General features: G+C 48.0%; 1 protein-coding gene and 2 long non-coding RNA genes across 3 annotated transcripts; all 3 read left to right on the top strand.

Annotated features, from left to right (window-relative positions):
- Positions 1-26,142: 26,142 nt before the first annotated feature.
- On the top strand, positions 26,143-29,127 carry LOC119186669 (uncharacterized). The gene is made up of 3 exons (XR_005111734.2): positions 26,143-26,347; positions 27,955-28,132; positions 28,884-29,127. It is a non-coding gene; the product is annotated as an uncharacterized LOC119186669 (long non-coding RNA).
- An 18,777-nt stretch (positions 29,128-47,904) lies between these two features.
- LOC119163232 (uncharacterized) lies at positions 47,905-55,172 on the top strand. Its single transcript, XM_075873844.1, has 3 exons — positions 47,905-47,967; positions 53,939-54,116; positions 54,764-55,172. Exons 1-2 carry the CDS (start codon positions 47,920-47,922, stop codon positions 54,080-54,082), a joined length of 192 nt encoding a protein of 63 aa, XP_075729959.1. The 5' UTR covers positions 47,905-47,919; the 3' UTR covers positions 54,083-54,116; positions 54,764-55,172.
- An 11,735-nt stretch (positions 55,173-66,907) lies between these two features.
- On the top strand, positions 66,908-69,149 carry LOC119163233 (uncharacterized). The gene is made up of 3 exons (XR_005108678.2): positions 66,908-67,043; positions 67,844-68,012; positions 68,925-69,149. It is a non-coding gene; the product is annotated as an uncharacterized LOC119163233 (long non-coding RNA).
- The last annotated feature ends 2,940 nt before the right edge of the window (positions 69,150-72,089 follow it).

The following is a 72,089-nucleotide window of genomic DNA, read 5'->3' as shown; positions in this document are numbered from 1 at the left end:
CCTCGATGATTTTGCGCTCGGCCAAGGAGACTCGGTAGGGACGACGGCGTACAACAGTCTGACCTTCAGTGTCGATGCGATGATGCGCAACTGTGGTCTGTCCTAGTGCCGAAGCATTGGCGTCGAAGGAGGCCTGGTGTTTCCTGAGCAAATTCAGCAACGCCTCACGCTGAGAAGCAGAAAGGTCAGGATTTATCCCGGGAGCAAAGGAGGAGGACGTAACAGACTGGGCCTGTTGTGGCTGAGCTGTCAAGGCGTCAAGAGAGACCAAAGAAACCGGTTGGGTATCCACATAACATGACACTGCAGAACCTTGGGGTAGGAGGACGGGCTCTGGGGTAGGGTTCAGGCCAATGATTATCGCTGCACTGTCTTTGAACCGCACCAGGCTGGAGGGGACTACAACGCCGCGAGCTAGACAGCTGCTGGAAGGGGTGATGAGGACGTCACCATTGGCAATATTCGGAGAAGTGATGGTGATGAGTTGCTCTTGACCCGGGAGTAGTATGGATTCGGAAGCTGTGAAGAAACGCAATGGTCTTTCGTCGACGCGTTCGCTGCAGTGATCGGTCTCAGTCATTTCGACTACACGTTGACGGCAAGAAATTAATGCAGATGCTGATGAGGGAAAATCCCAGCCTAAAATTAGTTCATGAGCACATGAAATTAAGACAGCGAAGGTGATGTGATGAAGAATACCATCAATGAAGACACGCGCTGTACATTGGGCCGATGGTCTAATTATTGCTCCATTGGCCCCAATCCAAGATGATCCAAGGTAGGGTGTCTTCACTTTCCGCAATCGAGAACACAAGTCGGCACGCATAACTGAAATAGTTGCTCCCGTGTCCACCAAGGCCAACACCCGCACACCTTCCACAGTTACCAATAACATGTTTGACGGTCGTTCAGGAGGACTTGGGTCATTTCGCCGCGATGCAGTTTTCCCTCCAAAAACTGCACTGTTTAGTTTTCCGATCGCTGGGCAGCCAGTTGAGAGACAGGCCGAAGTGGTGAAACAGAGCGTCGGAGTGGCGAAGGGGAGCGTGGTCGGGATGCACGTGTATTGTTGGTCGTGTTTGAAATGCGCACAGGAGACGGTGATCGGTGGTTGGAAGGACTGTCGGCATAACGGTAGTAACCTCGAGCATATGTGTCGTCTCGTTCAAAAGCGGCATAACCACGACGTTCATCTTGCTGCCGACGTCGACAGACCCGGGAAATGTGTCCTCGAATTCCACAGTAGTAGCAAATAGGACGTGGGGCCCGCCAGGAAGAATGGTAGGTAGGGTTCGGTGGACGGGCGACTAGAGGTGCGAGATGTTCGTGATCAGGTACAGGTGGTGGTGCTTGAGACGGCGAGGGTTGCATTGCAGCGATCTGTGCATACGAGGGGGGTTGGGCGCATGGTGGAGCACGGTGAATGCTTTGGAACGCTGACATTTCTTCCCTAATAATTCCACGCAGATCGCTAGAGGCGGGTTGAGCGGGAACGTTGTTAGAAGGAGGTAAAGTGTAGGCTTGCAATTCCTCACGAATAATGTCTCGAATGATGGTTCGGAGCTCCATACTGTTTGCCAGGGGGTTCTCAGAGAAGTCGGGTCGTAGGCGGATTGACTGCAGGGTATCAAGCCGCTGGCATACCGAGACGACGTCGGAAACCGTCGAAGGGTTGTGTGCGACGAGGGCGTTGAAAGCGGTAGGTCCGATACCCTTCAGAAGGTGCCGGACACGATCACCTTCTGGCATGGTGTCGTCGATGCGGCGGCAAAGTGCAAGCACATCCTCAATGTAGGAAGTGTAGGACTCACCGCAATGTTGAACGCGTTCTGCCAGTTTCTTGCGAGCAACTTCTGAACGGACGGTTGGTGTACCGAAAATGCGTCGGAGCTGGTCTTTGAAGGAAGACCAATCGCGGAAGTCGCTCTCATGGTTCAGGAACCACGTCTTGGCAACCTGAGAGACGTAGAACTGGACGCGTGCTAATTTCGATGCCTCGTTCCAGTTGTTGTAGACACCTACGCGGTCATAGTTGTCGAGCCAGTCTTCGAGTATATATATATATATATATATATATATATATATATATATATATATATATATATATATATATATATATATATATATATATATATATATATATATATATATATATATATATATATATAGTGGGAGTAATAATTCAATGGGCCAGTTAGTCTTCGTGAAGGTATGGGATATGGCACAACGGGAGCGTTGTCAACAAGGATAAATATATTTATTTCCCAACAGTTTCTATATATATATATATATATATATATATATATATATATATAGTCGCTAGTTATAATCCTTGCTAGGGTGCTTTGGAATACTTCTAATTTATTTTTCTTTGTACCTTTGATATACATATGCATACATATACATATACGGGACACGACGGCGACGGTATTGGAAAAAAAATCAGCCGAGAGAGTCCATTCAATTGCTCTCACAATAAAACCCAGTTGTCTTTAGAAAACTGAAGATACTGCATTATAGAATAAGGGGGTCATCTCCTAGGATTCATAAATAAAAGTGAGACGATGTCACGCTTCTCAGAGCGTACTAGGCTTTTGGAACCCAGTTTTCCGGGTGTGAATGTGGGACTACAAGTACTTGTAATGCAACATGAAGGGTTCTCAGCCGTCATCACCGTCAAAAGCTTGCACGCCCATCACCCTTTACCTCTACAATGGCGTTACAGTTCTGCCTCAGTAATGTTTCGGCTTAAGATTAGCATTATTCTTTGAAGATTAAGTCAGACAGAAGCCCATACTGTGCGCACACCTATGATAATCCTTGTACGAAGCTGGCTAACTGTTATTCTAGTTTTAGTAAAAATGAATAGTTCAGGGCGAATAGCTAAAACCCAGAACAATATTCATCGGAAAGTAAATTTTGTGAGGAAAAATCTGGCCTAGATCACACTCTTTGGACATGCCTACAGGTGCCTTGACAGGTGTGCAAGATCCAGAACGGGATGCATTGGGAGACTTTGCTGCACAGCCCTACTCCAAGGACCTACTCAAGGCTGCCCAGCAGGCCGAGGATGCCGCCAGATTCTGATGGTTTCAGCTGCCACCCAAGTGGAGGAGACCATCCCCCCCCCCCCCCTCAATCTGTGGCACGCCGAAAATAAGTTCTCTCTCTCTCTCTCTCTCGACGCCAATTGGCAGTGAAATTGAAGAGGAGAGGTTGCAGGAAGGAAACATTCAGCCCCAAGGTTCTGCGCTGATTGTGGTAGGCTTAGAAACTGGATGAACGCCTCTTTAGGGATGGTGCATGCTGACATTGACGATGCTCCTATAGTTTATGAATAAGTTGCGGAAAAGACATGATGCCTCGAGTTTGCAACTTACAAGCCAAAAGTTTCCTAATTATCGCTTCCCCCGTAGAAATTTCCTTCCACTTTAAATGCCAACGGTTAGTATAGCTCATAAAGGCCGCAGCGTTGTTCGGCAGTAGAGCTAGTTTTACTACGCATTCTGTGGCATCATTGTAGAGCAATGATTCGGCGTCTTGCAATGTGATACCGCGTGGAAAATATATTTTTCTTTTTGCTCTAGCTATACGCCCACAACAATCGAAAGCTAGCCACGTCACGTAGTGCGTGGCAATCGTGGTGGTTGGTGATGAATGGTGTGCGTTGATGCCATCAAATGCCCAAAAAAGAATTAAGACATGACTGGTACGCCATCCGGGGACAAGAGAATTAAGGGTCGCATTTGGCCTCATTTCTGAGATATGCGGCATGCAAGTAAGGAGAAAGAAACACGCGGTGTGTGTGGTGTACCTAATTTGCCTACGTGGGCTGCGTTCTTTACTTGCACCATATAGAATGACTGAAGTCAATGGGCACGACGTTTACCGCATGTGTGAAATATTTGCGTTTCGGCACGAAGTTTAAATTTCTGAAATTCTTAAAGACTGTTTTGAAACCCAAATTTGGCGTATTACAAAAAAAAAAAAAATATTCGGACGCCTACACCACCATTTCGTGCCCTCGTTGCGTTGTGGTAGCTAATTTAGATCACATGCATGCCGTGGGGATGCCCATCGTTACTGGGCACCGATCAAGCCAACCAAGCTGCCTTGTATTCCGCCATCAGAATGCTCCGAAAATGGGGATCAGCTCTGGGCTACCCAGAAAGCGCGAGATGCGGCAGCCAGGCTTAACCTGCGCGTCCCAACGGGGGAGGAGCCCAGTGCACACTAGTCGCCTCAGAAGCAACAATTAAAAAAAGGAAGGAGTAATAGAGTAGAAAAGGCAGGAACTGCGTGTATTAATACTTAAAGGTTCGTCGTTACTGCACCAAGGCATTACGTATGACTGGGTAGTGATGTCAGAGAACCCTGGCGAATTTCACCAGGACGTCAAGGTTTACTACATAAATTCAGCTACACAAACGTGCGTGCCGCTGTGTGGAAAAGTCAACTATCTGAATCACTTCAAAAGTTCACGTCACAGAAATGAGTCTACGCTATTGGATGGAGCATGTATGCAAAGTTTCAGTGGGAGGGACAGTGATGGTTTTGGGTGCAGCTAAAATTTTTCGTTTCATTATAAACGACTCTAATACGTGGTGTTATAAACACACACACACACACACACACACACACACACACACACACACACACACACACACACACACACACACACACACACACACACACACACACACACACACACACACACACACACACGCACGCACGCACGCACACACACACACACACACACACACACACACACACACACACACACACACACACACACACACTTGCTTCTTGTAGGAAGTCTTACAGTAAGTGATGGAACGGTCAGTGAATCCAGTGATCAGGGCAGGACGGTTGGCAAGGCTTGAGGCTTAATTGCATGGAGGTGGCGAAGCTGACTTATGTTGAATTTCAAGACCGAGTCGGAGCAGCCGGCGGAGTCCAGGAGTGAGCACCCCATTTCGACGTGGAGCAACACCGCCACATCCGCAATTATTGGAACACAACACATGCCGCTATATAATGAGGCGGAAGCGAAAGTTCTATCTTTCAAGTGATCAGATTGCCCAGAGTACTTTGCGTACGGTTATTACATTCGGATGTCGAATTCTCTTTCGTAAGCTGTAGTGAATCGGTCACGTGAAAGCTTTTCTGACCCGGAGCTGTCGCTATTGAGCAGCGGAAGCAATGCTGCACAATTTGCCGCGTCGATTTTCCTTACGACCAAAACAAGCGACTATCAGCAGCGCCCCTAAACAGGCAAACGTGTTAAAAGAAGTACATTACGTTGAGTTCCGGTCCACTTCGCCGATATCGTCTGAGTAGCTTTTATTGTACGACGGAGTGATTCCCGCTCTGAATCCACCCTGATTCTCGAACTCCTGCCCTCACTCTTCCACGTGAACACATTTGCTCCAAATGGGGCAGAAAAACTTACTCCGACTCCTCCATTAGAATTCAGCACTAAATGCAGGGATTGCCCCGCCGCGGTGGTCTTGTGGCCAAGGGACTTGGTTGCAGACCCACAGATCGCGGGATCGAATCCTGGTTGCGGTGGAGGCGAAAATGCTCTAGGCCCACATGCTCAGATTTCGGTCCTCGTTAAAGAACCCCACGTGGTCGATATTTCCGGAGCCCTCCACTTCGGCGTCTCTCATAATCATATGGTGGTTTTGGGGCGCTTAAACCACACATATAAATCAATCGTATATCAATGCAGGGATGTACAAGTACACAACGGGTGTGTCACAATGATACTGCGAATTGGGGCATCACAAAATGGGCAGCAAGGCCCGAACTACTGTTGTTGACATGCACGACATTTGCTACATGAAACGAAGGACATCACGATATCAGGGGTGGATCGTTGAATACTTGTTGAATACCTGAATACTTGGTGAATGTCTGAATACTTCATCATTCATATGGGTTTAACGCACCACGACAAGGACACAGAAGAGACACCACACACAGCGCGAACTTGCAACTAATGTTTTATTTGCGATCACACATGTTATTTCTACAATACCAGTAGATGGACAAAACATTATGTAAAAATCACAGCTTATGCGCGTGTCATCACTGAATACGACAATCAGCACTCGCCAACGTCAGCGCGAAGATTCTAGATACTTTTTTTCTTCAGCTGACAAGCTAAGAAAGCCACATTCACACAGTTTTTTGCCAATTTCATAGGCTTCAATGATTGCACACGTAGTTCTGTCACGAGCCCTTCTGAAAAACTCGGGGGTTTTTAAACACAGGCGTACAACCACACCTCTCACAGTGAATGCCCAAATGTCCAGATACAGCTTTTTATACGTTGTCCTATGTACATGCGTTCACAGTCAAAGGAATGCAATAGACAACACTTCGACTGCAATTCACAAAATTTTCCAGGTGCTTGAGGGCAACATCACTGTGCGACCGCTGGTGAAACCTGAATTGTGTGGTGTGTGTGTTATGTGCACTGTGTATCTCCTCCTCCTCCTCCTCCTCCTCCTCCTCCTCCTCCTCCTCCTCCTCCTCCTCCTCATCCTCCTCCTCCTCCTCCTCCTCCCCTTCTTCTTCTTCTTCTTCTTCTTCTTCTTCTTCTTCTTCTTCTTCTTCTTCTTCTTCTTCTTCTTCTTCTTCTTCTTCTTCTTCTTCTTCTTCTTCTTCTTCTTCTTCTTCTCCGCCGCCTCCTCCTCCTCCTCATTCTCTCTCTCTTCTTCGTCATTATCCTCTGCCAGTGTAAGGTAGCAAACTCGACTTAGTCTAGATAACCTCCCCACCTTTCTGATATTCTTTCTCTCTCTCTCTTTTCTGTGCTTTATCACACAATCCCATTTCCCGCGACTGTGTGCATTAACCTTTTTGCACATTCCTTGTAACCGTTCGGGAGCCTGGCAACGTGACTTAGCCATCTGAACTCTTAAGTTTTATCTCGTAAACTCTGTTTTGCAGTGTCGCCTGTTTACGCCGACACTTACAGAGACACTGCCTCTCCCACAACGGTGCACACATTTCCCCGCCTTTGCGTTTTTCTTTTTCATCTTGTGCCTCTAGTCACGTCCGAAGAGGTTCAAGGTCACCTCTATAAGTAGAGAGATGCATGCACACATCTCGGTGCGTACGCTGCCAAGAGAAGCGGAATGTAGCCTGCGTGACACGACTGCCTTTTTCTTGCCGTCTTTTCTGCCTGTATTTTATTTACTGCCGCGCTACTTCTCTTCCGGTGCCTTTGAGACATGCGTATTTCCCCGCTTGAATGTGCGACGCCTGGTTGAACATGCCAACCTCGACCTCCATGCCGACTGACACCGAGGATACCGCGTTTTGGCGCCTAAACCTCGTTTCATGCATCGTGTGCAATGCTGCGATAGCGTTCCCGTGAAGTAAGAAATAACACGGCATGTTCACGAAGTTAATGACAATGAGTGGGCGAAGCAGTGAGATCGTACGGTTTTACCGTAAATCACCCATGACATTGGCCATTTGCACATGTAAATGAGTGACAATCCGATGTACATTTACAAACGCGGTTTATTCTATACCTTGTAAGCTGCTTGAGCACATAATGTAGTCTGGCATAGTAACCCATCTTGAAAACAACTCCTTTTTTTTTTAAATCAGCATGGCTTTCGCTCAGGTTTTTCCTGTGAATCACAACTTTTTAAGTTGACGACGGACCTCCACTTAAACCTCGACCCTTCATTTCAAACCAATGTTATCTTCCTCGATTTTTCTAAGGCGTCCGATCGCGTTCCTCATCAGAATTATGCTTAAACTTTCCTCTTTTAATCTAGACCCGCTCATACTGCCATGGATACAAGCCTTCCTCACTAATCGATCCCAATACACAGTCATTGGAGGTCACCCTTCCTCGACTACAAATGTAATATCTGGCATACCTCAAGGTTCCGTTCTTGGCCCTCTCCTCTTTCTAATTTTTATTAATGATTTTCCCTCAAGCGTTACATCTCTGATACGTCTCTTTGCCGACGATTGTGTCGTTTACCGCCGTATACGTGACGGCTCTGATCAACTTGCCCTCCAAAATGGTTTAAATGTAACTGAAAATTGCTGTTCTTTATGAATGATGCAACTTAACATTTCTAAGTGTAAATCTATGCAAGTTTCCCGTAAGCCTTCAAACTTAAATTTTACTTATTCCCTGCAGTCTAACCATCTCGCTCTAGCAGAATCGTAGCGATACCTGAAAGTTCTCATCAACAGCAAACTAACACGGACTGACCATATCACACAGCTTATTGCCGATGCATCCAAAACATTAGGTTTCATCAGAAGATCCCAGTCTTGCTCACCGGCCTCAGTGCGTAAACTCGCCTACGAAACCTACGTCTGTAGTAAACTCGAGTGTGCCTCTGCAATTTGGAATCCATACCAATCTTATTAAATAGACGCCCTTGAAGCCATTCAAAATCGAGCAGCTCGTTTTATAACCTCCCAATACAATTTCCGCACAAGTGTTACTACTATAAAATCATCACTGTCTTTCGCCTCTTTGGATGTTAGACGAAAAATAGCACGCCTTTGTTTATTTCACAAGCTGTGCTTCAATTATTCCTACGTACATGGTTCCCTGCTTCTCCCACCAATTTGAACTTCGTGACGTCTCTTCGATTTGTTGAGTGTCCAAAATTTAAAAGGTTCAACCAACGCTTCTAACAAATCTTTTCACCCATTAACAATTGAGGATTGGAATCGGCTTCCAAATGAAATAGCCAATAAACATAATACTATGAAGTTTAAAACCTTACTCGAAACTCATTTTACAACCGCACCGTCGTAATTTCTGTGTGTAGCCAGTTGTCTTTCTCTCATCTTTTTAATCATGCTATTAGTTGTATAACGAGTTGTTTTAGTATCATTGCCCTGTAATTCCAATTCTTTAATTGTATCCTACTTTATGTTTTGGTCTTTAATTGCCTTTGTGTATCCTTGTTTCAACCCCTCTCCCCTTATGTAATACCCCGTCAGGGGCCCTTAATAAAAAAGAAAGAAATGATGATGATGATGATGATGATGTATTGGTCATAAATGGTATGTCGTGTTGAGTTGGGAATCTCGTTTTGCCTTCATTATTACTGCTTTGTAATATTGGGTATAGCCTGAAGTTGGCGAAGACGAGGTCTGAGCCCGTTCCCCTTGTGGTTGTTCCCAGTCGTACAAAATGCATCGCAGAGCACATCGAGACGTCATATACTGCACGAGCCAGTCGTTCTCCGTAATCATCATCACCATCATTATTGTCGTCATCAAGGCTCCGGCGCACGCAAACGCAGCTAACGGACATTAATTAATTAATTAATTAATTCATTCATTCATTCATTCATTCACAAAACTTTATTTGTGTCCTGAAGCCCGGTATTTTCAGACCTAGGTGAGTCGCGTCCACGTCGGTAACGTTAGGTCGAGCCTTGTGGCGTAATCGTGGACCTTCTGGACTGCCCGTAGTTGGTCTTGATAAGACGCGCTTCGATCCATCGCCTGCCAGTAAAGCCTCGACTTTAATAAGCTTCGCCCCTTTAACTACTTTACAATTTTTTGTGTGATCTTATGTGATGCTGTTCTTTAAACATGGACAGAGTCCTAGTTTTCAGTTAGTGACAAATTAAGTTTACGAATTGCATTTGGCCTTTAAAAAGAGTTTTGCCTTTCGGTGTTTTTGTTTTCCTGTATGAATAATACCATCTTTAATGGCAAAATATTGCAAGAGCTGGCCCATACATACAGTAGTGAATACGAAAGAGAACACTGTTATCACATTCAAGATGCCATGTTGGCTAAACGCGGTTTCGGAGCGTATTGATAACACAATGAACTTGTGTGCAAATGCTCACGCATATGTTCTTAAGTGGTGTTTCTTTCATATTGCTCACGACTGTTTCTAGTGAACAAAAGGATACAGTGATATGTCAGAATACAGGATGAAATATTGAAAAAAAAAATTGAAGCGTAGAGAATCCCACGACGTCAACACAAAAGAAAGGAACACTGCATTTAAAACACAAGCATGGCACCATCGCCTAAGCACCAGTTCATCTTCTTCGTCTTTCTCATCTTCAAACGCCACACCGGTAGCTGTGGCTTCGCTCCTCTACAGTATTCACCACGTAACACTTTTCGTCGGGAAAAGAGGTGGGGGTCCGAAAGGAGGCGAAGGATGTCCAGAATACCACCCCGCATTGCTGCGGCGCACGCCTTCAAGGTTTTGTGAACACATACGAATGTTGAAAGGATAGTCAGTGTCGCATAAATGATCCAACTGGCAGAACATCGCCTTGCACTGCCGAGGCAGGAAGGGACGCAGGACACTTGTGACTCGACCATGACTGACATGTTCTCTGGAAGCTGGACACTTTGGTAGTCGGCACTTTCATTTCGCTGACTGATTCGTCGAAGCCAAGAACCACCACGGCGATGATGATGATCATGGAATGCAGCTCGCGAGTGGGACCTTTGCTTACGGTGCTTCGCATTGTTTTCACTTCTGCCTTGACGATTGCAGGGCGTTCAATTGGGAAGAGCAGTGGTGAGGTCAAGACTTCTTTCGTTGGTGTTCGCTGGTATGGTTGTCATCGCTGTCGCAAATGTCACGGGTTTCTCATCTGACGGGGACACGTTTTGAGGCTTCCCACCGTTTAGGAGATTCTTGCCGAGGTATTTACCACTGATGCCCCCGCTTCGCTGCTTGACATTGACATACCTTGGAGCTTGTACTCATTTCTCGTCAAGGTCCCTTCGGTAGATGCTTGGTGGATTTCTTGCTTATTGTGCACTTCCCGTTCCTTTTTCTTTTTGTCCTTGCACTTGCTTTGAGCAACACGTAGACCACTACAGCATTCTTGCAAGATCGCACCAATAGAACTGCAGTGGGTGGATTCCGCACGCATCAGATCGGTGGCGTTCTGCACTTCCTTTCTGTTCTGCACCTCGGCAATCTGCTGTACACCAGCGGTACTTTGTTTGACATGCCGCCTTGCGCGTCGTTCTTCTGAAAGTATTTGCTCCTTTTATTCCACCATCTTACGTGCATCCACTACAGCGTTAGTCACTTCCTTCTTTGATGTCCAGTTTCGAAGCACCTCTTAGAACCTAGCTAGTTGTCGATGGTCAAGTTCCTCCAGTGCTTCCTTCATGGCGCTCACCTCGTCCTTCAGTCCTTCCGTTCTTTGCATCGCACTGTTGCCACCAGAATAAAACGTAGACGACCCCACGACGTCAACACAGAAGAAAGGAACACGTTATTTCAAACACAAACATGGCACCATCGCCTAAGCATCTTTGTTTGTTTGTTGCCTGTTAGCACTGGCACATAGCCACTCTGGGGGATTGGCCACGAAAGCTTCAGTGATTCTGAGGCTACTATTAAAAGACCAAAGAAAAAGAGAAAAAGTAGCAAATTGTCTTTGAAAAAACTAATAATAAAAAAATAAATATGAATCAATGAAAGAAAAAAAGAGAGCAAATACTATATCAGAAGACTGAAATTTTGAGCAGATCAGACAGTTGAGTTTACCTCACCCGATTGAATTAGAATGAATATGCGACTTTCATTCACATTATCAATCATATCACAAGAATTTGTCGAGAATATATTTAAGCAGGCGTTATATTGACATGTGTTTAGATTCGTTTATAAAATTGCATACCGCATCAAATAAGATTCTGTGGCAATGCCCGAAGCCGGAGGCGCCGAAACTGAGAACATTAGCTGCAGTTAAATTTAATCATACTGTGCCAAACGGAACAAATAGAATTATTTTCCCAATTAATGAATAGTTCCCACATGATATAAAGTAATGCTCAATCGTTTCTGTTACTTGGCAGAATGACACAAGGGAGACACCGGCAGCTGTGGCTGCGCCCCTTCACCGCATTCACGACGCAACAATAATAAAAAAAAAACACTGTGAATTCCAAAGTGTGTTTGGTGAAAGCCTGTGGCCATTCGGCTGACTGTGCCATGTCTTTTTTGAGGGGCGAAACTTCTTCAAGCGGCACCCGTTCGTCCCTCGTAGTAGTCGTAGTCGTAGTCGTAGTGTGTAACCAGTCTTACGTTTTTACCTGCAAGGTGGTGCCGGTGGGACATTTCTCCTGCGCGTTGTTTAACAATAAAAAATCCGCAGCGTGTGCGTTAACTAAAAGCCGAGTGTTCTGTCTCTCCTCGCCACTCTCAAGGAAGTAAGAGTGGGCGGTCGGATGTTTCAGTGGCTAAGCAGCTATCTCTCTGAGTGATTCTTTTTTGTGAGAACTGAGGACGGTGACACTTCGCTACATTACAGCCCCCGTGGTGTTCCCCAGGGTGGCATACTTAGCCCTGTACTATTCAACCTGACGCTAATAGCTCTCAATGAGCATCTGCCAAGTACTGTCAGATTGTCAATGTACGCGGACGACATCTGCGTTTGGACGTCTGCAGTAACACGTCTACAGCTGCGAGCGCGAATTCAGGGAGCTGCCACTCAATTTGCTATTTACCTCCGTCAACGAGGTCTGGAAATTTTTTCTGAGAAATGTGCACTTGTGACATTTACGCGCAAACCAACGCAGAACTACAGCGTTCTGATAAACAGCGAAAGGATACGTCACCTCCAATCATACAAGTTCCTAGGTGTTATATTTAACAGAGACCTCTCATGGAGCCCACATGTATCATACATGAAAAGGCGATTGACAGGCATCTGTCTTTGTTCAAGTTCTTCGCTGGAAAGAACTGGGGAATGTCCACAGCTGCTATGTTGCGACTATACAGGATTCTTTTCCTTGGTTTCCTTCGGTAGAGCCTACCTGCGTTAACCAACGCAAGTAAAACATACGAATGCTTCAAAGTGTCCAGGCTCAAGCACTCCGGATTTGTTTAGGCTTGCCCCAAAGTGCGTCAACAGCGGCAACTATCGCCATCACGAGGCACCACCTCATCGAGACCCATACTAATGTTGAAGTGCTCAGTACACATATACGACACCTTGCTCGAACTCCTCGACATCACCTGGCCTCTCTACCAGTGGACCGACCATGCACATCTTACTGCAAAACAGTGACCGCACATGGCGAGTCGATCCCAACTTTGTTCTTTCCTGCCGTTAGACCTGTGACTCCGCCATGGTGCCTCGCTCAACCAATGATTAATATTAACATACCTGGCGTCCAAAAAAGGCCAATTTGCCGTCACCGGCTCTTAAACAGCTCACACTACTTCCCTTGTATGAGAAATACCAAGACTCCACACATATATACACTAACGTATCGGTTCAGCCGGAGCAGTAGTGATACCAAGGTTGGCCACGACAATTAAATTCAAGAAATCTCACGCAACAACATCAACGGCAGCAGAATTGGCAGCACTTCGTGCCGCGTTGCAAGTTGTCGTTGATCAACCTACACGCAAGTGGACCATTTTCTGTGACTCAAAGGCGGCACTGCAGTCTCCACTATCAGCCTTACGCCGTGGACCACACGAGCAGCTGGTACTAGAGATAGCAGAGGTTATACACCACCTGACCGAGAAAGGGCACCAAATTGCGTTTCAGTGGTTACCCAGTCACTGCGGAATCATCGACAATGAACGGGCCGATCAAGCTGCCCGCTCAGCCCTTACAGAAGATCATAAACTACGACTACCACTTTCCAGGACAGATGCTGCACGAAAGCTCCGCAGGCTTGCTCGCCAGCAAACCACATCACAATGGAATCAGCCACACTTCAAGCATGCCCGACTGTACTCGCTTGACCCTACGCTAAGTCTTCAAGTCCCGTCGAGGCTTTGCCGAGCAGACCAGACCCTGTTATGTAGGCTGTGGTTGGGCGTTGCGTTTACCAACGCCTACGCTTTCCGCATTGGGATGGCCGACACCGCAGCCTGTGGCCACTGTGGCCAAGAAGAAACGATCCAACATATTCTTTGTGACTGCCTAGAGTATAGTAAGCAACGACTATACCTTCGCAAGGAACTCAGCGAATTAGATAATCAACCTCTGTCGGAGCGAGGAATTCTACAATATCGACAAGATGCAACTTCACAGAAGAAGGCCGTGAAAGCGCTACTACACTTTTTGCGATCGATCGGCCTTACTGAACGGTTGTAGCTAGGACACCTTTCCTGTGTGTGTTTTCGTTTTCACATGAGTGCACGTGCGTTTTTTTTTAATCTACCGGCCCCCTCTTTCTTGCCCCTATTTCTCCGCCCCCGGCGCTGGGTAGCAAACCAAGTGCCAATATCTGGTTAACCTCTCGGTCTTTCCTTTCTCTCTCTCTCTCTCTCTCTCTCTCTCCCCTTTCTCGCATTCCCCATCAGCAGCCATTGGCATGTACATTGAGCCGTATCTGACAAGAAAGGGTTGCTACGTTATACTCACTGGGCATAACCTCCTTGGTTTTAGAAAGGGTTAGCGAGCGTTAGGCCGCAGTGCCATGAATACAGTGAACTAGTATATACCATGAACTTGAGGTGGTTAAAGGTGGAAAGTAGACACGGAGCGCAAGCCGTAAGAAAGTGTGCGTGTGCCACCTCTCGTTTAGTCCTTGGAATGTCCGCTCGATGGTAGTGCTTCTATATGGGTAATGTATGAGGAAAAGATGCGAGTTGGTGGTACTTGGAGTGTTGAATAGATGGACGAAGGGACACACAGACAGATGCATGTACGGACGCATGGATGGCTGCACGGACGGATGGACGCAGGGGTGGATGCAAGGACGAACGCAGGAACGGGCGCGCGGACGGACGTGCGGACGCACGAACAGACGCACGCACGGACGGGCGGATGGACGCACGGATGGTCACACAGACGGACGCATATATGATGAAAAGATGCGAGATGGTGGTACTCGGAATGTTGACTAAAAGCACGAATGGACACAGAGACAGATGCATGGACAGACGCACGTATGGCTGCACGGACGGGTGGACGCATGGATGGACGCAGGGGCAGATGTCTGGACGAGCGCAAGGACGGAAGCACGGATGGACGTGCGGACGCACGAACAGACGCACACACGGACGGGCGGATGGACGCACAGATGGTCACACAGACGGACGTATATATGATGAAAAGATGCGAGATGGTGGTACTTCGAATATTGACTAAAAGCACGTATGGACACACAAACAGATGCATGGACAGACGCACGGATGGCTGCACGGACGGGTGGACGCATGGACGGACACAGGGGCGGATGCATGGACGAGCGCAAGGACAGAAGCACGGATGAACGTGCGGACGCACGAACAGACGCTCCCATCGACGGGCGGATGGACGAACGGATGGTCACACAGACGGACGCATATATGATGAAAAGATGCGAGATGGTGGTACTTCGAATATTGACTAAAAGCGCGTATGGACACACAAACAGATGCATGGACAGACGCACGGATGGCTGCACGGACGGGTGGACGCATGGATGGACAAGGGGCGGATGCATGGACGAGCGCAAGGACAGAAGCACGGATGGACGTGCGGACGCACGAACAGACGCTCCCATCGACGGGCGGATGGACGCACGGATGGTCACACAGACGGACGCATATATGATGAAAAGATGCGAGATGGTGGTACTTCGAATATTGACTAAAAGCACGTGTGGACACACAAACAGATGCATGGACAGACGCACGGATGGCTGCACGGACGGGTGGACACATGGACGGACACAGGGGCGTATGCATGGACGAGCGCAAGGACAGAAGCACGGATGGACGTGCGGACGCACGAACAGACGCTCCCATCGACGGGCGGATGGACGCACGGATGGTCACACAGACGGACGCATATATGATGAAAAGATGCGAGATGGTGGTACTTCGAATATTGACTAAAAGCACGTATGGACACACAAACAGATGCATGGACAGACGCACGGATGGCTGCACGGACGGGTGGACGCATGGACGGACACAGGGGCGGATGCATGGACGAGCGCAAGGACGGAAGCACGGATGGAGGTGCGGACGCACGAACAGACGCACCCGTGTACGGGCGGATGGACGCACGGATGGTCACACAGACGGATGCATGTACGGACGGAAGCAAGAACGAATGGATGGACGGATGCTTCGCCCCACTCCATCATTCACTCCGTGGATGTGTTGCCATTTTTTGTTTTTACTTTTTCAGTAAAATGACACACATACGAAATGTGTGCGCGTTTTCTTTTTTAGGCATTACCGTGAATCGCGGCTAGGCTAACCTGCCTTGGTTTCTCATGTGTTCGTATAGTGGCGCTTTGCGTATCGTGCAGACGCCACCCGCGTTCCAGAGCCGACAATGCTTATTTATCTTTGTGCGTGCGGGGGAGCCTGCACCTTTCCGAGGGAGTGAACGGACGCCGGTCACCACGGAATGCTATTGACCATCTACGAAAGCAACCCGCCTACGAAAACAGCAACAGAGTTTTATTCAAGAAAGCGTAAGGTAATTGAAATTGACTGATTACACTTTAGCTATTAGCCTGCAGAGCACTACGCGACTAGATGCCTTTGAAGAAATCAATGATTATACAATTTTTTTTAAACGCTTCATCGATGTTGTTATGACGTGTTATGATCTCGTGTGAGAAACCTTCTTTGTGGAAGCCGTGCTTGTTCCGATAGTCGTTTTTCTGTAAGTGTGCTGCAGCATGCGAGGAAACAATGTGCTCAATTGGCTTGCATAGGATGCTTGTCAAAATTATGAGACGTACGACTTGCGAGGCGGACATTTATACCCGTACCCTCTTCAGTGGCGGTGGCTACGTTTCCGTACGCAACATTTTCATGCTACTTGTGTCAACTTGTGGCCAAAAAAGAGCAACATCTACGTTGCTTATTCTTTAATCCCCCAGTGTATACATGTGCAGGTTAGCCAACCGGATGTCTTTCTGGTTAACCTCCCTGTCTTCTCCATTTGTCTGCTTTTTTTCCTTCAGTCCTTATATGACTTAAGTGGGCTGCGTATGAGGGTAATAGATCTTTTGGTTCAAATACTGCGATGTTCGACGGGTTCTTCGGCGTGCTGAGCCCTAGGAGAAACGCGAAAAGTATATACTTTCCTGTTCCAGAAAGGAATACAACTAAAAATACTTGCGCACACAATTAGAGCGCGTTATTTTCTCCTTCAATGCCAAGACGAAAACGTGACTTACTGCTCAAAAATGAAATATTTGATTGCATACTAATTACATGTAAAAACTGAAACTCGTACAAATATTGATCTGTGGGGTTTAACGTCTCAAAACCATCATACGATTATGAGAGACGCCGAGGGCTCCGGAAATTTCGACCACCTGGGGTTGTTTAACGTGCACACTAATCTGAGCAGACGGGCCTACAACATTTCCGCCTCCACCGGAAATGTAACCGCCACAGCCAGGATTCGATCCAACACTCAAATAAGGTCGATTTTGGTTTGGAAAAACTTTATTGACAAGTCCGAAGGCGTGCGCCCTAGCACACGGCGGGCCGCTCCCACGATGGGACAGTAAGGCCGAGCCCTAGCGCCGCATCGTGGGCCCTCTGGACAGCCCAAAGTTGCGATGTTATGTCTGGACTCCGGAGAGCGGAGTCCCACTTTCTGGACGATGCTGTATCGGTGCCACGTACCGAAGGGCACTCCCAGAGCATGTGGTGTAAGGTGGCTAAACCGCCACATTTTGTACACGAGTTGGTTAAATAAACATCAGGATAAAGCTTGTGAAGAAAGGCAGGGTTAGGGTACGTTTCTGTTTGAAGTAATCGCAATGTAAGCGCCTGCGCTCTATTTAGCTTCGCATGTGGAGGTGGAAAGATTCTCCTATCCATAGCGAAATGTTGGGTTATTTCATTATATGTAGTTGGCGGATCCCTGTTTACGAAATCTCCAGTTCGACCCAAAGGTCCTCCATGGCCGCGGACAGCTAACCCTCGCGCCCTGGAGTGGGCCAACTCATTGAGATTTATGATCCCTCCGTCCATGTTTCCCATATGAGCTGGGAACCATGTAATGGTATGGGTTGTAAGCAACTTATCACCGAGTATATTTTTGGCCTCTTTGCACACAGCTCCAACACTGAAGGCACGAATGGCAGCTCTAGAATCGCTAAATATGTGTTCATTACGCTGATCTAAAAGAGCCAAGGCGATGGCAACCTGCTCAGCTGCATTGGCAGTTCTGGCGCATACCGACGCCGCATTAATTGTAATGCCTTTGTGGTTGATTGCCACTACCGTGAATCGGTCTCTCTGGCCATCATATTGCGCCGCGTCTACGAAACAGGCCCCCCCGTCAAGATCCGCAACTTGGCGAAGAAGGGCCCGAGCGCGCGCTCTCCTCCTTCCAACATTACGTTGGGGATGCATGTTCCGCGGGGCAGGCGAGACAATGATGTTTTCCTTCTGATCCCTCGTCAACCCTTGGTACAGAGCCTCAATCTGAGCTGGTGGAATACCCATTTCTGCGAGAATCATCCTCCCCGCTTTTGAGCCAGACAGCCTAATTACCTGTGTTCTTTCTTGTGCTTCCGCAATTTCCTCCAATGTATTATGAATTCCCAACTGCAGGAGACGATTGGTGTGGGTGTAGTTGGGGAGCCCAAGGGCATTCTTTACAGCTCTCCTGATCATTGCATTAAGCTTGTCCCTTTCCATTCTCTTCCAGACATGCATTGCCGCCACATATGCAAAATGACACAGCAGAAAAGCATGTATAAGCCTGACCAAGTTGTCCTCTGATAGTCCTGTCCTTCGGTTAGCCACCCGTCTTATGAGCCTAATAACACTGTCTGTCTTTTTTTCCAACCTTTTAATCGTGATGGTGTTGGTGCCCGTTGCTTCTAGCGTCATACCTAAGATCCGAATGGAAGCGACTTTGGGGATTGATCGTCCACTTTTGGTACGTAAGTGGATGTCATTTTCTAGGGGCGGCACCCAGCCTCGCGGTCGACGGCCCCTCCTGACCGGTTTATAGAGGAGAAGCTCAGACTTTTCCGGAGAGCAAGAAAGGCCTGTGTCTTCCAGAAAACTCTCGGTAGTGTCGATGGCCTCTTGCAGGGCCGCCTCTACAGTGCCATCACTTCCTCCTCTACACCAAATGGTGATATCATCGGCATAAATTGTATGACCAACATCTGAAATTCCAGAAAGCTGCCTCGAGAGACCAGCCATGACGATGTTAAAAAGTAAGGGTGATAGAACAGATCCCTGCGGGGTGCCCCTATTTCCCAGCGCTTGCACATCCGATTCTAGATCTCCAACTTTAAGTATGGCTTTTCGACCACACAGGAAGGATCTGACAAACGCATGAAATGAGGAACCTAGGTTGAGACTTGAGATCGCATCTAAAATAGAATCATGGCGGACATTATCAAACGCTTTTTTTATATCCAAGCCTAGGATCGCCCTGGTGTCTCTGGTATGATTATCTAAAATTTGACACTTAATGATTTTCATAGCATCCTGCGTACAGAGGCCTGGCCTAAAGCCAATAAGGTAGTGAGGGAAGAGATCATTGTGCTCTATGTAGTCCGCGATTCGGTTCTGGACAACGTGTTCCACCACCTTTCCCACGCATGACGTGAGAGAGATGGGGCGCAGATTGTCCAAACTTGGTGCTTTACCGGGCTTGGGAATGAGAATCACCTTGGCCAACTTCCATTGTTCCGGGATGTCACCTCCCTTCCAAATCCTATTAATCTCATCAGTAAGAAATTCAACAGAGTCATCTTCTAAATTCCGAAGCGCTTTGTTGGTGACCCTATCTGGACCCGGTGCCGATCGGCCATTAAGTTCGTGCAGGGCACGTCGCACATCGCTGATGGTGAAGGGTTCATCCAAATGGGCACAAGGTGTTCCCATATACCCCGGATAGGCTTGCATGGAATCAACTGCTAGCGGTAGATACTTCTCAGCAAGCTGCCCCAATAGCTCCGCGCCCGAGGAGGATTTTTGAGCAAGATGAAGTATTCTAGCAAGGACCCCCCTCTGATTAGATTTAGTGCCCGACTCGTCAAGCAAGTGTTTTAAAAGATTCCATTTACCTCTGGTTCGCATTTGTCCATCGACTGAATTACAAATTTCATCCCACTGCTGCCTCGACAAGTTTTTGCAATGTTCTTCAATTTGTGTATTTAACTCTGCTATCTTTTTCCGAAGCCTACGATTAAGTCTCTGACCCTTCCATCTGGCCAATAGCGACTGCTTTGCCTCCAGTAAATGCGCAAGCCGACTGTCCATTTTGTTTGTCTGTACCTCTGTCTCAATGGTTCTGGTAACCGCTCTAACGTCCTGCAGCAGCATCTCTGTCCATTGCCCCAGAGAGTCCGGGATTTCCCCCTGTTCCGCTCGAGCGCTGCGTGACTCCCGAAATTTATCCCAATCCACGTAAGTAAACTTTCTTTTAGATTTTGCCTCCATCTGTAATTTAGTAACTGTAATATAATGATCACTTCCTAAATCCGTCAGAAGATTTTCCCAACCTACCGAGCCAGCATTTTTCACGAAAGCTAGGTCCGGGGTGGAGTCCCTGGTGGTGGATGTGCCGCGCCTAGTAGGAAACATCGGGTCCGTAATTAACGAGAGATCCGCATCTCCCGTCTCCTGCCACAAGCTCCTGCCTTTAGCTGAATCATACGGGTAGTTCCACGCCCGGAAAGGCGAGTTAAAATCCCCCGCCACAACCAGAGGAGAGAGCCCAGCCAATCTGGTTGCCTTAGCTATGATCGTCCTAAAACGCTGCCTATGATCACTAGGGCTACTATATATGTTCAGTATAAAAATGCTGGAAAGGTTGGAAGAACTCGGAATGACCTCAACTAAGGAGAGCTCCGTTTTATTAGGTCTTACCCCTAGATCATGTGTCACAAAGGTGAACTTGTTGCTGACTAACGTGGCAATCCCTCTGCCTTCCCCTTTAACTGCATGTGCCTTGTACCCCGGGAGGGTTACACTATCAGACAGCGTCTCCTGCAGTAGGATCACTTGCGGCTTCTCGCTGTGAGAGCGGACAAATTGCTGCAGGGTGCCCCTTTTGCTAAGGATCCCCCTGCAGTTCCATTGCCATATACGAAATTCAGCGTGCGAGGCCATCTTGATCATTGGAGGTGCTCCCTGACCCTGCCGTCAGGTTCTGTACAGAAGCAACTGTACTATTCGAACTGGGGATACTCATGGGAATGGGCGCCGATAAAGGCGTTCCCTCTGGAAAGAAATCCGGGTGAATCCGAGCTGCTCCCCTGATATTGGGGCTCTGCACCATAAGGCCGGCGTTCTGTAATTGATTCTCCACACATTGAATTCTGGCATGTTGAATATCTATTTTCTGATCCATAACTGTGAGACGTTGATCGACCGCCGAGAAACGCTCATTAAGTTTGTGAATCTCAAGGCAAATTGAATTTAGAGTCTCCTTAATTTCAGATTTAGCTCTAGCCTGCACATTCTCGGCTGAAGTCGCAGCCTTACGCTTGGCTGGGTTACCCGAGGGGCCCGCTTCCACGACCATGGGAACCTCCATGGGTTGAGGAGAGGGAGAACCTACACACGGAGAAGCAGATGCCAGAGTAGCTTGAGATGTACTGACACGTCTAAGCTCAGCCATTTCGGCTCTCAGCGACTCAATAATGCTGCGCATTTCGGCATTCTCCTTCCTAAGCTGATTTAGCTCCGCTAGACCATGCTCTGGCGCAGTGCCTCCCGTTACCTTTTCACCTCCTCCGCTGCGCACCCGGTCAGCCCAGGAGCCACCCTGCATCTCCGGTTGGGGTGGGCTTTGGAAACGGACTGTGCCATGCGGGTCCCTGGACTGGCTCCTCGAGTGCGATGGGCCTCTGGATTGGGACCGACGACGATCTCTGGACCGGGACTTGGCTCGGCCTTTAGACGAAGTTCCCTTTCGCTGGCCTTGGGAGCGACTTCTGGACCGAGATCTGGATCTGGACCGACTGCTTGCCTGTTGCGATGAGTCACGGCTGTCCACCCCAGTTGCAGCAGAACGACTGTTTGAACTGGAGTTGCGGTGTGCAGGCTGGCTCACACCCTCGTCGGCGTTAGCAGGTACCGTTTGCTGACTACGACGCTCTGATTCCGCACGGCGCTCTCTTCGCCGCCTTCGCACAATAAATGGAAGCTGAAACCTTTGCTGGCAACTTTTATCCGTCGTGGCGTGTGGGCCGCCACAGAATCCACAGGTCGGGGAACATTGATGGTTCTCATCAGGGTTGTTGATTCCGCACCTCTTGCACACAGCTTCGTCCGGTGTCGGACAGACGTCCGCCCTGTGCCCGAGTCTGCCACAGGCATAGCAGCAGTCATGCTGCCGATGGTAAAGCGAGCATCTGACCAGCGCTGTGCCGAAATAAATGAAGTTGGGAACTTTGTAGCCATCGAAGACAATAACCACCGTCTCAGTGTTCTTAATACGTCTGACTCCCAGAGCCGTGGGGTTTCTTTCAGTAAGGATGCTCCTCTCCAGCTCCGTCTGGCTCTCCGATGCGTCAATCTTACGGATGACCCCCTTGCAGGTCTCATGCGGGGCAGCCTCGTAAGTGTTGATGTCATACTTCTTCATTCCCAATGTAAGGCAGCTCATCCTGAGGTAAGAGTCAGCGTTCGCACGGGACGCCGTGCTAATAACTATGATATTTTGCGTTGCATTCGGGCAGACAATGTCCTGACTGATGAGCGTGGGTACAATTCCAGCCGCCTCTGCGATTGCCCGGCCAAGTCTAGCTGAGCCCGCCTTCTCAACATCCAAGCCACCCCTTGGACGGACGATAATCTTCCAGTGCTCGCTAGGCAGTCGAGGCATTCTCGATGATTTGATAACTTGATTCTTCAAGTGTAGAGCTTTTCTTGTAGCACTGAAATTGCCCCTGGCATTCTCGCCGCATGCCGTGGCACGCTCTGTAGCACTGGCGTTCGTGCGCCTCGAGCTTTTCTTCACCGCGGCGGAACGCCAGCCGTGTTCCTCTCCAAACTCTTCCGGAGGGAGTTCATCACCGTCCATAATAACAGCAGCACCGTCCAGCATATTGGCTCAGCAGGTGGAACGAAGGGCGCGTCCAAGGAAGGGCGCGTCCTGCCCGGCAGACGCCAACTCGGCGTTTGGTAAGCACGCGAGGCGTGGTCGGTGGCGTAAAAGTCCGAAAAATGCTCAAAAATGAACCTACCGGTGAAAGTCCGCTACCGACGTGAACCTTGGCAGCTTATGAGTCGACTCGTAGCAAGATCTTGAGGCACAGCACACGAAAAACCACAAAAATCATTTGCTGAAGCGGGAGCCCAAAGACCCCGGACTGCTCCGTTCTGCGCCACCTGGCGTTCCAAATAAGGTCGATGCCTCATTTCCTTTCCTGAAATGTAACATTCAGTGGTTTTGAGGTTTGCTATGTGAATTTGGCACACCGTAGACAGTGCATCATAATTCGCTCCTGAAGGGGTCTATTGAAGATTGGCATGACATCTACGATTTTCCAATGGCACTTTTTTAAGGAACAAAGCTCCTTGGGCCTAGAATTTTCGGTGTCCGTCACGCTGCACAATACCGAAACCGAAATCGAACACCTGCACAACAAAAAAACGAACACATCTGTGTAAAAAAGTGACTTTATGTATACATCAGTCAAGTATACGAGAACAAAATACATGATCACCTACGCCGTTTGTCCATCCGTCCGTCGGTCTGTGCGTTGGTCCATCCATCTATCCGTGCTTACACTAGTCGGCGACTTCAACGTAGAAATTATGGACCTTGAGACCTACCTTAACTATACTCCGTCATTCAGTGCGTGGAGATGCGTGGATTTTTTTCGATTCACGTGAATTCGTGTACCAATTGCTAAAAAAAAAAAACGTGACAGAGGAAAGTTTTCTGTGTTTCTGTTTACCCATTTTCTCGCTCAGCATGCTTTCTCGCTCGGCCAGAACGGCGCGCTTGGTGTTGTGAAAGACTAAGCTCTTTTTTTAATTGAACGTATATAAGAAGAAATTGATGCCGTGCAACGCGTGGCGCCGGTTCTTCTTCTTTCCTTGCTCAACAATTGTCGTCGCAAAGTCTAAAACATGCACAATACTACACAAAGGAACATGGTACAACACACGCACTCAGTTCAGGTTCTCTGATACAATAAAGCAACCGCTCAAGATAAAAGTTGACGGAACACAAGTATTCGCGCAAACGAAGTGCCCGCACATAACATACAAGTTCGCTAATATGTTGTCGTAATCGATTATAACTTCAGTCACTTGCAACTTGTCCCTTAAGGGCTGGACCCTAAAATCAACTGTTGTGTTCACACAAGTAATTCTGAACAAGCATGAAATTACAAGAAACATGCAGCGAAGAATGCCGGTTGATGATAATCGTAACAAACTCTCTATCGGATCTAATTTTTTTGTGATAATTTCGATTTCTCCAAAAATGACGCATAACTGCGTGCTGAACATGGTTTTTAAAATGTCCTCTTAGTCATGGGCCTAAAATGTTTGCTACTGATGAGGGCTGTTGATAGAAGCATTTCATTTTCTGAAAAAAAAAATGTCATGAGGAGCGTCGTAACTTTTACATTGTCGAAGAAAGGTGCTCTTTGTCTTCAACTTCTTTGTTAGATCAAGTAGTACTGTTGCTTATGTGAGATTATATTGTTTTTATTTACTCTCTATCAATTCAGGCTCGAGAAGATACCGTCAGAACTCGTAACGTCATTGCAAGCAATAATAATGTCATGACCATAAGCGTGTGCAGGATCTTTTTTACAGGGAAAGCTGTTATGAGATCACAACTTGGGTCGCGCACAGTTGTTCGCCGTCGCCGCCGGTGTCCGTAACCTCATCGCGCAAATTAAGAAAAAAAAAAGAAACCTAGCACCAATGTCATAGTGGGCCTCGAACCCAGGTCCGCTGGTGACAGCCCAGTATTCTACCAGTGAGATACGCCGGTGCTTTTTCTTTTTAATGCATAAAAATATTGCTTGTGGCTTTTTGTCAAACTTGCCTTGGGGAGGCTTGATGTCGGGAAGGCAATCGGGTCAATATGATTTATAAAGCGTTTTAAAACAGCGAAAGAACAACTACTCGTCGCTATTAGTCAACGTATGAGGCTGACTTTTGCGCCCCCCTCCCAGGTGACCTACAGAAATCTCCACTGGCCTTAATCGAAGTTCGTCACACAAGTATGGCTAGTTTGGTGAGTGCATGAGAGAATTTCGTCGTTGTGTGCTTTTGCATTCGTGTTTGCATTCGCAATGTCTACACAAGTGCGGCAACGTACGCAAGCGTACACAAATGCACGCGCAAGCTAATATATTCCCGTGCACCAAACACACAGACAAGGCGTGAGAAAACGCACGCGGAAGTTCGTGACGAGCACCATTTCCCGTCGAGCCGACATAAACAATTAGTTGGCCAATGGGTGGACAGATTTGAAGAGAGCTGCGCGTTAATGACCAGAACGTTCCCAGAAGCTATTTTGTACCAATATTATTGATGGATTGCTAGGAGTTACCTTGTCACCCGATCTATGAGCACTTCACAATGTACAGTTCTCCCGTTTGCGCCGGCGTCGTCTTAAAACGTGCATCGTTAACACCACTAAGAGAGAAAGAGATATAAAAGGGAAGTGAAGAGGAAAGAAAAGGAGGTTAGCCAAGCTTTGGTTTTGTTAGCTACCCTACACGTGGGTTGGGAAAAACGAGCAGTATTAGGTTATCTATATAATAGATGAGGCAGGAAAAAGAATAAGTGGAGCGTCTGGTTTGTACCCTGCATGCACTGGGAATAAGGAAATGAAGATTGAATAGAGACGGAGAGCAGCGCACGTACAAAGAAGACCACAGAAGTCGGATGTATGCTATGCGTGGTTGCGTTAGGTGTATATCTGTAATTTGGTATGTGTCATGCCAGTGCTCCAAAGTCTTGTGTTCGATGTTCAAAGACGAATCGAGGCAAGTCAGGAGAACCGTCGCAAAGTATACATACATCACTTGTTCGCTTCATAATCGGTGACCCTGTATAGAGAAAGATATTCGCGCCTCAATACAAGAGGTGGTATAGACAAAAAAAAAAGACAGATAAAGAAATTTGCGTGCTGAATGACGAGTGACTGATAGAATGTCGCAGCGCAGGTGTTGCCGAGTCCCTGATCTGCGTTTCCTTCTTCTTCGGTTCCGTGGCACACGCGAGCACTGGCGAGCGAACTATTAATTCGGTTGCGAAATTTGCGGGGGCGGGGCCGAGAGGGGCGCCTGAATACGAAGACGTCACCTTGAGAGAAGCCGTATATAACGGAGCAAGTGTCGGTGACGAGGCACAGACGCACTTCCCTCTCGAGCAGCAGCACTCGGAGACCCACCGACCCCAGCCATCATGATCAAGGTTCTGGTAGGTATCGACATCGGCTTCCATCGACGCGTTCATTCGTCCGCACTTAGTTGTCGCCTCGCGTTAACGAGGAGTGTCTCTTCTGCTACGGTAAATTGTGTTACACCTTCCTGCTGGTGTCAAGTAACACGCTAATCCACTAGGCTAGGCTGTTTGGTACTGGCGGTGCATTTACAATACTGTAGCGAACAGGCACTACAGCGGGAGAGGGAATCACTGGGCGTGTTGGTATTGCGTGATTCAAAATACAAGTCGAAAGTGAACGACGGACGAAGAAGGAGACACCCTTTGTCCCCCTTTTGGTCCGTCGTCTACTTTGTGCCTTCTATTTCGAAACGCAGTCCTCTCTTCGATTGTCCTATCTTCCTTTCTGTTTATTCGTGCGCTCGAACTTACAGTTATACCATGCATATCCAACTAGCCCAGCTTTCGATTCTGTTGCAGTACAGACTACAAAAAACGTCGTGCCGTGCTGTCTCTTGTGAGTGTTCGCTAGTATTATGAATTGATTGAGCTGGACAAGAATCGCGAGTGTGTAAAGAATTGAGTCATAGAGCTGCGAGAAGGATGTTTGATATAGTGAGCGATAGTCAACACTTCAGGATTTACTGTCGACACTCAGGGGCGGCAAAGTTAAAAAAACAAAAAAAAACCTCAATTATATTTTCATTTGCAGACAACGCGATACCATTATCGCAATAACGTCTTTTTATATATATTCGTATTAAATATATTTAGCTGAAAACATTGCTATGAAGAAGCTCATCGCATTTATTCATAATGAAACCGTCAACGCTGTAAGCTTTAAGTCCACCATTTAATACTGTGAACATTGATATTAACATATTGTAAACCATCCTTCAAGACAAATGCTAATTGTAGGTTTCTACTATGCGGAATGCAATGTGAACGTGTGCAGCTTCATATACTCTTGCAAGGCCACTACAAAGTTTCGTTGAAGTATCTCTGCACGACTTCAAAGATTCGTAATCGCCTTGTATAGGTTAAACTTCGTGGTTTTACGTCGACAGTTATGCAGAGCGAAATACTTGTCTAGGTGAGATATCGAATACATTAAATGATTTAGCTACTATGTTAAAGCCATATAAGTACATCACTGCATCTTGTCTCGGTGCCACTGGTAGTTTACAGTCTGTGAAACTACGTCAATAATGCCGCCAGAAAGTAGCTTTATTAACAACGTGAGGGACTGACGCAGACGCCGAGAGCCCGTTGGAACCTGATCATGTTGTTATTCTCCCTACGAGCCCCCATTCTTTATTAAGGCACTTTTTTCCCGTACAAGTTTAGGGGAAGATGGATTCCTGAAGTGATGACTCTTTAGCAAGGAATACCGATGGAACTCACGTTTCCGCAAGTGGACCCGCCAGAGAAGAGAGAAAGATAACTTTATTTAGTGAAGTAGTCCCCATATCGAAACACCAACTCCAGTACATTTATTGTTAGTGATTCATCAATACTTATTACTTACAAAGACAGATTAGGAAGAGCACTGCACAATAGATTTTTCCTCAATGACAGACGCAGTCACCTTGTATTCGTTGATGCTATCGTTTTTCTTAATGGAACCATGGTTGATCTTGCAGATCCTCCTGGCCGTTCTGGCTCTCTTCGCCGTCTCGCAGGCTGTGGCGGCACCACAGTACTACATCGCTGACGGCCTGTACTACGGATACCCTTACGCCGCCTACTACGGCGCACACTACCCTTACTACTACTACGTACGCTAAGCGCTATGTAAAACTCGAGCACTGACATGTCATGGTAAGCTCGCTGCTTAGCCATCCCGCTGGGGCCAAAGTAGGCTAGGCTTGTAACGGTTACGTTTTTTATAATCAGGGTGCTCGTAATTAAAGGTTAGTCCTTAAATAATACACTAATGACAAATTATTCAATGCAGGTTCGTTGTTTTCTACCTAGACTTTTTAGGTGGTCTGCGGAAAATAAGCGAAGAAAAATATGTAGATATATTTTTCAAACGTTCGCATTTGAATAAGTCATCACAGTCTGCATTGTCTTATTTCATCTCTTATGTACTTTAGTTATAATAAAAAATCGTCCAACGATGAACAGAGGCAGTCGCTGTGAAGGAGTGTCATATTGGTTTAAGACCATCAATGCTACATTAATGACTTCGTGCAATTAGTCTAGAAGATGACCCTTGAACCTACATGATTTAACACCTAATCCAATCAAAGATACCTTAAGAGAGCTATGTGTTTTTTATTTGACGGAACCAAATTTGACGCTGTGTGTTATGTTAACGAAGCTGCAGCGTATACAGACAATAATGCTGTCGAATTAACGACAGTACGGTTGCGAGATGTAACGCGTCGTCTTGCTGCGAAATATATCGAACTCATCCCAGAGATTATGTGTGCTCAAAACAAATTTCAATGGTCAGCATAACACGCACAACAAGGCCATATACCAACAACTTGCAATATCTGCAGGGTTGGAAATGAATCTTTGCAACTTTCACGAGGTTCATGCATACTTACGTTCTCCTTTTCAGGTTACTTCTCCGAAATCAACTCAACTTGCTAACACATCCCATTACTCACAGTCACTGACACTCTTGAAGAACGGCCTAGTCATTCCGCCATGTTGATCTTCAGTCGAGCCAGTCGGTCTCGACAGAACTTACCCACCGCTTTCTCTTCGGGAAAACGTCTCATGATGCCCCTTGTTCTAACGCCGGGCTTTCTTCAATGTGGTCACTTGGTTCTGAAATAACAATAAAAAGATTTCTAACCAGATTTACAGGCTTCTGACTTGCTGATTTATTAACGAGGATGAGAACTTAACGTAATATATTATGTGTTTAAAGTGAGTGCAGCCCTCGGTTTCCGAGATCGATTACCGCGGACATATACTGCAAGGACTCGAGGACAATTTTTTTTAGAGTAAAGTGGTGGCTCATCCATCACTGTTTTCATACAGAGAACAAAAATGTTTTTTACTTTTATTTTACTTTTAGTGATAGCTAGCTCTTCACATAGTGGGCCGGACTAGCATGCTCACAGAGCACAGAAAAAAAAAACATTTTTTTACTTTTCTTACTTTTCGTAATTGCTAGCTCTTCACTTTAGCATTGGACCCAAGGAGGATTAAAGAAAAATTGCTGGAGTGGAAGCTCCCGCAATGCCTTGCCAGCAGAAGTGAAGCCACCTTTTGCCACTGCCAAGATGGCGGAAACATGCTCTTTTCTGATAGTGCCCACTTGAAGACCAAGTGGCTTTGATATGTTATGTAAATTCAACGTTAGTTCTATAATAAAAGATAGTTGTTCCCGACGAAATAACACACAGAAACGAGTATGGATGACTGAATCTTCTAAGAACATTGCCTCCAATTCGAGGCTCACTAAGGAAAACTGGTAACTTTAACACGCACTTGGAGCACTATGTGACCCGAAAAAGTTCGCACATTAAACTCGTTCGGCGTGCGAGGGAAACGCTTCGCTTTTAATCCATCAACGGTGATACTTTAGCATGCCCCTAGTAAGATGGCCGCCACAGCCACCATCTTGCCAGAGGAACGGCTTCACTTCTGCGCAATCATTTCCACTCCAGCACTTTTTAGGGGCGAAGCTTCTCATAGCGGCACCAGTTCGTCTTTCGTAGCCGTTGTAGTAGTAGTGTATAACAAGTATAACATTTTGACCTCCAAGGTGGTGCCGGTGAGAGATTTTCTTTGTGCGTTGTTGAACAATAAAATATAGTGCTCAATGTACATGCCAATGGCTGCTAAGGGAGAATGAGAGATAGGAGAATTCGGCTTTTAGTTAACGCGCACGCTGCGAATTTTTTGTTCAACAACGCACACAAGACAAGAAAGGGTTGCTACGTTATACACCCTGGGCGTAAGCCCCTAGGTTTTAGAAAGGTTTAGCGAGCGCTGGGCCGCAGTGCCATGAGTACAGTGAACTAGTATATACCATGAACTTGAGGTGGATAAAGGTGGGAAGTAGACACGAAACACTAGCCGTAAGAAAGTGTGCGTGTGCCTCCTCTCGTTCAGTCCTTGGAATGTCCGCTGGATGGCGGTGCTTCTATATGAGGAATATATGATGGAAAGATGCGAGATGATGGTACTTGGAGTGTTGAATAAGTGGACGAACGGACACACAGACAGATGCATGAACGGACGCACGGATGGCTGCACGGACGGCTGGACGCATGGACGGACGCAGGAGCGGGTGCATGGACGAAAGCACGGACGGACGTACCGATGAACGTGCGGACGCACGAACAGACGCACGCACGGACGGGCGGATGGGCGCACGGGCGGCCACACAGACGCACGCATGGATGGATGGAAGCGAGAACGAATGAACGGACGGATGCTTCGCCCCACTATCCATTATTCACTCCGTGGATATGCGGCCATTTTTTAATCCTCCTTGATTAGACTGAACTAGCATGTACACAAAGCACAAAAAAAGCGACACTGTGAAAACACCCCTGCTGTCATACTGTTTGACTTAGTGCTTTTTATTTTTTTCTTCCGTGCTCCCGCTCTTCTTTTTTTTCTCTCTCTTTCGAAGAGGCCACCAAGGGGCCAGGGGAGAGGCCACCAAGGGGCCAGGGAGTTCGGATGTGCCTCGCATCAGCTCCGCAGAAAGTTGTTTGGTCTGGCGGAAATTGTGCAGTTACAGCAAACAACTCCTATAATCGCCTGCCTGAAGTTCTAGGGATCATCTAGACCACGACTTCAGGACTGTGAGTACGTTTGGGACATTTTATGGCTATTTTAGCAAAGCCTAACGCTAGCGGTGAACAAACGCGGCGGCTCGGCGGGTTCGCTTCAGAGCCCCATTGTGGAGACGCGACGGCAATGGAGGTGACCATGGAGGGTACTGAAATTACCCCTGAAGAATTTAGAACCGCTGACTGGATCACGAAAGTTGGAAAACATGTTAAAGAGCTGCGTGACTCCGCTAGAGATGACAGACAGGGACGCCAAGATGGCAACGCCCGGGCAGAAAGTGGAGCCGAGCCCGGCGAAGACAGGAAGAAGACGGCGGCTGCGAACGCAGCATACAAAAAGCTGGGGCACAAGATCGCGGAGCGCTCGATTGCGTCGTACCTACCGTGGTTGCCGCCGAACGACTACAAGATAATCATTCGTCCGAAGTGCGGGCTGGCGCTCACAAAAGTTCCGAACACCAGGCTCAGTGAGGCGGTGCGCATGGCAGCGCGAATTCCATGGATTAAAGGACAAGAAAAGGAAGTGCTCATTGTTAACGACAAGCAAGGCACCCTGATTTTCAGCACTCCCGACATAGACACTGTCTGGAAGGTGACCAGAATTAAGTCTATCAAGATTGAAGGCAAGAACTACGACGTCACGGCGTACCTCGCGCCGTACGAGGATAGCGGGCGGTGTGTGGTGCGTGGCATCGACCCGAGATTGTCAGTAGAAGAACTGACAGAGGCTTTCGGCAACTCAAGGAACCCGCCGATACTTGGTGTTAGTAAGCTGGGCAACTCAAGTTCAGCGGTCATCATCTTCAAAAATGAGACAATGCCCAGATGGATGTACTGTTACGGCGTACCGCTGAAGTGCGTGCTTTATAAGAAACGATACGAGGTGTGTTACCGATGTGGCCAGCTAGGACACAGATCGGACGTGTGTATCAGCGACCATGTTCGCTGCCGGGGATGCGGAATGACAGCTCCACCCGAGGACCATGCATGTGAGCCCAAGTGTAAGCTGTGTCGCAAAGGTCATCTGACAGCAGATCGGAAATGCAAGGAAGCTTTCAGGACCCCTTATACAATAAAGAAGAGACAGTGGGAGGCCTGGCGGCGAATGGAAAGAGAAGAGCGGAAGGCGAAAGACGCCGATCCACAAACGTGCAGAATGGAAGAGATCAAAGAACGGTCCAGGAGCCGGTCGAAGCATCGAAGAGGGTCAAGAGGAAGAGCAGGTTCCTTCCCAAGACTACCGGAAAGACAAGAAGGACAGCTGCCACCAATGACTGGTGCAGTAAACGAGGGGACTTCCGGCAGTGCTGTCTTCAACAGTGGGAGACCCACGTCACCGAACCGCAAGGTGGGTTGGGGAGATAGGGCTTCTCAGGATAAACGCGATGAAGAAATGTTAACCATTAAGGAAGAGAATCGCATGCTTAAAGAGCAGCTAGCAATGATGAGTCGGCAAATAGAGGAGCTTCAAATAGCTATTAAGTCGTCTAACACAACACCGGTTTCCCTACCACGAATGCCACAGAATTAAAATATAGAAAGGCCGGAGGAGCAGAGCACTACTCCCCCTCCAGCGAAAAAGAGGGCTAAAGAAGCGGAAAAGCCCGTAATAGATGAGAACGTAGAGACCGTGATAGACATGAAAATAGCGCAATTGGAGGCAAACATTGAAGCCAAATCTACCCAGGACGATGAATGGCGTAAGGCCTTCGAGAAACTAATGTTCGAGATGTTTCAAAATCGGACACAGCAGTTGCACCAGCGGGATAATAAACTTACCGAGGAACTTAAAACAGAATTCGCGAAGAGGGATCAGGCGTATGAACAGCCGCTCGAGAAGTATTAGGCAGGCCGACGAATCACCTTAGTGGCAATCATGGCTCACAGATTCAGTAAAAACACCGTTTGGCAATAGAACTGCAGAGGCTTCACGCGCAAGCGCGCGGTTCTGCAGGAATTCCTGCGAAAAGGGGATCGACCGGATGTTATAGCTTTACAGGAATGTGGGAGAAAGGCGACATTGCCGGGTTATAAATCCTATGTAAGCGAAGGCACGAGTACGCAGGTGGCCACCCTGGTCAGGCGAAACTTTACGGCGGTGCAGCATGACATTGGTAATGCACAAAACGACCATGTTCTCATAGAACTAATACCCCCAAAAAAGAAAAACGCTAGCTTGTTCGTATTAATTATATTGTAGTGGAGCATACGCACCAACGCGTATGCGCCTTCGGAAGACAACAAAAAGCCCGTGCTCTGCTTGCGCGAGAGTTTGTGCCACCTCTGCCAGACTTGCCGTACGCCCACTTTCCGTTGCGACCTCGCTGCGACTTCTCGGCTCGAATAAACGTCATCACATTTGGTGGAGGCTGCTGAGATCCCCAAGAAGACCTGGAGCTCCGCTCTCGCAAGTTGCCTGAAAGACTACCGCGAAACATGACTGACGCAGTCGCCAACCAGCCCGTCCCAGCCCAGCCAGCACCATCGGCTGCCCCGTCTACCTGCCCCGGCGCTACTCGCCAGCGGGACCCACCAATCTTCAGCGGAAGTGGTGAGCAAGACGTCGAAGACTGGCTCTCCTTGTACGAACGCGTAAGCGTCAGCAACAAGTGGGACGCCGACTCTAAACTCGCTTACGTCATCTTTTACTTGGCAGACGTAGCTAAGCTTTGGTTTACCAACCGCGAAACCGCCATCACCAACTGGTCCTCCTTTAAGACCCTCGTAACAGAAGCGTTCGGCCGACCAGAGGTCCGCAAGCTCCGCGCCGACCAGCGTCTGCGCCACAGAGCCCAGCAGCCTGGCGAAACGTTTACGAGTTACATTGAGGATGTGCTCGACCTCTGCAGGCGTGTTAACCAATCTATGCCCGAAGAAGAGAAAATTCGGCAGATTCTCAAGGGCATTGAGGATGGCGCATTCCAGATGTTGCTAGCGAAAAGCCCTACCTCGGTGGCAATCCTCGTAAGCCTGTGCCAGAGCTTCGATGGATTACGCCGTCAGCGTTCCATCGCCCGACAGAGTGTCTCACCACCAGATTCGATCTCGGCTGTCGCACTCGCAAATGTCAACGTTCGCCAAGAAAGCCTGTCCAACCAGATCAAAGACTTCATCAGGGAGGAAGTCGCCCGACAGCTCTCCCTGCTGCCGCATAGCGACGCGCCCACCGCAAGTCTGCCTTCGACACTGCAGCAGGCCATACGCACTGAAATTTGCAATGCCCTACCTACAGTGCAGGCCCCTTACGCATGCACTTCAGCAGCATCTAATCTCTCAGCTGTCAGCTACGCACCACCTGCACCATCTTCACCTCTCAGCTACGCAGCTGTGGTTGCGCGACCCCCACCGCATCCAGTATCCTTATCGGCTCCAACTCCTCCGGCAGCGCCACCGGTTTACAGGCCCTCACCTCGCTTTTTCCGTCCATCTAATGAGTGGCGCACCCATGACAACCGTCCTATCTGCTTCGCATGTGGCATCGCTGGCCACATTGCACGCTACTGCCGCCGCCGTCCCACACCTGCGTACGCCTCCTTTGGAACTCCTACCTATGCGTCGCAGCAGGCCACCACGTCTGCATACGAACAGAGGCACTCTGACTCGGATCGTCGCCCATCAACTTCTCGTTTCCCATCTCCTCGTCGCCGATCACCATCTCCTATGCGTCGTAGACCACCTCCCGAGGAGGGAAACTAATCAGTGCAGTTCCATAGGCAAGAACTGCAACTTCTGCGCAATTATCAAGGCCTCCATTTTCGCCACGAAATGTTGTTGATGTTAATGTTGAGGGAGTCGCCACACAAGCGTTAATTGATACTGGGGCCGCCGTTTCTGTGATGAACGCAAAATTTTGTCGCAAACTGAAGAAAGTGACCACATCTCTCTGTGGCATCGTGCTGTCCACGGCTAGCGCGCAACGCATTCAGCCCTCGTCTGTGTGTACGGCGCGCGTCGTCCTCCAAGACGTTTTGTACATCGTCCAATTTTTCGTACTACCATCTTGCTCTCATGACCTAATCCTGGGTTGGGATTTCTTATCAGGTCATGAAGCTATCATCGATTGTTGCCGTGCGGAAGTGTCCCTAGTGCCAAGTTGTGAGTTTCCATTGCCCGACCATTCACCACTGCTCTGCAAACTCATCGCTGACGACGACATCACCTTGCCTCCGGAAGCTTCAGTCCCTATTAGCCTTTCATGTGTGGCGCAACCTGACGCCACGGTGGTGTTTACGCCATCCCCTGTTTTTACTGAACGCAAGGGCATCGTGCTCCCATTTGCCGTTCTTACGATTGCGTCTGGTTTAACCGTAATGCTGGTTACCAACCACTGCAACTACCCCATTGGCTTGCTTCGTGGTGAAACGGTAGGATATGTGCAACCTGTCGACCATATCAATGATATTATTCTTCCTGACGAAACGCCATGTCAGATTGCCGCAATCACTCAGGCGTCTGAGCCATCAAGCTCACCAGCCTTCGACGATGCTATTGACGCAGACCTTCCCCCCTCGCATCGCAGCCAACTTGTTGCTCTCCTTAACAAGTTTCGCTCTTCTTTCGACTTTCAGAAACCTGCTTTGGGCCGCACCACGACTGTCACTCATACTATTGACACCGGCTCACATTCGCCTCTGCGACAGCGTCCTTACCGCGTTTCTGCCGAAGAGCGCCGCGTCATTACGGAGCAAGTAGATGACATGCATAAACGTGGAGTCATACAGCCTTCTCAAAGCGCTTGGTCGTCACCCGTGGTTCTGGTAAAGAAAAAAGATGGCACCGTTCGATTTTGCGTGGACTATCGCCGCTTAAACAAGATCACAAAGAAAGACGTCTACCCGCTACCACGAATAGACGATGTTCTTGACTGTTTACAAGGCGCCGAGTACTTCACATCCTTGGATCTGCGTTCTGGGTATTGGCAGGTGCCAATGGCTGAATGTGATCGCCTTTGTAACGCCAGATGGCCTGTATGAGTTCAAAGTCATGCCATTTGGGCTCTGCAACGCGCCTGCGACGTTTGAACGCATGATAGATACCATATTGCGGGCCCACAAGTGGAAAACTTGCTTGTGTTACCTAGATGACATCGTAGTCTTTTCAGCTGATTTCCCGACACATCTTCGTCGTCTCCACGAGATTCTGGCGTGTCTAGCTTCTGCAGGCCTACAACTTAACACCAAGAAGTGCCACTTCGCAGCCCGCAAACTAACCATCTTGGGACATGTCATCACAAGAGACGGTGTTCTTTCGGACCCCGATAAGCTTCGAGCTGTCGCTGACTTCCCAATGCCCACATCACTGAAAGCCCTAAGAAGTTTCGTTGGTCTTTGCTCTTACTTTCGTCGCTTCGTGCGCAACTTCGCGTCCATCATTGCACCTCTGACTAGTCTGCTTTCCAACAGCAAAGGTATATCTGCATGGTCACCTGCATGTGACGACGCATTTCACCAGCTGCGCCGCCTGCTGACCTCGCCACCTATTCTTTGCCACTACGACCCCACTGCTGCCACAGAAGTTCACACTGATGCAAGCGGCGTTGGTCTTGGTGCAGTTTTGGCACAACGGAAAGGTACCCAAACCGAATACGTAGTCGCTTATGCAAGTCGCGCTCTTAAGAAGGCTGAATTTAATTACTCCGTGACAGAGAAGGAGTGTTTGGCCATAATCTGGGCGCTTACGAAGTTTCGCCCGTACCTTTACGGCCGTCCTTTCGATGTGGTCACAGACCACCACGCTCTATGTTGGCTGTCCACCTTGAAAGACCCGTCCGGACGTCTGGGCCGTTGGGCACTTCGATTGCAGGAATACGACATCCGTGTCGTATATCGTTCCGGTCGCAAGCATGCGGACGCCGATGCACTTTCCCGATCGCCATTAACACCAGATGTGGCTTCTCTGTCACCCCCTTTTACCACCTTGTCACCACTCGACAGCACTGACATGCTTTCGGAGCAGCGTAAAGACCCATACCTTGCCTTGTTAGTCGACTACCTTACCGATCCGTCTTCTGTCCCTTCCACGAGAGCGGTACGCCGGCAAGCAGCCCACTTTTCCTTACGTGACAACATTCTGTACCGCCGCAACTACACGCCTGGTGGTTGGAAGTGGCTCCTTGCTGTCCTAACTCATATGCGCTCTGACATCTGCATGAATTTCCATGCAGATCCCCAAAGTGCTCACGCAGGTGTCCTGAAAACCTACGAAAGGCTGCGCCAACGCTATTACTGGCGAGGAATGTATCGTTTTGTGCAGAAATACGTTCAGTCTTGCACCACTTGCCAACAGAACAAAACACCTCCGCGGCACCTTCCCGGCATGTTACAGCCGCTGCCATGCCCGGCTCGCCCATTCGACCGCGTGGGTATAGACCTATATGGCCCACTCCCATATAGTAGCTCTGGAAACCGGTGGATTATTGTCGGAGTCGATCATCTGACACGCTACGCTGAGACTGCAGCTCTACCGGCAGCGACCGCCCACGAAGTTGCACTCTTCATTCTCCGCAGCTTCATTCTATGCTATGGTGCTCCGCGGGAATTACTCAGTGATAGGGGTCGAGTGTTCCTGTCGGAGGTCATCCAAGCTATCCTCGCTGAATGCAACATTATCCACCGGAAATCTACCGCATACCATCCACAGACAAATGGTCTTACTGAGCGGTTCAACCGCACACTTGGCGACATGCTGAGGATGTACACCTCCTCCGACCACACTAACTGGGACGCTGTATTGCCCTTTGTTACCTTCGCTTATAACACCGCGACGCAAGCGACTACCGGTTTTTCTCCGTTCTTTCTATTGTACGGCCGCGAACCTTCCCACCCCCTCGACACTATAGTACCATACCGCCCTGATGCATCTGAGTGCTCCCCGCTTTCGGAAGTCGCCAGATACGCTGAAGACTGCCGTCAGTTGGCTCGGTCTCTGACAAGTGAGGCTCAAGGCCTACAAAAGACTCGACACGACGACGCTCCCCGCATAGCTCCTACATTTCGTGCTGGCTCCCTTGTGTGGCTTTGGGTGCCCCCGCACGTTCCTGGCCTGTCTTCTAAACTTCTGGCCCGGTACTATGGTCCGTACCGTGTCATTGACGCGACCTCCCCGGTGAATTACATCATCGAGCCGTTAACACAATCACCAGATTTGCGCCGTCGAGGACGCGAGACCGTACACGTCGACCGTCTCAAGCCCTACTACGACCCCATCATTGTGCCTACTCCCTGAGTCGCCAGGATAGCTACCCTTCATCCCGGGGGTATTGTAGTGGAGCATACGCACCAACGCGTATGCGCCTTCGGAAGACAACAAAAAGCCCGTGCTCTGCTTGCGCGAGAGTTTGTGCCACCTCTGCCAGACTTGCCGTACGCCCACTTTCCGTTGCGACCTCGCTGCGACTTCTCGGCTCGAATAAACGTCATCACAATATACAGCTCTCCCAGACAAAGGCGATGCGACTTTGACGATCTCTTCGCTTCTACGCGACGTAAGAGTAAGAACAACGCATTGCTGATCGTCGGTGACTTTAACGCTCACCACACGGCATGGGGATATAAGCAGGCTTCAATTAAGGGCAGGAAATTGTGGGATGACATGCAAACTCATAATCTGGATCTGATAACCGACCCGTTGCAGCCAACGAGGAAGGGAAATAGTGTCGTGGTTGACACCACACCCGACCTTACTCTGTCGGGGAGCGGCACTAGTGCCACGTGGTGCAACACAAACGAGGACATAGGCAGTGATCACATGATCGTAGAAATAGTGGTAGAGGGAGGCCCGGCAACACCTCGGAAACGAAGGGTAGAGGCCGTAAATTGGGACTCTTTCAGGGACCACAGGGGCGACCCGACTCCCACTTCCGACATTGCCGAGTGGTACAATGGGGTGTTACGTACTGTTAAGGAAGCCACTGAAGTGGTGAAAACCGAGGAGGACAACGAAGTGGTAGACAGGAGATTAGTAAATCTTTGGAAGAAAAAGAAAGCTTTGGAAAACCGACTCCCACAGAGGAGATGGCATCGGAGTATCAGGAAACAAATAGCGGCTTTAAACAGGCAAATTGAAGAGCACGCCATCACGCTCACGAAGCAAAGGTGCGGGAACGTCTGTCAGGAGATGTATAGGAATATAAGTACGTCCGGGACGTGGCGACTTCTGCGTCACCTTTTAGATCCGGAGAGCACGAAGACAGCGTCTAAACAGCAATTGGAACGGATGGCGCACCAATTGGAAGGCACTAGGAAGGAACTCTTAGAAGAAGTTCGGAGCAGATACATTAATACCGCCGGATCCGAACCTCTCCCAGATTATGGAGGACGGGAAAACTCAGCCTTAGATGCCCCTATCTCCTTGGCTGAGGTGCGAGCGGAGATTAATCGGCTAAGGACTAGATCAGCGGCAGGGCCGGAAAGAGTGACCAACAAAATGCTCCGTAATTTTGATGATAGGTCCATCGTTAACCTAGCAACGTACATGCAGGAGTGTTGGGAAAAAGGAACGATACCGCAGGAGTGGAAACTCGCAAATGTAATTTTCATTCCTAAACCGGGTAAATAACTCTGTTTCGAGAATCTTAGGCCGATATCGTTAACGTCTTGCGTAGGTAAGCTCATGGAGCATGCCGTTCAGACGCGGCTCAATTGGTACATGGAAGACAATGGTATGTATCCGGACACCATGATCTGTTTTCGACCCCGACTATCAGCGTGCGACGAGATGCTACAGCTCAAGGACCAAATTATAGACAAGCCAACGCGCGACACAAAAGTTATCGTGGGGTTAGATGTGGCAAAAGCATTTGACAACGTGAGGCACGTATCGATCTTGGAGAATCTGAGCTCCCTGAACGTCGGAAAGCGAGTTTATGACTACGTGAAGGACTTCCTTTCGAACAGGACAGCCACTTTAAAAATCGGGGAAGATTCCATCGAGGACATTAAATTAGGCAACAGGGGGACACCTCAGGGCTCGGTGTTATCCCCAACTCTTTTCAACATTGTGATTTTTAAACTGCCTGAACAGTTAAAGGATATTGACAATTTAAATCACATCATTTACGCGGATGACATAACATCATGGATGAACAAGGGCAGTGATGGCCAAATTGAAGGTTCTCTGCAAATCGCCATTGATAAAATTGTGGAGTACCTGGAGCCCAAAGGACTTAAATGCTCGGCCGAAAAGTCGGAAGCACTCTTCCTCATGCCCGCCGGAAAACGGCGGCTCCACACCAGGCCTGAAGTGGACATCCACTTGTATGTTAACGGCGCAGAGATCCCCGCGGTCGACAGTATCCGTGTCCTTGGACTAAGGATTCAGGCGAACCGTAAGAATTCTGAAACTCTGGTTAGGTTGGAAGCCAGTTCTAATCAGACATGTCGTCTCATCAGACGAATAGCAAACAGGCATGCTGGGATGAAGGAGGCGAACCTTCTAGATTAGTACAGACCTTCATAATAAGTAGGATAGTGTACGTGGCACCTTATTTAAAATTAAACCAAGCGGAGCGGGGCAAACTCGACACCATTATCAGGAAAAGTGTGAAAGGCGCGCTTGGATTTCCCCCAAACACGTCAACTGACAGACTTATGAAGTTGGGGGTATCTAACACACTCGATGAGCTAATTGATGCTACTGTGACTGCACAACATCAAGGACTACTCGGGTCTAAAACGGGGAGAGCAATATTAAAGAGATTGGGCTATGAGCCCACGCGTGAGCAAGCGCGTTCAAAAGACATACCGATACAGATCAGGGACAGGATAAAGATACCTCCGCTACCCAGAAATATAAACCCTATCTTTCACGAAGGCAGGCGTAAAGCCAGGGCAGAGGCATTACAATCCAGGTACACCGGTCGACAGGACGTCGCGTATACAGACGCTGCGGAATATGAAAGCAAAGCGGCACACACGGCAGTGGCGGTCAGGGAAGATGGGGGCCTGATTGCGTGCTGCACAGTCCTTGGTGTCGAGTCTGTAGAGGCCGAGGAAGTGGCCATAGCTTTGGCCATCAGCCAAAAGGGGGTCAGGGTGGTCATCAGCGACTCCAAAAACGCTGTGAGAAATTATGAATCGGAAAGGGTGACGGAGACTGCCGTCCGTACACTACAGGCTGAATCGGCAAGTATACCCGAGAGCGGACAACTCACTAAGTAAGAAAAACGAGGTCTTGTGGCGAAAGTTACAGACCGGGGTTTTTTTCCAAACCCCGCACTTTACAGCAAGTGGCACCCCACAGTTTTTCAGTCCCAGTGTAAATTTTGTGATGAGGTAGCGAATTTGGTCCACATGGTGTGGACATGTCGAAGTCAAGACGATGGCCCGCCGTGGTGGTCTAGTGGCTAAGGTACTCGGCTGCTGACCCGCAGGGCGCGGGTTCGAATCCCGGCTGCGGCGGCTGCATTTCCGATGGAGGCGGAAATGTTGTAGGCCCGTGTGCTCAGATTCGCGTGCACGTTAAAGAACCCCAGGTGGTCTAAATTTCCGGAGCCCTCCACTACGGCGTCTCTCATAATCATATAGTGGTTTTAAGACGTTAAACGCCACATATCAATCAATCAATAAATCAATAAATCAACAATGGTTCTCACACTGTAGAATCCTGGGAGGCCCTGCTCTGCAGCCCAGATCCCAACGTCCAGCGCGACATCATCAGTCAAGCCCTTGCTGCTGCCGCGTCCCAAGGGATTCCGGCCGACAGCTAGGGGCGACGGCCCATGACTGAACAATTGACTGACTTTTTAATAAAGTTTTCTCTCTCTCTCTCTCTCTTTCTAAAGGGGCGCTGCAAGACATTCCAGCATGGTCAAAGAGAAAAAAATGCAGCCAACTCGTAGTCGTGGCTCCCGGGAACACGCGAGCACAACATCATGGCGCAGCACATGGCCTAAAATTTATTACGAATTATCCTAGTCATCTAGCAATCATTCCATGACCCTTCTACAAATTATGCTATGTGCCCAACTTACCACGTGATATCGGTACCCAACTCATGTTCACTGACTGAATTGAGCACAGCGGGCTGCAAGTTACTGCGGCCGCTACGTGCCTTTGCACGGTCGCCACCACACCGAAAGTAAGCAAGTAAGCCGTGTGTTCAAGGAAAAAAATTGGCCCCGTATCTGCATGTTACACTGCAAATGTCGTCGAAAGACGATAGTCTTGCGTCTGGAGAGAGTGAACAAAACGTTTAATTGATGTTCTGCGCAAGAAAATCGGTGAATGGTATTCTGGAGGTGCTGCGTTGGAGTGCCTCGAGCATGCAGCGGAAGCGAACGAGCGCATCAAGTTACGTCACACGTGAGACATGAGCGCAATCTGGCAGTTATCCTGGAAAATGAAGCGCGCGGCGTGCGCGTCCGTCTCTGAGGTGATAAGGTGTAGAACGTAAGGCGACGGGTAGGTGCCACGACTGTGTCGTCTTAGCAAAGCGTTGGAAACACTCGCCTTTTCGCGAAAGCGTTGCATGGTCAGCGCAGCGTGATAAGCGGTATGATCCTTAGAATTACTTATGTATGCCTTTTCTAGTAAAAAGTGCACATACATAACATTGACGTGTTGTTATGGTGCCTCGGATATGGGCAATAATTGCTTTTTAATCGACAATCGCACAAGTAGGCACGCTAAACCTCGAGCAATATTGGCGGGCGCTGTGGATGGGTTCGGCCGTTTGGAGTATTGTTTGGCCACTTTGGTGCCGTTTAGGGTACCGGTAAGGGCAGACAAACAGACACACCAAAAATTTTGCGTCCAAGGTCCCCAAAAAAGACTATCGTCTTTAAAAACATGGCCAGGGTCATGAATTCAACTTTCCCGAGATGCCGCAGGGCATGCGCCCTTCCCTATCGAAAATGTCGCGAAACGTCTTCTGTTATCGGAGACCTTCGTTCTAGCAATTCCAGTTGTCCCAGTCCGGTTGTCCCACTTGACGGGCGGCAATCCCAGGCGTCGATATGATCCTCGGCGTTCGTCGATGGTCAATTGTGGGGTGCGATTCTCAATATGTTCACCTATAGTGGACGCGTTCACTTCGGCGGACCGCATTCAATTACTCGAAAAAAGAGGCGAGACGGGACGTCATCGCGCTGCTGACCAAACTGACGCACTGAATCCACCGGCATATTCCCAGCGTAGAGGAAAGGACGAAATGTATAGCTATAGGGCACCTCAACAAACTCGACAAGGCAGAACGTTAAACAGAACGTGTTCAGCTGTCTGACAAGGACGCAGGGAATGCGTACAGGTACGCTACGCATCCAGGTATGTTAGGCGGGTGGCCGCGTTGACGCCTTCAGGGGCCTTGTGTACAATTGTACAAATAAACTTCGGAGGGGTGTCACAAGCCGTGTATTTTCCTAAATGGCTCGAAACGCAGTGTGCACATTTGTGGAGGCCTCCCAAGTGGACGACTAACACCAATTTAATGTCATTGTGCTGCGTATTGCTATAGAGGAACACTTTGCCGGAGACACTGTACCATGTTTCACGTGCCTTGTTCCAGGAACAATGTCAAGAGCATTTTTTCCCTTGTTCAAAACGAATGCTAACAAAAAACAGTTATGCATTTTTGGGCCTAATGTTTGTTTTTTATGCAAGGAATGAAACTTGCTGATTGCAGCCTAATTAGATATTTTATTACATGATACTTAACACTAAGTTCTGAGTTTCGCTCAAAACGCATTTCTTCATTTCCTTTCCAGGTATGTAATATTGTGTGCTTTTGAATCATTCCATGAGAATTTGATGCATTTCGAGACAGTGCATCATAATTCATGCCTGAAGGAGTTAAACCTAATTCAAGAGCTAACGCGCTTGGAGTTGATGCACAGCCTCCGAGAAGTGCATCTTAGAGTGGATTTTTGAGGGCAGCATTCATTGCGGTGAAACGCATTCCATCCTTCCCATTTGTGTCAAAAGTTGTGAAAGCTTCATGACGTTAGGATAGCGTTGCGGAAAAACGACCGGAAACAGGAAGCACTCTGCTCGCCGAGCTCCAGCCAATCAGTGAAGGCCAAAGTGGACAGTAAAGAAAGTGAACACATTGAGAATCGCGCCCCTGAAGTTGTGGTACAGTGTCTAGAAATATATTTCTAGACACTGTAGTAATGGGCAGGCGGTGTTCTGAACCCAGTGATGATAAAGACCGTGGATATTTTTTGGAAAGTACCGTCGTTTGTTAAACTAAGCCGCCGCGCAGTGCACACTCCTCTCTCGCCTCTGAGGCCACCACTCGAGAAGGGTCACGATCATGGCGCGCATTGTCAGCGTGACAAAGCATTCTTGAGAGGAAAGTGGTGCGAACCGGGTTATAGGGCCGGCGTCCGCACGGGGGCCGTTTGGGAAATGATATATATAAGGTTCCGACACTTGGGAGACGATGGTTAAACCCTTCGGAGAAGGTAAGGAGGATACCGTCGCTATTTTCTATATATTAAGCTACTTTACGTGATGATTGCCTACAGACTTAACCAGTTTCTTGGATTGATCAAACACTCACTATTGGTAGTGACTGTATGGTAAATTCATCTGTCACCACCTAGACAGTCGCCACCATTTTTCGGTCACGGACAAGATCGTGTTTCGCTCACAACCTACGACGGCAACGCCGCCACCAAATCCGACGTCGACGCCGGAATTTTGCGAAACTATCTCTTTAACGCTGTCGCGTTAAAATTAGGCTGCTATAGCACGGCAATCAGTTGAAGTCAGTGATGATCGTCATACCCTCAGCCATACTATGCTGATTCGGTGAATACCTAACTAATTAAATGACCACCATAAAGGCGGGCAGACGAACAGACAGACAGACAGACAGACAGACAAAACAGACAGACAGACAGACAGACAGACAGACAGACAGACAGAAAGACAGACAGACAAACAGACAGGACAGACAGACAGGCAGACAGGACAGACAGACAGGCAGACAGGACAGACAGACAGACAGACAGACAGAAAGACAGACAGACAGGGCACACAGACAGACAGGACAGACAGGCAGGCAGACAAACAGACAGACAGGCAGGCAGACAGGACAGACAGACAGACAGTCAGACAGGACAGACAGGACAGATAGGGCAGACAGACAGATAGTCAGACAGGACAGACAGGCAGACAGACAGGCAGGCAGGACAGACAGACAGACAGACAGGCAGACAGACAGACAGACAGACAGACAGACAGACAGGCAGACAGGACAAACAGGACAGACAGGCAGATGGACTGATGAATCGACACACTCAAAGTACGTTTGGTTCGGTAAAAATTATTCGCATTTGACAATGCTAAGGTGCTCGCCCGCTAAGTCCGAGCTCTTACTGTATAAGAAGAGGCCGAGAGGCGGTTCTCACCGGTCCTGGAAGCCAGCAATGGAAAGCCACATTACGTTATTCACCGGTAACGGCTCCCCAGTTCCGCGGGTGGACACTATCAGGGTCCTTGGAATGTTTATCGAGTCTAACGGAGCCAATGGAGCCGCCGTCAAACGCATTTGTTCCAAGACCGAAAGCGCCCTCGGACTGATTCGAAGAATCGCTAACAGGCATCGCGGAATCAGGGAGGACAATCTGATCCGGATTATCCACGCATTCGTGCTATGCCACCTCGCTTATTCGGCGGCTATGCACAACTGGCTCGTGTCGGAGCGCAACAAAACCAATGCCCTAATCAGAAGAGTCTTCAAGCTGGCCCTTGGCATTCCCGTTCGAACGCACACGGAAGACCTCCTGAAGTTGGGAATCCACTACACGTTCGAAGAAATTGTCGAAGCCCAAGAGTTTGCACAGTTTGTCAGACTGTCTGGCACCCCAGCGGGTAGAGCCATACTCGGCATGCTGGGACGAAACCCCACGGTTGTCGGTCCTGACGCTGTGAAGCTGTCCAACGACGTAAGATCCAAGATCCAGATTGCGCGGATGCCGCGCAATATGCATCCAACCTACAACGAAGCACGAAGACGAGCCAGGGGTAAATCTCTGCTCGCCAGTGCCCGCTTGGACAAGGATCGAGCCTGCTTCGTCGATGCTGCTTCGTACATTCAAGAAGAAGCCTTCTCCTCAGTGGTCGTCGACTGTGATTGCAGAGTCATCAGCTGCGCTACCATCCGCACTTCTAGTTCCAGCGTTGGAGAGCAGGTTGCCATTGCACTTGCATTGACGGATGGTGTACTTGACACAATTTATTCAGACTCCAAGGCCGCTATCAAGGCCTTCCAGATGGGCATGGTGGCTCCCCAGGTCCTACAGATTATTCAAAAAGTCAAAGACCTCAAAAAACACTCATTGGTCTGGTTTCCTGCGCACCTTGGAACCATTGAGGGTGCCTCGCTCAATCCCAACGAGGAGGCGCACTCGGCTGCACGAGGTTTGACTGACCGTGTGCCGGGTAACGCGTCATCTCCTGGGCGACCTGAGCCTCTCTGCTCGTACAACGAGATATGCAAGCACCACTATCTGTCAAGAAGACTGCTGCCTCTACCACACTCCTCGCTATGCAGGGCCCAAGCTGTTACTCTCCGACTGCTACAAACAAACACTTACCCGAGCCCTGCGGCACTGCACACAATGTACCCTGAACGGTTTCCAAGCCCGGACTGCCCCCTGTGTGGTGGTTATGCGGACTTCGAGCATGTACTGTGGGGCTGCGCCTCTGCCGGTCCCCCTTTCACCCAAGAGGAAATGAAGCGACTCATTAAGGCCCAGGACCAGACCTCTCAAATCCTGGCCGTCCAGAGGGCCCGCGCGAGGGCCGTCAGGTTTAACCTGATGGTCCCCGAGTGGGCCTAGCCAGGTGACGCTGAGTTTACTCGCGTCGATTGTGGACCGAATAAAGTTGTTTCACTCACTCACTCTTTTGACAATGGTGTGCTTTGAAAACTACAACATACGCGCGCTCAGTTCTCTGTTCTGTCGTCACTGTCTCATTTGCGTAGGAGGTTGGCAAAACAGAAAAGAAGTGTACGAACAATACAATAGGGATTCCTTCACACAATCAATTTATGTTTTTGTAGCGGTTACGTCATGCAGTGTCAACACACACGTGTGATGCCTTTCATGCACAAATTACATGTATTTGTACGCTATAGGCTGTTCCTTTTAAGCGAGGCAGAGTGTTTTTGTGACGGGGATATGATTTGGCAGGTCTCAAAGGTCACGCAGGTTACAAGATCAAATCAGGGCCGCGGCGGCTGCATTTCTATGGAGGCGAAATACTAAAGGCCTGTGTACGTGGATTTAGGTGCAAGTGAAGAGAGACATCGGATGGGTGAAATTACCGAAGACTTCCACTACGACTTGCCTCCTTTTGCGCTTCGTCACTGATAACAAAATCCATTGTAGAAGCCACAGGGCACATCGATGAGATCGAATGTGTGATGTCTGCTGAATATTATTGTATCACGATCACTAACCAACAGACTTAGTGCTCATAAGTGCTACGCACAGCACGGAATGCAAACATTGCCTTTCAGTTGCATTGGGCACAATACTTTTGAGAAAACGATGGTTTACCTCGCTTTAAGTATTGCGCTTGTTATGGCGCCTCCAGCGGAAGTCTTCGCGTTCATGAAAAAAGGTTTGAAAGGAAGCTTTTCTTTAACAGCGGCGGGGTCGATTCGATGATGGCTGGAACTTCAGTTTCCGTGGTCTGGTGTTACTCTTTCAATGACGCCATGAACAGACATCTCTTATCAGCGCAAGCACATGCACTGGAGCATATACAGTGCCGCATCATCCTTACGGTGTTTTATACTTGCAGTCATGTGGTTCCTAGAAAGCAGTCGCGGCTCCGCCTGGTTCCACTTCCCCCGAATCAAAGCGCCTTTACCGGCTCGGTCGCCACCATGCCAGATCGCAGAGGGCGTCAAGCTCTGCACCGACTGTGCGACTCGGTGAGCGGCGCAAACTGGCGCACGACGTGGTTGCAGGACAAGTCGATGTGGGTAGCTTACGCACGCTTTGTGTGTCAAGTGAATCCAAGTGCGATAGTCATTCTGCCCTCTTTTCACGCTTTGTGCTAGCAGTGTCTGGTGGGTGGTGGGGTGTGTCTTCCACGATGGCGGAAGCGTCTGTCCCCTGGACACCGACCATTCCGCGAACGCGAGCGCCAGAGGTTGAGGCTTCCTGACAAGAAGAAACGGAACTCGAAGGTTGATTTGATTGATTGATATGTGGGGTTTAACGTCCCAGAACCACCATACGATTACGAGAGACGCCGTAGTGGAGGGCTCCGAAGTTTTGTCCACCTGGAGTTCTTTAACGTGGACCCAAATCTGAGCACACGGGCCTACAACATTTCCGCCTCCAATGCTGCCGCCGCAGCCGGTATTCGATCCTGCGACCTGCGGGTCAGCAGCCGAGTACCTTAGCCACTAGACCACCGCGGCGGGGCAGAACTTGAAGGTCAGTATAAACCAAGCATCGCTCGCAGCAATAATGTATCTGCTGAAAAGCAAAGGCATTATCCGAAGTCTATAGCCAACTTCCTCCTTGTGCCTTCGTCGCCTCTTACGCCGCACTTAGAAAAGTTGCTGTGTGGTTTTCAGGCGCCCCTTCGCACAGCTGCCGAGCGTAGCTGCATGGCTGCCCTAGACGTTGGTTAAAAGGCTAACCCATTGCTGTCGTGAAGGTCGCGGGTTTGAACATGGCTGCGGCTGCCAAATTTCGATGGAGGCAAAGTGATAGAGGCCCGTATACTGCGCAAGGCAGTGCACGTTAAGGAACACCAGGTTGTCAAAGTTTTCAGAGCTCTCCACGTCGTCGTCTCTCATGGTCGTATAGTAGCTTAGGGACATAAAACCCCAGATATTAATATAATATCATTATTATTATTGCGATTGCAATTATAAGGATATTTTCGGATGAATTTTGCCGCCGGTGTGGACGTAGGCGTCAACGTCATTCACAGTTTATGTACAGACATCTATATATATATATATATATATATATATATATATATATATATATATATATATATATATATATATATATATATATATATATATATATATATATATATATATATATATATATATATATATATATATATATATATATATATATATATATATGAAACGCAAGGAAAAAAAATAATTTAGAAAGATTCTGCCGCGCGGAATCGAATGTCCGACCTCTTGCTTGTGAATGCGAGGCGTTAGCCTCTGAGCCACAAAGGAAGCACCTCCTTCATCGTTGAAACGGCAAGCAATTTGTATTGTTATGAGACAATGTCCCACAAAAGCGGTTAGATAGGCGCATAGAAAGACGACATGATTTTGGTGTAGAGCACAGCACTCGTTCTCCATCTTGGCTTGTGCGTTGGCGCTGTGTAAATATATCTTCAAGACCCTAGTTTCGCGTGTACCTTCACGTAACAATATCTACCACTTACCGCTGGCGATGGCCATCTCGGGGGAACTACCGTGTTTTCAGCATTACCAGCGAGATGGCGCCATGAGCGTGCGTCGCCAAATCGTCACGACACGGCGGCTCGCGCTCTTATCTCCCACACCTACTTTGTGCTGTGGAGAGGGGACGCTCTCGCGTGCGGGCGCTTATCTCGCGGTGGGGAGAATCGCATGTCTTGGACTTTCACCGGAGCCATTCTGTCGTAGTTACCGAGCGCACAGAGGTCACTGCATTTACTGCACAGTCTCCGTTTTCGAAAAAAAAAAGCGTGTATTTAGACACAGCGAAGTAACAACTGAGACACTTATTCACGTTCATCTGTACTTGTCAGTGCGTTTGGTGCTTCATTTGTGTGTGAGAATCGTGCGACACGTTTAGATCTGCTTGCTATTCCTCGCGTGACCTTCCCATTTGTTGTTTTCGCGTTCATTGCTTCGCCTTTCAGGCAAGGCAGTGACTTTTTTTATTATCTATCTCTGGTCAACTGATTTTCTTACGTCACTCCAGGAACAGACTGGAGATGTTCTGATACTAAAGTTTTCCTTCCAACACACAGTGTTTCTTGAACACTTCTGGCCGTTTTGATGCAATTGACTGTGCTGAAAGCCAGACAAAAAAAAGGAAGCGGAAGAAACAGAGAAAAAGTTAGCATAGCAGGCGAACTTAGCAAAATGAAGGTTGTCAGAGGTGGAAGGTTTCTAAGAAATCCTGTGTTATCTGAAAAAAAAAGTTTATTGTTCGTGTGGTTTTTTGTTTGTTTTCTAAAAAAAGTTTGCTTCAAGTTTAGTAATCTCGTGTTGTTTTTACGCTTTGTCCATATTGAGTTAGAAGCTGATTGGAGAATGACTAAACACTTGTAAGATAAATCAGTTTAGCAACTTGACAGCCTTTACAAAGGGCATTAACTTTTTCAGGTTGGCCGAATATTGTAACTTTGCTATCGCTTCAAAGAAATGCGTGGGTTTGAAATGTGGCCAATCGACGAGGAAGACGTTGACTAAAGAGACCCACTCTTTGCTACATCTTATATTTAAAGCGTCTGCCGTAGTGGAGCAGAGGTTAAGATTCTCGGCTTTTTACCCGAAGGTCACCGGTTAGATTCCGGCCGCGGTGGCCACGATTCGATGGAGTCAAAATGGTAAAGACCTGTGTACGGTGCAATGTCAGTACACGTTAAAAAGTACTAGATGGTCCGAACTTTTGAAGTCCTCCGCTACCACGCCTTTAATAAAACATCGTGGTTTTAGTACGTAAAATCCTCGCTACTCTTCTTGAAGCGAAGTGCCAGATACAGGAAGTTTCTGGGAGTTGTTTAACTGAGAGTGAAGTTAGAACATACATATATATTTAGAATTTTCAGAGGTTTGTGTAAAAATGTTGGGATTACATTAGAAATTTGGACGTTGCTACACCATAGACGGCAGCAATTTGGATTCTAAGCCTCGCTGCAGAATTCAATCGGGGGGAACAACGAGCAAAGATAATTACATCTAATTACCTAGAACTCTTTCAGAAGCGGTTGCTCTCGCTACAGTACAGCCATCGAAGAAATGATGCGAATTGCAGGACAGCGTCATTTTGACTTCAATACGACTTGCATCATAATCAACACACTTTTAAACGAATATACTATATGCATATATATTGAGAGATTATTCACAAACGAACGAAAGTACTTCAATGCTTTTTCGAGACACTGATTGCTTGGATGAGGACTGGGTGAACTAAACATCGGAAGTGTTGGTCGTTCTAATATGTGTGTGTGTTAATTATTAGTGGGCTTTATAACCACAATACGCAGTACTGTATGTATGTTATTTCCTTAATTATTGCTTTTATTTTAACACTGAAACTAAAAACGGTGACATTGGCCAAGAAATGGTGACAACTCCTGCATTTATTTTCATGTCATGTCTGTTCTTTTTCACCCGTTCAACAATTTAAAGATACGTTGTAGTCGGAGAATGAGGACAGGCTATGGCTGAAGCGCTTTTGCGAACGAGTCACTCAGTCGGTATATGACAATTCAGGATATCTTTATAGAAAGCGCGAACATAGAAGAACTTGACACACTTTGGAAAGTTACCGCGAATACATTTCCAGTCTTGCAATCGGTGTTTGCATGCGAAGCGAGACAAGCAGGCAGAATCTTTACAAAGTACATCCAGCACCTATCCGACACCTCGTGGTCCTTGGTTGCTATGGCGAGGCATTTGTACCTTGAGGAAGCGGTAAAAGATGCGCTTGAGATTGAGAAAGAGAGAGAAAACAGAGAGTTGAATGAGTGAGTGACAGACGGACTGTCGCTCTACGGGCGTCCACGGGTTTCCAATATGCGTTTCCTTCGACTTCATTTCCGTGGCGCCCGGCGCCCGTGTGCGCCAGCGCGCGAACTTGCGCAACACTCGGGGCCGGGACAGAGTGGTGCGAAGGCGTCGCCTTGAGAAGATCCGTATAAAATGGTGGCATCGTCGGCGAAGAGGCACGCACACACACGACCAGCCTCTTCGTTTTCTTTCGAGCAGCACTCGGAGACCCACCGACGCAGCCACCATGATCAAGGTTCTGGTAAGTATCGACGTTCACTCGTCGCCTCGCGTTCGTCCGCCTTGCCGCGTTTCTCATTTCGCGTCGATCCGCAGTGTTCGTTTCGCTGCGGATACATTGTCTCTCACCTGCCCGTGTATCTGCATATAGTAGGAGTAAGTAACGTTGCTTGATGGGTTAGTGGGATGTACGTAGGTGGGAGGAAAGTGTCAAAGAGAGAGAGAGAGAGAGATAAATAGAATGAGGAAAGACAGGGAGGTTGGTAATCAGGAAGATCCGGCTTGCTACCCTGCTCAGGGTAAGGGTTCAAAACAAAAGAAAAGTAAGGAAGATGAGAATGAGAGAGGGTAGGATATAAGAAGAAACACACATTTACACTTGCGCGGGAGTGTCACAATCGCTCGGCACGGGGGGTAGCTCGTAGCAACCTCATCAACAACGCCTTCGTCGCTATCTGGTGGGAAGCTAGATCTTTCCAGGATTCCAAGACGGCAGTTCATAGCCCGCGCTTATGTGTGTCGTGTCTTTTCATAGTGGACGTCTTGTGTTTTTGCGCTGCAATACTTAACCTCAGAACGATTCACCGTCTAGGCCCAAATTAAGTTTTATTGAAGTTACATGATGGATTGCCTAAAAAGTCGCTGGTCCTGTCAGAAAAGTGCGGGCAAAAACTAAAGGCTTAGTTGAAATTAATTTAAGGCTGGTTCGCAAACTTTCAAGTCCCTGTTGTCAAGTTATTCAATAGCCGCGAGTGAGCTATTTGAGGAACTGACTCTTGGCGACTGAGAAATGATTTGAGGGAGGCTCAGTGGACATTTGTATGCACTGCGATGCACCAAACTTCCGTCTAATTAGTGGCGAGAATCAAATTATGTGTACACATTTGACACCTTACATTTATGCTAACAGATAACGCGAGATATTTACCTCGATGGAAAGGGTGTTTTTATTGCGTTTTGGCATATAGCTTCGGTCGAAAGCCTCAGCAGCATAAAGATTACGCGTACTATGTCTACTCTATTGAAACCTAAACTGTACATTTTAGTCGTGCCACAGATTACCAAGGGCTACCAATTTGACGCTTTGTTCAAGACTTGTGCTCCATACTTAGGTTGTATATTAGACTATTTGTTTACAATGTGTAGGCAAAGTATTAGTCAATTGTGAAATATTTTTACGCTATGCTATGAGATCAGCATTGCTGCGGTGGTGGCATGTAGTTCTAAATGGGCAGCGCAGAACTGGTGCACGATCGATATTTTTGCACGCATTATTGACTGCAGCATATGCGGTGTATCAAAGCGCTAGATTAAGTTCCATACTGGTGCTTTCCCTGAAGCTATGCTGTGCGAAAAACGCATACGTTTAGGAACTCTGAAAGACACTTGTAGGTTGTCAAGCAACTGCATAAAAAACGGAGGCACGCACACGCACGATCGCATCTGGCAACTGAAAGTTTTTCTAAGAAAACGCATAGAGAAAATAAGGAACACATCACAAAGAAGCACAGAAACTACAAACATGTGGTTAGGTGTATCTATCTCAAGTTCGTGAAACATAACCGAAGGTCTGGCACTGCACACGTTACCACGCTTATATTAAAAACAGAAACACCTCCGATACTCCTTGCGCCTTATGTCTAGACAGCAGCTTGGTTTGACGCAGCAGCAGGTGACATTTGCAATCTTTGCAGTGTGGGCACAAATTAGACGATGGCTTAGCCTCCAGTGGTGTGGCTGATATATAGCATTCTCCATGTTTGTGTTGTTTATTGCGCAGTGTCGTCGTGATGGATTAGCAACTCACCAGTGATCGTGTTCTTCTCCATGTAGTTTAGAACTAAACGGTTTCCTTTATCACTTCATTTGCTTCGCTTTCTTTTAAACAGCGTTTGGTTATCTTTCCCAGATTCTCCTCGCCGTGCTGGCCCTCTTCGCCGTCTCGCAGGCTGTGGCTGCGCCACAGTACTACGTCGCAGACAGTCTGTACTACGGCTACCCGTATTCTGCCTACTACGGCGCCTACTACCCCTACTACTACTACGGGCGCTAAGCTGGATCTCGTGCCGGCGCAGCGACAGTTCGTGGTAAGCCTGAAATCTGTCCGTTATGGTGTCTGGAGCTTGCAAACGACACGATTTCGTAGTATAATAGTATACGATTTACGTCAAGTACAGCGACAGAAGCGTAAACTAAATGTTGTAGCCCTACTTTGGCTGGGGCAAGTCTGTTCTGCTGTATCTTATTGGGTCAGTATTCCTAGGCTGCAGTCGCAGCCCTTGAAGACATGTACTCTTTTTAAATGGCATCGTTTCCGGAAATGAGGAAGAGTCAGTCATTACGTATCTTCTAAGACGTTGCCAACTGAATTCTTGTTAAGCTTGCAGCCTTTCTCTAAATTTATTCTCTCGCTCAATTGAGTTGAATGTTTAGTTTAGAAAATGCGTTTCTGCACTTCACCCAAGGGTTGAGGTGTATATGCAAAGCAGGGTTCAAACACAATTTTTACTCTGACGTGTGTGCATTTGAAGATATCGCTTTCACCGCTACATAGTGACGAGAAGTAGTGATACGTTTTGGCGAGAAGTAATGAATTCAGTAGAGCAAGTACGGAGGTCAAAGTTGCTAGTTCCAGCTGTTTGCGCATATACTTCTGTCTTCTTGCATGTGAAGGGAAATGCCATGGCTACCACGGAACTGTCCCCTCTTTATTGTAATTTTTTTTTACTTTCAGGTGGTTTCTTCAAAGAAAACCTCAGCTCTCTAACGCATTCTACCACTCCCAGCCCTGAAAGCACTGCCTAGTCATTGTCTGCCTAGCCACCATGGAAGCACTGCCTAGTCATTTCACCACCTGTGATGGAAAAACAGCGCTAAAGAGCGGACGAGGTCTAAGGAAGACACCTCAGTTGTGTCTTCCTTATTTGTCACTTTCTTAGCGCTGTTTATTCATCCCAAGTATGAACCACCGACAAGTCCAAGTTTCTCTTCTAGTGCGTTTCACAACGTTGAACGTCGAGCCAAACACGCACGGACCTAAGTTCTCCTGCATTTCTTCGAGAAGACGATGACGTCCGCAATTCTAACACCGGGCGTTTTCCTATCTGGTCACTAGATTTTGAAATAAAATGTTTCTAACCAGATGTTTAGAATCATGACTACCTCGTTTCCGAAAGTTTAAGATTTCAACTCAATGCTGTTATCAGGGTTAAGGTACATGGTAACAAAAAGAGGTGGGGTACACGAAAAAGCACTCGTCCTGTCACGTATACCTCTATACATACAATATTGGTCACCGTATTATTAAAAAAAAGAACGCGAATGAAGATAGACACTCGATTACATCTACCACTGCATTTACCTAACATTGCCTCACGTGCCTAATCGTGAGGACATCTTTACAAGTGTTCTTGCACTCCTGGAACATGAGCAATTCTATTTTTGTGAGGTGTTGCTGTTGGTTTAAACACAACCAACAATGTTCAAAAGATTCTGCCCGGCCTGAATGAGAGCAGAATATAATAGAGTGAAAAAAGAAGATTATGGAGCCAACGTGTATTCATGAACTAGTGAGACAGAGAAAGAGTGGTCATTTGTTATTCTTACTCTGTTCTCGGGCAGAAGGGAGCTTCTACATAGCAGCAATTTGGGGGCTCTTCTACACTGCCCGCTTCAGGTTTCACTGGTGATTCAGGCAAGACCATACTTACAGCTAAGTGTGTTCAAACAGTGCTTGCGAAGCTCGACGTAGTGTACAGGTTTCTCGCTGTGCACCTGCTTTGAAGCAAAATTAACGGTTTTTTAGGCAGCCCTGACGTAGCATTCAGCCGAGTGGCAGCTGTTTTGAGTGAGAACATCACATTTACGACGTTGGTAGTGACACCTCTTGCACTATTAATTACAGAATCATCACGATTTTTTTCTAGCAGTCAACATCTTGTAACCAGTCTGGAACTGTGCACGTGAGAGTCAGCTATCATGCCGTATTTACTCGAGTGTGGCTCGAAGTTTTTTTTTATTGCGACAGCAAATATATGGACACTCTCGGCTGGATTTTGCCGCCGGCTCCGACGTTGGCGTCGCCGTCACTTACCATATATGTATACGTATTTATGTATATGAAAACGAAAGTAAAATATTCAAAAAAAAGACTCCGGTGCGTGGAATCGAACGAAGGACCTCTGCATTGTGAGGGCGAGGCATTGGCCACTGGGCTACGAAGGAGCACCTTCTTCATCGTTAAAACAGCAAGCTATTTATATCTACCACTTACTGTTGGGGACAGGCATCTCGGGGGGAACTATCGCGTTTTCAGCGTTACCAGCAGGATGGTGCTATCAGCGCCCGTCGCCACATCTTCACGACGCGACAGCGCGCTCTGATCTCCCACGCGTATTTTGCCCCGCGGTGAGGGAGGGGAAGGGTGGACGCTCATGCGTGCGCTTATGTCACTTTGGAAACAATCGCATGTGTTAGCTGGCCTTGGGATTTCACCCGAAGTATTCTGTTGTAGTTACCGGGCGCACAAAGGTCACTGCAATCGTTGCACAACCTCCGTTTGTGAAAAGGGCGCGTTTTTCAGACACAGTAAATTAACAACTGAGACGATTATTCGCGTTCACCTGTAGCTGTGAATACGCTTCATGCGTCATTTGTGCTTGAGAAAGGTGGGGCACGTTTGGATCTGCTTGCCAATCTGCGCATTACTCTCCATTTGCTGATATCGTGTTCATTGCTTCGCCTTTGTGGCCAAGCTGGGACTTTTTTCGTTGAGATTTTTGCTACTAATGTTGACCTTCGTGTACCGAGCGCCGAGATTACATTCTTTGCTTCCTAGACGTAATGAAATGCTACTCCTCGTGTTATAATCGTGGTCATGTTACATTCGAATAAATATGGTGTGTATATTATACGGCGTGATGCTTACGTAACCTAAGTTTTCATGCGCTTTTTTGGACGTTTTCTAGGCAGATTTTTGTTAAAATGCTTGTGATATTTTCCAGAGCACCAACCCGTGTGCATGGGTGGAAATTGACGCTGAAAGAAATCAACTATGCATGCTCTGGATTATATTCCTGGTATTAAAAACATTTTGTGGTTGTGGTATTTGTGAATACAAGAATAACGCCGGTCTTGAAGCTTCTTATTCCTTGTCTGATCATCGCGCACGGTGGCATGGTTCACGTTAGTATTTGTTTGTACGCTCGAATATTTCCAGCCGTACTCGACAGGGCGGCGCTCCATATCCACGGAAACTCCAGCGCAGGTAGCCCTTAACATGAACTTAGCCTGTATTATATGAAAATAAAAGGGGAAAGACACCAGAGACGTCTCAAAAGACAGGCGCTAAAATATAGACGTCTCTGATGTCTTTCCCTTTTTTATTTTCACATGTGCAGCGCTAATACAGGCTAAGTTCATGGATAACCAACTCGCCCGATCCACAACAGTTTGAACATAACACAAAAGTGAAATGAGTCTTCACATATGTATAGCTGAGCTTTTATTGTGCATTGTTTCGCCACAAGGGTGAATGAATGCTACAGCAACACATGTGAAGTCACGCGAAGAACGGCAAGCAGCTTGAAACTTGCGCACACCTCAAGCAAAAAGCACGCACAAAATGAGAGTACACGCTGGACGAGCGCAGACTAACAACTGTCACAGCTCAACACTAAGAGCGCACTTTTCAAATAGAAAGGAAGACGCACAAAACAATGGATTGATTTGTAGGGTTTAACGTCCTAAAACCACCATATGATTATGAGAGACGCTGTAGTGTAGGGTTCCGGAAATTTTGACCACCTGGCGTTCTTTAACGTTCACCCAAATCTGAGCACACGGGCCTACAACATTTCTGCCTCCATCAGAAATGCAGCTGCCGCAGCCGGAATTCGATCCCGCAACCTGCGGGTCAGCAGCCGAGTACCTTAGCCACTAGACCACCGCGGTGGGGCTGACGCACGAAACAAACGCACACGTATGCATACTGCAGGGCAAGCGCGAACGAATGTCACGATTCTTACTTCTTCGTGTGAACGCAGCATGCTCTTTACATAAACGCGGCCGCGGCAGCGAGCGAAGCAACCTTTGCTCTCTCGAATCACTAGTCTGATAAGCGTGCGCGTAGGAGAGATCGCGGTTCGTGGAGACGGCGCTTCTAGAAACGCGAGAGGTGACGACCTTAACAGCGCGCCCTATGCGATATCTTCATGCCATCTCGCTACTGATGACGAAAACACACTGAAGTTGCTGAGCTCTGAGGATGCGGAAACGGTGTATGGTGTATATTAACAATATTAACAAGGTTGGTTTCGTGGCGTAGTGGTTTTCGCCGTGCGCTGTAGACCAGAAGGTCGAAAAGGCCGCTGGTTCTACGCCCCCGTCTGGGACGGTAAACCCAACAAATAAATCTACGCCTCCGTCAGAACATTTATTTCTCGTGTTTATTTGCAATTTCCTAGTATATACTTTTAATCGTCAGATCGGTGTCGAAAATAGGTCAGCGGAGCTGTGGTGGACTCCGACGTAATGCACTTTTTGTTGATACTAATAACGTAATTGTCTGGGCAGGCTATGTCTAGCAAGCGCTTCTGGTTACCGGTAGCTCTCGCTGTAATGTGTCTCCCAACATGGATATAGCACGACACAAGATGCGCGTGTGTATAGTAGTGGCGGCGTGCGAAAATTTTTTATGGAACCGGATGGAATACGCATCGAATGCTGTTTGAATAGTTTACGACTATTGAAGCTACTATGTTTAACACGGTCACATGACTCAACATTTTATTTCAGTCAAAGGTTCACAGCTAGACTTCAACAAAGGAACGTTACGATTAGTTTAAACAGACAAAATCTACTGGGACTTATTTAAGCTGCTATACAACGGGGACTAGAGCCGTCGAGATATATGCAACACTAGGCTTAAATGCTGCCGTGACTAAGTATTCAAGGACGTACCATGGTAAAATTATACAGGTTGCGAAACCTGGAACGAGAAGGGTCGAAAACCGATGCCACGGCCATCAATGCTCGCCGACCATTGAAGCGCGTCTATGTGAGGAAGAGCCAAATAACCAAAACGAAAACTCCATATATAAATTTTTATTTGAAGTAGTCGTAATTTTATTAATGTCAAAGTTCACTATAAATTTGCTTTATGCTTTATTTGACACTTGGATAACTGATTGATTGCCTTTTTTTTGGTCGAGCGTGCCAATAATGGGGGGGCGTATCTAGGCAATCTGCTATCAGGGCTTGTCTTTAGTTCTGTGCAGTGCCGGGTCAACGAGGCATCGATCGCGCTTGCGTGGTGGTTTCGTGCGTACCTTCTGTAGTTTATTGATCTGCTTACGTGCAGTTCACTGGCGTGAGATTTTTGCGCTGAACTAGCTCACAGAATGTGTAGATAGCCACTCCTGTGACTGCCGACTGCTATCGCTGGCGCACGGCCGGCGTGCCCTCGCCTTTGGTGACGGTGAATGCGACTCGCTGTACTGTGTGGTTGCCAAGGCGATATTCTCAAAGGTGCTGTCTCACTGCAATGGTTTTTCACGATTGGGCAACGTGAGTTTCCGAAATTTGTGCTACTGTGTTCGCGAACGTTGTATCATGATTTCTCCGCCTGCAAAGTTTTATGTGTACATTGAAAGTGCACTGTTTGGCTAATGTAACACACTTGCTTCCTCAATCTTTCTTGGTGGTGTTCCTTTTCTCTGGCGCATGCAATTATCGATCCACAATACGCAATAAAATCGCGTATGGGAGACCAGTGCTCGATAGGTGGCGCGCCACAAAAGAGCACCTGGTGGAGAGTCACGACACAACTCAGCTGCTCGTGCCCAGACGACCAGTTGCAGTGTACCACTATGAGAGCACGCGCGTGCGCTTCTGCAGTGCTTCATTTTGGAACGAACAGCTCGAAAAGCAATTGCGCCAGTAATTTTGTTTAGAAAAATAACTTGGACCGAAAGCTGCTCTCACAGAAGCGCCAGTAATTTTGTTTAGAAAAATAACTTGGACCGAAAGCTGCTCTCACAGAAAAAGACCTGAAAAACCGAGTGTGATGGTTAACGGAACGTTCGTCACTATGTTTGTTGATAGCGGACGAGAAAGGATTAACATGAACTTTTTATTTCATGGCATGGGTGGAACGGCTGACGGCGCACGGATACGCTACCGTGTGCAGCGCCGTTGGGTCGGACGTCGCGGCCAACCCAGCAGTCAGGGTCGCAACTCCGGAGGTCCAGGATCAGGCCACGGCTCACGACGACCACACCCGGTAGGCCTCGTCCACGAACCTGCTCCCGGCCACTGCACCCAGACAGGAGCCGTTCGGCAGTTCTCGGCCTTGGTCCTTGAACAGACAAACCGGAGCTCGACCTGGCCGACACGTACGGGTCCCACGTCCTGCTCAGGAACGCTGCCAGGAACTCGTCCTCTCGAGCGGCGCACCACTTCCTCTGCCTTCGTGGCCTCAACCCTATAGCTCCTTTTCGCACGTTCCTTCTCCTCGCCTTGGCCAGGGCACCGCCAGGTACCCTCGGGTGCACACTGCAGCTCATGAGCTCGCGGCCCACGTCCGAGTCTGGCGCGTCGCTCGGTATGGCTCGGCACCACTCGGCGATCCTCGATTCAGCCAGCAACTCCCCTGGCATCTGAATCCTCGGCCACCCTGAATCCTCGCCCGGCTCCATGCTCCTCTGTGCGCACTCCCGCGTCTCGCCCGGCAGAACATCTCGCTCGTCCCTTGCCGATGTGCGACGCTCTGGTGACACCGGCGCTTGATGGCATGAGTGCGACTACGGAGCAGTCAACCCGCATCGGGGACGCGATGCTCCATGCGGGGAATGACCAGCCCGTCCAGCGAAGAGCGTGCGCCGAGACGCGATGCTCGATGCAACCGTGACCATTAGCCAGGCCACGTTCATCGCTCTGTCGAACGGCTGACGGTGGAGACGCCTCGCCGAGATCCGCGATGCCCTCGGCAAGGAAGAGAACAGCAGGCCAGGCCGCGCCCCGAGATGCAGTACTCGTGCCGGCAATGCCGCCCCAGCTGGTGGTTGGACGGCAGCAGCGTGGACGGCCGCGTTCCCTGGCCGGAACCTGGATCACCTGCGTCCGACGCTTCGGCCCGCTGTCTTCCGTCTGCCGCTGCTCCGGCTCGTCCCCAGCCACACAGCCTACTGCCACGTAATGGTCACCCGTGGCCCAATCGTGGCACACCACCTCTACGGGCCACCACAGGTCATCAGCTGATTCGCTGACACTCACGCGCACATTACACGCGCCTTGCCCCGCACTTCCGTCGTTGTCGTTTTCTTCACTCATCACACCGAGATAAGCCCTGCAATGCGGACTGCATCTATGCATATAGCATCGAAGGGACAGTGCTGTGTGGTGATGATAACTGCCTTGTCCTCATTTTCTGTTTGCGTGCTGGGTTTTGCGCTAGTGCTGGCCGACATGCTCCCTTTGATAAGTCTGGGCTGCGATGACACTACGCTGCCAACATCTGCAGTAAAACGAAACAAAAGCAGAGTAAGTGCTCTGTGCGTCTTTTGTTTTTCTGGCATCATTTGTACGTTCTGTTCGTGGTATGTATGCACGGGGACGTTGATCAAGCAACCCACCGTGGCAGCATAGCACGTGTGGTGTCGCGCTGCTGTTCTTGAGGGCGCGTGATAGATTAGCGACCATGGCGGCCACACTTCGATAGGGGTGAAATATAAAAAGAGCACCCGTGAACCAAGACATATGTGCTCATTGGATAACCCTAAGTGGTCACAATCTTGATACGCTCACTACAGCGTACCTCAACATGATAAAGCCTAGCAATATCCGATGTTAAGCAGAAACCTTCATTTAAGGCCTACACATGCTAGAGAAAATAACTGAAACTGTGTGTTAGGTGAACTAAACAACGAGTGAAAAACGAAGACGTTTGATTCTTCTGTAGCAAGGCATAAATCACCATGTTACATAGCCACGGCAGCCAGTGAGAAAAACGCTTACAGCATCGGCTCCAGAAAGCTAAGCTTGCCCCTCCGCGGTGGTCTAGTGGCTATGGTACTCGGCTGCTGACCCGCAGGTCGTGGGATAGAATCCCTGCTGCGGTTGCTGCAATTCCGATGGAGGCGGAAATGTTGGAGGCCCGTGTGCTCAGATTTGGGTGCACGTTAAAGAACCCCAGGTGGTCGAAATTTGCGGAGCCCTCCACTACGGAGTCTCTCATAATCATATGGTGGTTTTGGGACGTAAAACCCCACATATCAATCAATCAGAAAGCTAAGCTTCGAGTAGTCCGCTGCTGTGTTCGTGAGAAGAACCCTGTGCTTTGCACCAACTTAGTTAAACAGAGGCATCTCGGCATCGAGTGTTGACCGCGAGAGTATATTTTATAACAGCTCAGAGGCGTAGTTGAATGTGGCCCCACACAAGTGTTGTGGACAAGGCAGGTTTACTTGCGCTGCCGCGGTGGTCTAGTGGCTAAGGTACTCGGCTGCTGACCCGCAGGGCGCGGGTTCGAATCCCGGCTGCGGCGGCTGCATTTCCGATGGAGGCGGAAATGTTGTAGGCCCTTGTGCTCAGATTTGGGTGCACGTTAAAGAACCCCAGGTGGTCTAAATTTCCGGAGCCCTCCACTACGGCGTCTGTCATAATCATATAGTGGTTTTGGGACGTTAAACACCACATAGCAATTAATCAATCAAGGCAGGTTTACTTAACACGCCACTATTTACAAAAATAAAAACAAAAGACTACCTGCCTATCATATCATTCACTTCACGCGGTGGCATCCGATGGAGTTTGGTGGGGTGGTCAGATAGATGGACGCGTGGAAACATAGTTAGTCCTGAAGTGCACGACTCGACGCTCAGCGGGCCAGATAAAAAAGTTTACATAAGCCACATGTTGCATAATACGCTTGTTTCATTTCCGGCAAAACGCCATTTAAACTCGACTGTTTGGCCCGGCTTTCTACTGATGGCTGTGTTCACTATCGAATAAAAATATAGCATACACGCGCCATTCGGTCTAGAAACGAGCCCAACAGCACCATAGACAAGAGAGCGAGAGCAGAATTTTGTTCGCCTGACCGCTTGGATGCAACGCCACCTCGTATTCCTACGTCCACCTTTTTCTCTATGCGCCCTACCTCTCTTTATATATTGTTGCACTTGAATACGCAGCAGTACCACCAGCGCCTTTTGTTTTTGTTACGGCGATGGGCGCGCACACCACCTCTAGCAGCTGCCACTCTCGTCTGCGGGAGCAGCTGAGAAGTGCGCACTCTCGCCGCCAGAGTGGTCGTGGACATTCCAGCGCTGCTTCCCTATAACGGCAGGTAAAAGGCCAGCAATTAAGAAAAATTTCAAATTCGTGTCATGTGGGGCAAATACACGATGTCGCCAGTGCTTCCGGTTGTGACGTCATATCCTATTTTTCATTTTTTTTGTTTGCTGTTAGTTGTCCCCTCCATACGTAGATGGTGACGGTGGCAACAAGCTACCAAATACTGCATACATGCGCTTCTATGGAACTTGCGCTACCAGTTTACATATACCTTGGAAGTGCTATGTCCCCTACATTTAAATGAAACTGATACTTAATATTGAGGCGTGTTTCATATGAACATTTGACATACAGCTAGATATTTAAAGAAATAGGGGAATCAGCTATGCCAGCATGGAGCTTAACACTAAAAGCGTGTTAACCTAGGGGTTCAATACTTTATCGACAAAAAACAAGGGATACGAACAAAACGCTTGGGCCTGCTGCCAGTTATGTAAATGTAAATAACAAGAACATATTAGAGACGGTTCTACGAAGAGGCCGGCCAATATAACCTCCAACCCCATGATGATCATAGCAAAGGGATGACACTTCGTATGTCGGATGACACTTCGGACATTACATTTCTCGGTACCATCTGGTGGTGAATGTAGCGTCAATCGCCTCCTAAAAGCTCCGACTGCGTGCGTGTTGGTTGTTTAGGGATTAAAACAGTATAAATAATAATATTTTGGGTTTAACGTCGCAAAAATACCATATGGAAGGAAGGACAAGGACAACAAGGCAGAAGGCAGGGAGGTTAACTAGACACATGCCTGGTTCGCTACCTACGCTGGGGGAATAGGAAGGGGGAATGTAAAGATGAGAGAGAGAGCAACGAGAAGAGAGACGAAGAAAATTGTCAGTCAATGAGCTGACGCGTATGCAGCGGTGGCACTGCACAAACGTTAAAGCGTTCACATGGGTCCATAGTCCTTAAGAAGTGAAAGGGGGCTTTGACTGCCTTTTTAGCTGATGAAGGACGAGGACTGCCCGCCTCGATTGAAATAAAAGAGGAGTTACCCCTGATCTCTCCAATGTTTCATTCTTTTCGGGTTTTTCAATCGGTAACGATACTTAAAAAATGTTTGGTATGTGGTAGAATGGGACACAAGAGAACAGAAAGCTCTTCGATTCAAACTTCTAAATTTTTCGAATTTTCGCACGCTCACAGAAGGCAGCCACGAGGATAACCTATCATCGTGTCTCCCCTGCCGGCGCATGTGCAGTCTCCCCCTGCCTCAACGTCTCGCTCGTCTGAATCCCATACCTCATTCTGTCATTCGGCGCATATAAAAGCTGCACTTCCTTGCATGCATCATTTCGATGTTGCAACGCACCACACGCAATGCGCGATGGTGTTTTATCACAGTTCTACTTTATGCGGAACATCACGGTGACTTCGCACAGCAAGTGAGGAGAAGGAGGAAGAAGGGGAAAAGAAAGGCAGAAAGATAAACAGTGCTTATCCTTTTTTTTTGTGTACGCGAAACAGTTCGTTCATGAATATGTTCTTTTCTTGTTGTTCATTTGTATATACGTACACACTTGTAATTTTGTATGTGTTGCCTCCTGTATTCATTAGGCTTATTGTGTAATTATACGGTCAGCTTGCTATCCTCTTTGCCAGGACACAAACACTAATTTCGTCAAGGTATAGTGGCGTAGTTTATTTTTTGTTCCCGTTCAAGTCTTTCCCACTTCCCTTTCTAAAACGAATAAATGGGAAATAAAGAAACTGTATCTGAAGTGCACATTGAAGACAATATAATTCACTTTAATTTGTAGTACTATTCGTTTACCAGAATGTCGTGAGACGACGGGCTGGCACTTTGATGGACTACGTACTTAAACTCACTCACCACAATTTTCACAGCCTTCGCACTCCCCGATGGCCATGCTCACGCTTACTCGCCCGAGTCATGAGAGCTCCCTCATGTTCACACTCGCGTTCACTCAGACTCGTGAATACTCTCTGACGCTCATAGTCACCGCGTTCAAGTGAGTGTGAGTGGTGGGCGTACTTTTGAGTGAATGTGCAGAGATATGCACGAGACTGTTGGCACACTAGTGCTCTCGCCACCACTGGATGGTGCGCGACGACGCAGGCATTTATTTATTTATTTTATTTATACTCTCAGCCAGAGGATCATACAGAAACGGACATAGAAACAGCGCTGCCAAAGCATCCAATGCAAAAGACAAAAGATAAAGTACAAAATAGACAGTGTGTTAGTAATGAAAAGGGAAAAAATTACAAGGAAACAAAGTGAAAATCCACAATAAGCACTTCATGAAAAGCCACCTAACACAATGTGCACAAATAAACGAAGCAGTGAGCCACACTCGCACACACGTACACACTCAATAATATGTTATTCGAAATAGTATGTGCATGACAATGAGCGAATGAAACAAGAAATAAAGAAAGGTTATAGGTACAGGAAAAGGAAATAAAACTCATTTGGCCGATGAACGTAGGATTTCCCAGGATTCTCTATAGAGAAGGGGCGGAAGGCAAGTTTCCCTCAATGCCTCAGCCCCTTTATTGAAGTCCGAACGACAACAAGCTTCGAATGCAGCAATGAAAATTGAGCGATGCTGAGTTTCTCACGGTGAGCTTGGTTACCGGCATCCAGGCGCCAAAGGTGGAAGTTAAAATCAGTCCTTCGAAATTAACATCAAGGTTACCCGAATGCCAATATCGTCAAAGACCTGCGCCGCTATAACACGTTAAGGAAAGGTGGAACAGGTCCACCCTAATGGGGCCTACTTGGCGCACTCCTTCGGTGACCAGGAAAAGGGGGGAGGCTGACCTTTTTGTCCCCACGTGCGCACGCCTATAATAATGTTAATTGACTAGGCTTAACGTCCTAAAATCTCGATATGTTTATGAGGGAGGGGAGGGCTCCGGAAATTTCGACCAGCTGAAGTTTAATAATTAAAGTGCACCGACATTGCACCATGCACAGCACTTCGTCTCCATCCAAATGCAACCAGCGTGGCCGGCATCGAATCCACGACCCTATCTATGGTCAACAGCAGAACGTCTTCCCACTGCACAACCACGGTGGCCACAAGCCGAGGACGAGGAGCCATATTTTGCTCTGGCCTTAAACTCACCCTTATTAGAGTTACGTTTTACAGAGGACTTCGGGAAACGAGACACGCGGCACGTTGAGGACACGAGGTACTTGTAAAAATGCAGATATGGTACTTTCACAATTCTTCGCTCGTGGCACTAGTTGTACGGTTAGGCATTCGCGTTTGGGCCGGAAGGCGAGGCGGCGTAACATGAAATGCGCAATGGTAACACGAATGAAAGGAAAAAAAAACCTGCATGAAAACGAAAGTGGGGAACCCCGAGCACGAGTGAATGACTGACTGACTGAGTGGCGGAATACGTGTGGCGCGAGTGAAGCCCTCTTCGCAGCGTCCTTGCAGTTTTTTTCGTGTCGCATGTAAGTGCACAGCGCGCGGAAGAGTCGCTTGCGCAAATCCAGCAGGGGCCGGGCCAGTGTGGCGCGTGAACGAGGAGTGACTGCTCGCCTTGAAGAGAGGCGTATATAAAGGATACCGGCAACCAGGCACACACACACACACACCAGTCCTGGTACGAAACTTCTCCTCTTGAGCATTTGCGGAGCGTCGCAGATCCTGACACCATGATCAAGATTCTGGTTAGCACACGCGGATTCGTCTCGCTCCTTTTGTCATCGTCTTTCTTGTGTTTCCAACTCTTGTTTACGGAATTTAGTGCTTCATGTTGCTACTGGAATTTGATCTTTAGGGTGAAGTGTTGTCGCAGGCAAGAGAACGTGAGCTACACTCCTAGCGTTTAGCTTTGCTCTTTAAAGAAAGCCTCGGCACTTTCTCAGGAGATAGATGGGCCCATGAAAGTATGTATGTTATTTTCCATTTTCAATCGTTTGTATTACAGCGCTGCTGTGTATTCCGCCTCGCGTTAGGGCCATCTTCATGCTGTTTCTAGCATTGCTGTAGTTTGCTTAACGTGTATGTCCGTGCGAAAGCCTCGTATTTGTGCGGAAGCACCAGGTAATGTCAGCAGTTCGTGGCGTCTCTTTCAAATCAACTTTCTTTGGAACAGCATCGAATGTTCTGGTTACCCGTTTGGGAATTACCACGTCAAGTCATAGCTGCTTTGTGCGGCTGAATCCAATCCCCCAGCTACCAGCCTGAGGCATACGATAGTGAAAATTGTTCTTTTGTGCTAACATAACAGAATAAGGCCTCTTTGTGTGTACAAACCATTACATCTGCCAAAAGTAACAATTTGTGCGTGTCGACCATTTTAGTGCCAGGGGGAACTCGCATGTAGTGAATGGATGGGAACCGCTACTCGTTAATAAGTGCCTCTGCATCAATGAAACCGTGTTTATGAAAGGGTATAAATGTTGTGCTCAGGTTCGTCATGTAACTTGTAATGTTCATCCGACGAAACGAGTCGCTCTCTTCGCAGATCCTGCTTGCTCTGCTGGCCCTTTTCGCCGTGTCCTATACTGTGGCGAAACCACAGTATGTTCTTACGTACGGTTACCCGTACCACTACGGATACTACGGTGCCTACTACCCCCACTACTTCTACGGGCGCTAAACCCGCACGAAGGCGAGGGCAGCGACAGTTCGCGGTAAGCTATGAGAATGAATCATATGATTAGACGCTTCACAATAGGCAGGCCGTTTATAACTGAAATTTCAAAGCAATGAACGCTTCACAATAGACGGGTCGTTTATAACTGAAATTTCAAAGCAGACATCAACTTGAAAACGTATTGTTGGACTAGATAGTCTGCTCGATGGTCATACAGCAACAGTGCATGTGATCAAACGGGCACTTCATCATCCCAATGCCTTTTTCCCCCTCTTCATTGCCTTCCCGCGCCATTCGGAATACATTCATTCTCGTCGAGTATGAAGGCGTAAAATGAACTCGAATGATCGTAGCTCGGATGTACGAGTGTGATGTTCTGTATACATTATCATTTAAAACTTTTGAAACCGACATTAGGCTAATCAAGTCCCTGGTTTTAGTCGGCACGCGGAAACTAACTATTATGACTAAAGGATTGGGTCGCGAATTCGTGACACTGCTAAAGCAACTTCATTCGTCAGTCTGATTTCACATAGGTAGCCCATTTCAAGCTAGCAGTCTATTAAGCTTAGGTCAATGTATGTCTTTCAAAAACAGCTCTAAGGGAGCTAGCTGTAGACTATGGACAGGATTCTTAGTTCTTTTTCTGTGCGCAAGATCTAGTCTGATTTACCGGCATGGTGGTTTTGTAGCCAAAGGTGACTGATTAACTAAGACGTCCTCTCAGTTGTTGTAAGTGAATATCAGCGTGAAATATTCTAAAAAATCATGACAGGTAGCCGTAAAAGTCCCAAGAAATGCAACAGTCTCCATAGAAAAAACAATGAGGTCATATTGAAAAACTGCAACGTCGCATCCTTTGCGGCGTTGAGGCATCTAGTCGCGTAAAGTGAATTATATAGGATGCCCAAAAGCCTGTCTTTAACTGTGTTGTTTCTCGACTTTCCAGGTGATTTCTCCAAAAAAGACGCGAATCCGCTAACACACTCATCCACTGCCATTGATACAGACTCTCGAGACCTGCCTGTACACGTCAACAAATGAATCCTGGAGCCGCAATTGGTCATTTGTGCTGCCCTTCGCAAACCAACGATGTTAATCGTTGGTTCTAACGTTGGGTTCTCACTCTGGAATGTTTGGTTCTGAAATAAAACCATTCTAACCAGATCCACGACACTCATGAGTATTCCTTATTGAATAAGCGGAGCCTACCACTACGGTAGGCACGGACCATGACATTCTGTAGGTGTTTGATGTTGACTGTAACCTCGTGACAATACAAAGTACGTAGCTCTGAAGTGTTACAGAATGCGGTCCCAAAGAAATCACTATCCGTGATATCTTTTATCGATATTATAATGATTGAATACATGTTTTGGAGGCACGCTCACACAGTGACCGCGTTTCTATAGACCATGCGGTGAACCGCAGAGGAAGTCCTGTACTTAGCTTACCTGCTTCTAATAACCCCTAGTGGTTTGAAGTAATGAAGCAATGCTTGTCTACAGCGGAGTTTTTCTTGACCACTTTTTTAGATGAAAATCGTGTTGCTGTGCCGAACGTGAAGTCGACATGGTCTCTGCAAGCTTTGGTAGGCATCTTGTGCATCGCCAAGTGCGACGCGCAAAGGTGAATTGCGTGTTTTCTTCTGTCGCTCGATTCACCCATTTATTCCGTTTGTGTCGCTTTGAGATGGTCAGCGCAGTCTCCTAAGAGGACTTGAGGGCGAAGCAATAGGGAAGTAGCCCGGTGGGCTATGGCATTCCCCCGGGCAGTGATACACCGTTGATTTCGCTTCACCGTAGGGGAGTATAAGAGATGTTGTGGGGGGTGGAAAAGATGAAGTATCGAAACTTGGCCGATCCAACGTACCTGCGAATGGACGTTATGCGAAGCATGCGGAGGGAAGGTGATTATGTTGCAATTTTCTCATTGAGTGACACGTCACGAAATGATGCTAAATATATGTACACATTTTGCACGCACAAAAATATGTTGAAGAGTTGGAGATGTTTATATAACCAGTTGTTTGCACTTGCGCAACGTTGCCAACTGGAACATGCGTATTAGCAATATTAGAAGCTGATAGGAAGCGCCGGTGCTCGCGAGGATGCTGGCCCTGGGCACTGCTACATAAATCAACTTCAGCGCATGGAAACTAACCACAATTGACGTTAACCCGACGTGACAGCTGTATCAAAATAATACATATACAATGTTTATAAAATTGGGTAGGCAGCACTGCAACCACTATTGACGTTTCACGAGGATTAGATCCTATTTGAAAAGTAGTTCCGAGACCTGGCGTAGCTCTGTGGTAGATTGCTTGACTACCACGCTGCTAAATGCTTGAGCTTGATTCCTGCTGGGACCCTAACCTTTATTTTTTGCATTTGTCGGGTCGACAATACCGATGTCGAGTATTTTCCTTACGTCCACGCCTTAAGATTGTCCATGAGTGTTCTCGTCGTTCATGGGTAGATACTAAGTGTCAATAATCAGTGGCACATACCCGCATACCAGAGGCACATACCCGTTTGTGGGTACGTGCCACTGTCTTGCAGAAAGTGTTTGACGACGTACGCGACGGGACTGTTACATTATTCATGTCTTGACCAGCACGTAATATTTGTCAAACCATCTTACTCTTCCATGCTAATTTGGGTTCACGCCAACTTGAGAGGGTGACCACAAGAGCATCCAAACGTAAGAGACTAGATAGATAGATAGATAGATAGATAGATAGATAGATAGATAGATAGATAGATAGATAGATAGATACGCTCAAAATCGCCGGAGTTCACTAAGAAATGCTTCGCATTTAAGCCCAAACCACATAAGCGCGAAAATGCACGCGACAGCGACGAGCGACGCTATGAGCGACGAAACAGGGCGTTCGCGCGACGTGTCGCGTGCTCGTTTTCGCGCAATCGCTCGGTTCTCCAGCTTTGGAAACCATCGCTCATCGCCCGGAAGTGCTAGGCTCAAGCAGCCAATAGTGAAATACCGGAAAAGACGAAGACTACATAGGTGCACGTGACCCTGCCCGAGTCACGTATGCGCAACAAGAAATAACGCAATGTTTATTACGTATGTGCATATAAAAAATGCTGCAAGGCAATAATGAACACTTTCCGTTCCATTACACCACAATATATATTATTTTTAAATTGGAAACCGCTCGCTACGCGGTTTTCTTGGTGCGAGCTGACGGCCTCATGCCAGCAACAGTGGAATTCGCTCGCCGAAGCCGTCGCGTGAATGAGGTTTGCCTGCGCTAGCGACTGATCGCGCGAAGACGATCTACGTCGCGTCGCTCGTCGCTGTCGCGTGCATTTTCGCGCTTATGTGGTTTGGGCTTTAAAAAGCAGTGGAATGATTGAAGCTGCCGTCATACAGCGTGGGTTGATCCGGCGGGCACGTGGTGTGGCGCAGCCCAATGGAGCCCTGAACTAAGGGCTCCACCCAACAAAGCAGAGCTCTTGTCTTTGTGCAAATGAAAGGGTTTTCCTCTCTCTCTTCTTTCCTACAGGAAACAGTAATAAACTAGACGCGCATCTGGTCAATTCTACCTTGTCTTGCGTCTCTCTCGCCTATGAACCTTTATTATGGAGAGTAGGACTGCCTCCATTCTGGGCTGTTTTACGAGAGTACGAAAGCCAACGTCACAGCCTCGGCAGTGTATTTCTTGAGGGGGCATTCGCGCTAACAGCCCAGAAAGGACTGTGGCAGTGCCCAGAACGCCTCGAGTGAAAAGGTCCAATAGACCGTCGTTTTGAAGTACGAAGTAGTTGCTGTAGATTCTTGGCGATGCCTCTAGTATATTAAGACCTATAAATACAGTTGTTTAGGATATGCTATGCACTTTACTTGTGGCTTTAGAAACACCATGTATTTCAAGTTAACAAACCTTCGCCACAGAGAAGTCACCTACCACCCCGGAAAAAAAGTATGGCTCAGAAGTCCTGTACGCCAACGTGGCTGCTCGGAGAAAATCTCGTTATTGTGGCCCTTGCCGGGTTCTTCAGCGCCTCAGCGATGTCAAATACAAAGTTATCGCAGAGCCCAGCGCGGTGTCCTCCCGTTAAAGTGCACAGCCAGACATCGTCCACGC

The sequence above is a fragment of the Rhipicephalus microplus genome, chromosome 9 (genome assembly GCF_043290135.1).
Source record: "Rhipicephalus microplus isolate Deutch F79 chromosome 9, USDA_Rmic, whole genome shotgun sequence".
NCBI lineage: Eukaryota > Metazoa > Arthropoda > Arachnida > Ixodida > Ixodidae > Rhipicephalus > Rhipicephalus microplus.
Note: the sequence above shows the minus strand (reverse complement) of the source record. Positions and strands in the feature narration are given on the sequence as shown.

Coding starts and splice junctions, on each gene's coding strand:
- LOC119163232 (XM_075873844.1), top strand. CDS start 47,920: ATGCCAGATCGCAGAGGGCGTCAAGCTCTGCACCGACTGTGCGACTCG. Junction 47,968..53,938: donor TGCACCGACTGTGCGACTCG/GTGAGCGGCGCA, acceptor TATCTTTCCCAG/ATTCTCCTCGCCGTGCTGGC.